The 64053-nt window shown below is 38.8% G+C and overlaps 3 protein-coding genes across 3 annotated transcripts in view; 1 reads left to right on the top strand and 2 right to left on the bottom strand.

The window, feature by feature from the left end:
- The first annotated feature begins 5585 nt into the window (after positions 1-5585).
- Positions 5586-33008, top strand: LOC139728221 (retinoblastoma-like protein 1). Its single transcript, XM_071639185.1, has 20 exons — positions 5586-5849; positions 10630-10763; positions 12218-12415; positions 13876-13940; positions 18396-18521; positions 19647-19807; positions 20708-20772; positions 21425-21587; positions 22061-22309; positions 22787-22918; positions 24407-24489; positions 25187-25307; positions 26025-26271; positions 27511-27834; positions 28106-28296; positions 28838-29014; positions 29586-29751; positions 30411-30556; positions 31836-32066; positions 32648-33008. The coding sequence occupies exons 1-20, from the start codon at positions 5664-5666 to the stop codon at positions 32825-32827; spliced, it is 3345 nt and encodes a 1114-aa protein (XP_071495286.1). The 5' UTR covers positions 5586-5663; the 3' UTR covers positions 32828-33008.
- A 6374-nt stretch (positions 33009-39382) lies between these two features.
- On the bottom strand, positions 39383-41650 carry LOC139728220 (protein O-linked-mannose beta-1,4-N-acetylglucosaminyltransferase 2-like). Its single transcript, XM_071639183.1, has one exon. It carries the CDS (start codon positions 41591-41593, stop codon positions 39746-39748), a length of 1848 nt encoding a protein of 615 aa, XP_071495284.1. The 5' UTR covers positions 41594-41650; the 3' UTR covers positions 39383-39745.
- Positions 41651-59784: 18134 nt separating this feature from the next.
- LOC139728259 (uncharacterized) overlaps positions 59785-64053 on the bottom strand; it is a 4276-nt gene continuing 7 nt past the window's right edge. Inside the window, exons 2-3 of the mRNA XM_071639218.1 lie at positions 60876-61216; positions 59785-60433 (exon numbers count right to left, since the gene is read on the bottom strand). Of these exons, the coding sequence (XP_071495319.1) occupies positions 59785-60433; positions 60876-61216 (990 nt within the window). The remainder of the gene's footprint in view (positions 60434-60875; positions 61217-64053) is intronic.

Raw genomic sequence — 64053 nt, 5'->3', positions numbered from 1 at the left:
GTAGTCTTTGTTGCTTAATATCTTGATTTAGCAGGCAAACCTGTTTTAGCATTTGGTTAATCGTCATATCTATAGTAAAGGGAATTTTTATGCCTCCGCAACGAAGTGGCCGGAGGCATTATGTTTTCGGGTCGTCCGTCCGTCCGTCCGTCCGTCCGTCCGTACGTCCGTACGTCCCGTTTTGTTTTTGTCGATATCTCAAGAACCGTGTGGTGGTTTTACATCAAACTTGGTATGAGGGTATATCCTTGGGGGATAATACTTTGTGTGGATTTTAGGGTCACAGGGTCAAAGGTCAAAGGTCACAGGTTATTTTGTGAAAAAAAAAATTGAAATTTCATGTTTTTCTCCATATCTCGCAAATGGTTCAAGGTATCTTCATGGAACTTAGTATATATGCTTGTACTGATGGGCAGTGATTATCTAGGGAAGTTGGGGTCGTGGGTCAAAGGTCAGGGGTCAAAGGTCAAGGTCAACTCCTCAAAATATCACTACTTTCCTTAGAATGCAATATGCCTGAAGGTTTTTTTTTTTTTTTTTAACTTGATGTATGGCATGTATTACCCAATATATATTTTTGGGGAAGTTTCTTGCCAAAAGGTCAAAGGTCAAAGGTCAAGTGAAAGTGCTAAATTGCACTTTTTCCTCCATATCTCGAAAGTAACTCCAGGTATCATCATGAAACTTACATATTTATGCATGTTCAACCTAACAGTGATTCTCTTTGGAACTGTGAGGTCAAAGGTCAAAGGCCAGGTTTAGATAATGCTATTTTCCCATTTGATACTGAAATTATACTTTTCCTCAATACCTTGAAAATTACTCAATGCATAAACTTATAAAAGGGTCAAAAGTCAAGTAAAAATCATCAGTTCCCCAAATACCTGCACTCTGACATTTTAATCATTCATCCAATTGAACCTAGTTCTAGGAAAGTGAACATTCAGCACATTTGTGTCAAACCTGTCCTTTTAATATTTTGCCAGTTGTGTGAAACTGTCATCACACATTGTCAAGACATTGTACTATAGACCTATTAGGAGAACCATGCATTATGGCGGAGGCATATCAGTAGCCGTAGCGATATGTCTAGTTTTCCCTTGCAGTGTAAGGCCGTCATTGAACACAAAAGCGCATAGATAGGAAGACAGCCTGAGCTTACACCTTCAATCAGTGTATACTGTTTCTGATCAACATCTACGATATTTCCTAGTCCCCTTCAAAGTGTAGAACAGGAGAACCTTGATATAACAAGCTATGTAGGACCTATGAATTTCCTTGGTATATTGAGCATCTTGTTATTTCAGGGATAAGTATAGAATAGTATAATAAATGGAATGGGACCTGCAGAATTATCTGCTAAATCAGGAATCTGGCTATGTCTGTCCTGGTTATAACAAATATCCATTGTGTACCTGGGGTACCATTTCTCTATTACACTCTGAAATGCTACAGAAATATCTGTAAGGTTTTTATTATTAGTATCATGTGTAAGCTAGTTTGCCTCTTTGCTTTAAGCTTTGAGAGGTGTTCTGAATTGGAATCTTGAAAGGGCTTTGCAGAAAGTCTTCAGCAAACACAGTATTTTCATTTTAATAATGAATAGACTAGGGAGCACTGCTGCACTTTGAAGTCTCAATTTTTTTTTTTTTTTTTTTTTTTTTTGGGGGGGGGGGGGGGACGGGCTAGTTTTTTTAATTGTTCACTTTACAAGTGTTGGAAATACATTGCTCCATGTATTCTGTTAAAATGTACCAATCATGGCTCTTGTCATTGAGAAGCAGAACTGAAGTACAAACAAGTTTTTCAATTTTGCTAACAATTGTGAATTTTGAATATATATGTGTACATACAAATAAATTCTTTGTTATCACCTGCGTGCAGAATATGATAAGTCATGTGAGGATTATACGAAATACAGGAAGTATTCCCTTTATTTGAATATCTGAACTCCATCATCTGAAATGTGTCATTCTTTTGTGTTGATTTATATGAAACTGATAGCGATTATCTGGGAACAGAATGCCTGAACCTCTAGCAATGCAGAGAGATGGCAAACATTGATTCTCTTCATGTGAGGGTCGACTTTGGGGGAGAACTGTGCATGCATGTTCACCTGTTCCATATTGAATTTTGAAATCCCCATAGACTTGAATACGCAGGCCACCAGGTTCCCATAAGGAATGGGTTAAGTGCAATTTCTATGCAACATTTACATGTAAAAAGGGGCACTGTGATTTATGTCTTTGGTGGCCAGGGAGTCTTCAGAGGTTGTATATTGTGGTGGTCAGTATATGTTTGTATGGCATGCATGTCTGTTAGTATGGGGGGCAAATAGCCGCATATTGCACACCCCTAGCTAGGAAGTCGGTTGTCGGGTTTAGGTGACCAGAAATGACCGAAGCCTTGAGATCACCATAGGCTTCATTCACATTTAATGGAAACAAACTGAGTTCATGAGGTCACTCCAAGTAGAGCTGTGTGTTTCTAGTGGGGTTTAAAACAAAAGAATGAAAATCATCCAATAGGAAAATATGGATTGTCCAGTGTAAACACAATTTCATGTGGAAACTAAAGTGTGTGGAAAAAAGAAGGTGTGTTCATGTTAAGTGAATAATATATGCATGTTTGTGTTGATGTGTGGATTGCAAAATGTCTGTTTATCTTTATTTAACCCTAAAAGGGCCGGGGGGGGGGGGGGGATTCTGCCCCCCCCCCCTCGACGTTTCGCGCTATAATTCTGTAACGCGAGAAGGCCTCGTCGCGAGACTTCTTGACTTTCTTCATTCAAGTCTCGCGCAACTTTTGAGACCAAATTTGCAACGTCCGCGCATACTTTTGTGAAGCCACGCCCATTTTTTGTAACGGAATGTCGCCCCAAAACGGGCACAATTTTGTGATTTTTGTGTACATTTCCTATGGAAAAACAGTGCTCTGTCATGAAAGTCATAAAAACCCTGATTATTTTTACAATTAATCACTTTCATTGATTAATTTTGTGCTAATTATGGTAGAAAAGTGGTCAGTGACAATTTTCCAATGAAAAAAACAAAGAAAAAAAAAGTTGAAAAACAAAGAAATACATAAGAAATTCTGAAAAACAATAAAAATACATAAGAATTGAAATGAGTTTTGGAAGTTTTTTGTGATGTACAATTGGTGGGGCGGAATCCCCCCCAGTCTGAGCATAGGCAAAAAAAAGCCCGGCCCCTTTAGGGTTAAGGCTCAGCTCTCAATTCATGGAAACTGTCAAATAACAATTAACAACATGGTTCATTCTATACATATGTAGGACTCGACATTAGTGGTGACCGGGAGCCACTAGAAATTGATCCTGGGTCACCAAATTTTCTCGTCTGGAGGCCCTATTAGGCAGCTAAACTTCAAAGTGAATTTTTTACATTTCCTGTTATGTTCAGCCACTACATTAATTCTTTTTCAGGCCACCAAAATTTTAAATTCAGAGATTTTAGTTCCTGAATGGGTCAGCAGAGAGAAAAAAAGAAGTTAGTGTGGAGCCCTGCAATATGTACATTCATTCATATACGTATACATATATTAACTATGATATCCACTATACAGGATACCAACCTTTTTTTTAAACTGTGTTTTTACTTTTTTTCAAGGTACTAAGTGTCTTTTGCACCCCAAGCATTTTACTACAGTGGAATGACAAGACTACAAATTCCAGTATAGGAGTCTAGACTACACACTGCATTGGACATCATACGTGTATTCCAGCATTGTGCGAGGCAACTCTTGAGCTAAGGCTAGTTTTTATCCTCTGTGCAACTGCTGTAGATGTTTGTTTTCAAATTCATGTAGTCCCTCCAAACAAGTGAAAACGAAGAAAAAGAAGAAAATTATAAAGCAGACAAGCTAGCAGGACATGAGAATGATCATGCAAGGGAATAAATAGACTCTTTATATTTTATACTGACAGTTCATGCAGATCATACCTTTCTTATTTTGTATCCCTGCACAATGACTGTACACAGCCTCATGCGTAATACACTGTACATTCACACATACAGATGCGTAAACAAATCCATATTTTTCTCTTCCAAAACCTTGAGAATAGAATAATGTATAGCTGATTTCTATTGGATGGATAGCAAAAATGTCAAAAGGAAAAAAAAGAGTGAAGAAATGAAAGAAATTGGCTATATTTACACACTTTCAATTCACATACTTTCAATTTTTTTTTTGTAGCCTAATCTTTGGTTGATTTCAATGATAATACAGCATAATTCACTTTGAATATATAGGCCCTATAAACAACTACATACGATCTGCAATCAAGAGAATCACAGAAACAAAGCTTCCTCACACACCAATAATCTCGCTTTCTGAGAAGTGTATTATGGTATGGCCATCTGTAATGTCAATTTGCAGAAGATAAGAATATAATTTTCTTGAAAAGCATATATATCAACACGTTTAATACAAAGTATCTGCATTAGCAGAGAGATGTGCTCCCACCCCTCAATTTCATATGTTGCCAGTTATGTGTAAAAGCTCATCTTCTGGCATTCCATGCTGATAATATGATTTTACCATCTCAAGTAAAATCAAACACACAGCGTGGTAGAATTTACACATAAAATTGGATATGAAATAATCTGAAGTGGTTCCTGTTGGTTAATTTAAGTAGAACACACAAACCCCAAAGAATCAATTTTTGGACGATATGAATAAAGTTCTGCACCTATAGGCCTGCATTCATTTTTCTTTCAACATGAACAACATCAACAACCATCATTTAGTTACAGGTACATGTACACTGTATTACAAAACAGTGAATTGGGATAATCCATTTTCTCCCTGTTTTGATGCCTCCCCTGCCCTCGAAAAAAAACCCCTAACAAACAAACAAACAAACAAACAAAATAAATTTACTGAAGATCTTGGGGACAGATCAAATAACTTCAGCTATGACAACCTGATCACCGACAATTTGAAAGCAATTCTTACGGGAAATATCACAGTCTCATAAACAAACTGACACTACAAAAATCCACTAACTTTCACATCTTTGTCAGATTCCTGAGAAACATTCATTTTTGCTGACTGCATGAAGTGGATCATACGATATTGTAACTCATGTGAACACGAGTGGGAACACGCACGCTGCGCTGTTTCATTTACAGTAGTAAGGTGTTTAGCGCTCAGCTTTCCACACCCTTGCCCCCCCCCCCCACTCTAATGCATATTCATAAGCTTTCTTTTCTTTGATTGGTTAGTTGGCGTTAAAGCTCCCGCATGTGCATACTAACTAGAATTTTCACGCTGATAATGAAATTATCCTTCCGCGGGCTCACGGTTGACAAACTCGTTTACAAAGTTTTCCTGATTTATGCACCAACAATTATGTTTATTTCATCATTTTATTGAATCAAATAAAATCTTTGAAAAAATTAGACTGTATCAGTGCAAAGTGGAAGACATGAAGATCTTCTGGTCTTAAAAAGTGGGAAACTGCATGTCACTGCGCGGATGAACATTAGTGACGATATGTTTTCCCGCCCTTTTCAGCTTGTGATCATTTCGCGTCTCGGATCGACCGCGAAGACGCGATCCTTAGTCCCACATGCATATCTCTAGCGCTGTTTGGGAAGCTATGCCGTGACGTGGTATCGGATATTTTTGTTGTTTTTCGATTTATGTTTCAGCATTTTGTCTCAAAGTCTGTGACAAATATTAGCAAGATGGCGGATCCTTCAGAAGAAGACGTACCTAGCACAAAGGATCGTTTTGAAGAGTTATGTATGAGCTTGAATTTGGATGATTCGACGAAGACAACTGCTTGGGAATCGTACGAGAGGATTTGCGTAAACTATACGCTAGAGGTCAGTATAACACTTACAAAAATCATGTAGTCTTCCAGTACTCAAGTTTCGACGGACGAAAATAATGGGGAAACCTGCCATTGTTAGAGTGGTCCCATGTACTGGGAACTGTGGTTGTTATTCGTGGGCTTCAAAAGCTTGACTCTTGTCTTTTTCTCTTTCTTTCTGCTCCTTTTTGTTCATTTCGACTAACTCAAAAGAAGAATCTAGATACGTTCTACATGTGCAACATTTCATTCGTAGGCCCTGTTTCTGTCTTGGCTTAGCTAGCGCTAGGTTCTGCAGTGAATTGAAGTAGGGACCCCCACTCCACATAGCATTGCCATAGCACTGCGAAGACAGCTGCTGGAATGATTTAGATTCTGCCTGCTTTATTAACATCAACGTGAAAATGTCAGCTATTCAAGTCATGAATTTTTTTATTTCATGTCTTTTGAACTTTACTTTAGTTTTAGACGTCTAACTGTCAGTGTAACGGTTAAAAAAGTAAACTGCCTTAATGCTATTGCTAGGCCTAACTCGCTAGAGTAGTGGAGAAATTGAACCTTTTGACTGAGGCTTGGGCCTTGGCTTTTCATAGACTGCTTTTGCCTTGAAAACCTTTCAATTCATACAATATCTACCGTAAAACAGGGTGAATAGGGACAATTTTAATGTTCTCAATGATTGTATTTTTTTTTTTCACGCGGCCCAAAATAAAGACTCAATCTTATATGTGGGGATTTTATGTCCACCTAAAATACCTTTAATTTGGTATTATGAAAAAATATATATTTTATTAGGGGGCTAATAAAATTTCTAAAGTAAAATGACACTGACGGTCACTGTCCCTGTTGACCCCAAATTTGGGGTCAATAGGGACATCACTAGTTTTGATTTTAAAAAAGCTGTTTCGAGGCAGTTTTTCCAATCCATCCAATTGTGAATAGATTGGATTAAGGGAACACCTAACCGTTAGAGAGTTTTGAAATGATAAAATTGATATACAAACATTTCAGAGCAATTTATTCCATTATTAAATCAATCTTTTAAAAAAGACAACAGCCCAACAAAACGACCTGACATACAAAAATGTGACCCGTCAGGTCAAAGGTTAGGAGTGGAAAGCGAAGTCAAAACTTAACTAATCCATTGAATTGCACTCAAATATTTTCTTCTTCAAGTGGTAAATAATGATGTACAATGCTATTCAGTATTCATACACTCTAGATTCAGTGATACTTAACTCTAACAATGTCGGGGGTATTTTGGGAGTTCTTACAGTAAATTATCTGGCCCCTGAAGTATGGGTCTGACTCAAATAGATGTGTTGGCATTAAAACATGCAGAAGACGGAGAAAAAGGTCATGAAATACAAGTGCAAAAATCCTAGCCAGTCTTAGGCAGTGAAAAATTTCTGAGAGGGTGGGTGGGGGTGGAGTTCCCAGACCCTTCCTGCACTAGTAAGGTTTTAAAGATAGCAAAGTTCACTCTCATCTACGAATACAGAAGTGAAGTGGTATGGTATGATACTGATGGTATTTGAAATAAAATTTCACACTTTTGGAAATACCTGGAAATAAACATTTCTCAGCAATTTATGACATTACAGTTGCATAACAATTGATCATCCAGAAAGTTTAAAGGGCCAATCAAACTACACCATGGTGTCCCTATTCACCCCAGTCTAACTGATTTTTTTTTTTTGCCCAAGAGAAGAAAAAATGTGTTGTCATAAATTTCTGTTGGAATGATTATTCCAAATTCTAACTTAAGGTGTGGTGTAGGACCTAACAGGCTAGGTTCATGTACTTTCAGCAAATTTTGTTAATGGCCACAGGAGCAGAAAAAGTTTTGACCACCCTGATTTTTTTGTGATATTTTTGGAAACTTAAAGAATTTTTGTTATATCAGGTGGACCACTTTCTGGACACTGTTGGATGGTCCTTCCATCCTGTGATAAAAATAAGAAAACAATTCAAGCAAACATGAAACATGCAGATTCAAAAATCTTTCCTCTGTTTTGTCCCTATTCACCTCGCTATCCCTGTTCACCCCGTTTTATGGTGAAAGTCTTGCAAGATTTGGGGGAATTCTTTGGTCTCCTCCACTGATATTTAAAGTTTAGATCGTAGACTAATTAATGTCTTTATAAATAGAACAAAAGTTCTTTTGTTCAGGGTTGCACACGAAGCAATTTTTTTTTCCTGCTGGTCCGACCTGTCTGTCAGTCGGACCAGTATGTACATTGTAGATTGCCAAGTTTTTACATTTTTTACTGGTAATTTCCTGAAAAAAGTTACTGGTCCGACAGTGATTTTTACTGGTCAGGGACTGTTGGACCATAGGGGTTCTAGACATATATATTTTATCATTTTTTTACTTTATCGGCTCTCCGTAGTAGGAAGGGATTCATGAAGCCAGTCTATGCAGTCTCCATGGGAAATATCCCTGATGACCAGTACAGATACATAATCTTTCAGTTAAGTCGGACCAGTACGAGTGTGCAGCATTGTTATGTTGATTGTAATGTTAGACTATACATATTTCAAACTATTATTGTTTGTTTACAATCGATATGTGGGAAAAGTGTGACGACAAATAGCCTAGATTTTAATATCACCTTCTCTCATTTCTATTCTATAAGTCATGTTTTTCTTTTAGACTAGAGATAGACATCTACCGTACCTTTGTGAAATTAGAGAAGAAGATCATGTACTTGAACTTTACTTGTTAACTTGTTTTTCCAAAGTATAGGGTCTAAACCTTTTTTTTTTTCTCTCATTTTTTTTCTGAGTACGCATCTTAAAACCTGCAATTGCACCTAAAAAAGGCGTCGTCATCAGGACATGGGTTAGACCCTAGATTTATCTCCTCCGTACCAGTGTAGGCCTACTATGAGAGTTCTGCAAAGTCTACATAATTAAAAAAAAAAAATCAAATGCCCCATGTTAATACAAACCCTAAACACAGTGTACACCCAGTTTCAGAGTACAATTATGGAGCCTCAGCATGCTCTGTGTGTTACTGTTTAAGTTAGCAATTATACATCCTAACATTACATAATAGATAGTGTTCGAGTGAAGTAATCTTCAGTTTTGCCTAATGTTATCAAGTAAATTTAGAGTGATCAATTTTCTTTGAATTTAGGAAAAACAGTTTAGGGAACTGATACTCATTCAGCATACAGAAGGTAGTATTCTATTTTCATTTTTCTAGCATAGCGAAAGATACAGTATGTAACTGATTCAAGATGAGGGAATAATATTACCTTGATATGCTATGCTACTACTACATGTACTACTACTACTACTGCTACTACTACTACTACTACTACTACTACTACTACTACTACTACTACTACTACTACTACTACAGTTTTGTACTAACACTGATGACTAGTTATTACACCTGTAGTAGTAGTAGTAGTATTTAGTAGTAGTATACACCTTCTTTTTGTGTGTGGTCATATTGTCCTACTGTACAGTATACATGTACTGCACATCATTTCCTCATCTGATTGAATACATATATATATATCTGTTCTATTATAGAACAGAGATCATGAAGAAATTATGTTGGTATAGGCTCAACCATGAACCAGTGTCTGGACAGTAATAACCAAGAGTGAGATGCAATTATTGTAATGATCAACGAAAGATTTGAAAAATAGATATAACCAGTAATAAACAGAAAGCAATCAGTCCAGGAATAGAGCATTTTCAATGTTATTGGATTTGTGTATTAATCTAGTTTTCTCCTACTCTTGCAAAATTTTGATAGGAATATTTTTGTTTGAAGTATTTTATTGTAAATAAACCAAATGATGAGAAAGATGGTTGATATAAAAAGTTTGCTTTGTGTACATCCTTGCTACAACTTGTAATGTCTACAGTTTGTAGTTAGATATCCATTGGAACTTTCTCCATCTTACAACTTGGTCAAACCGGAGGTGCACATGGTGCACATGTTAAGTTACTTTGTGATTGGAGGAGTGAGACATGGAAGCTTCAGTTGTACACTATGATACAATGTTTGGCACATCTTTCCTAACTACGATTTGCAAATTATTTCTGTACAATGTAGGCCTACATGTACATGTACACCCATAACTTGCGCGTTGATGTTCAGTCTAAGGCAGTAAATACTTCGTTATTTAAGCCATTTTCTGCTTTTGAAAGCTGAATTTTGTCTAAGGAATTTTATTGGGAACAAAGTTACGTTGTTTTTCAGTTACCTGATTAGTAGTCGGAATACTTAGGTGCGGATAGTACAAGTGTTCACATTGAATGAGTATTCAGAATAGTTACTAGTTGTTGTCATTAATCTTGACTGGAGTTGAGTGTTACTGATGAGCATATGTTGCGGTTCACTATTCGTGGTTTTAAAAATATACTTGATATATTGAACAATATAGGGTGCTACCCTGGTGAGCAGCGAATGAAAATTGATTCAATCAGGCCACGTCTCACCAGGCAACTGTGTCTTTAGTAACCACCCTCCCAGTGTCCTGGATACAGATGATGAAGATGCATCCTCGAGACTTTTGCGCACCAGTTTTGAACAATGCAAGTCCATGTGACTTATATATTACAGACTGTACAATGTACATTGTACATGTAGTAAATGCACTCAGGATTATTAGTCAACTGAAGGCTCTTTTGTCGGCTCAGATCGATGTTGAGTTCACAACTAAATGAGGAATACATGTACCATCGCGTAAAAAGAAAGATGCAAAAGAGTATGATGTGCAAGAACCATTATCTAAGTTTTGCGGTTTCATTCTGTTTTCACCTCACAGGGAGATGACATACAGTGGCTTGCCTGTGCCCTGTATGTGGCCTGCAGAAGGAGTGTTGTTCCCACTGTTAGCAATGGGATAGTGGTTGGCAATGGTGTGTCACTCACACAGCTCCTGCGATCAGCCAAACTCAGGTAAACCCTCAGCATCATGACAGTTATTTATGGAGATTATTTCATTTAGATAGAGAGTGTCAATGTGAAAGTTAATCCAAGTGGCAACTGCATGTGTTTAAACTGGTGTGGAACATGATAGATTGTGTATAATTATAAAGTTTACATGCAATATAAGGCCCAAAATGTGGTCAAGGGTCTCTTCCACAGACCCCTCCCCTCCCCCTTTTCTGTGTGGCCCCTGCAATGACAACCTATAGGTTGCAGTGTGCATGACAATATTTACTAGTTTTCATTGGGGCGATACAAAATTGAGGTGAGAGCCACAAGAGGCGCATGTTTTTAATTTAAGGGGGGGGGGGGGGCACTTATATTTCTGGTACCCCTTCCGGTTTTCATCAGCTAAGAAGCAAAAAAATAAAAAATAAACACAAAATAAGATAAAAGGCCTTCAGCGCAACTTTCTGATTTCACTTCCAGGTTTCTTCAGCTGACAAGCAAAAAAAAAAAAAAAAAAAAAGACCTTACCAACAACAAAAAATTACTCTGGTACAGATTGCAATCGGCACAAGCTTAACCACATTCTATTTTTTTCTGGTGCCACTTTCGGGGTAAAAATAGTGGGTGGCCCAAAGTGGTTACACCCTATGTTTTCCTAAGTATTAATTGTGCAAAAAAAAAAGTGGGAGGCCTGAGCCCTCTTGGCCCCTGGTTCCGCTGGCCCTAAGAGCATTAATTCATGTCACTTTTTCGCATATCATGATACAAGTGTATCTTGCTGTAATCAATGCCCCCAAGAGACATCTAATCTCACATTCCTCTTGTCACTTTATAAAGTACATGTGTTCTGTGTACAAAAGCAAGGTTCCATGCTAACATTTTTCTCCGTTGGCCCATTTCGGCCGCAAAAATCTTTGGATTTGACATTTTGGTGGCTCAACATACAAAGAAATGTCAAAAATATTACCTTCTCGATCGGTCTACAAAAATCTTTTCGGAAATTTCATGGCCTGACATGATTTTTGTAGTCGAGCCCTGTATACAGTACGCTGTGATTACATCATAAGAAAGATGTTACAACATGGCTATGAAAGGGTCTCCTTTTGGGTGTTTCATTATTATTTGGGGGTTTATTTGATATGTGCAGGAAGTAATTGTCTTTGTTGACCAGATGGTAGAATAAAGCGTATTATGTACTTTGCAGTCTTCCAAAGTTTGATAAGCCTGTTAAATTTTTTAATTTATTCAGCACTGTTCTGTTTTTTTTTTTTCCTGTAAGAATGTTATGTATGGTACCATCAGTAGCCTAACTCCCACTTGATATCAATATCTTCCATGCGAATGAGTGATGTATTCTCCTTTAAAGTTACAATTATCATCCACAGTATTTAAGCCCAAGTCTAAGTCCCCCCCCCCCCCCCAACTCTTCAAAATTTCTTTTATCATCATTGCATCTTCTTCTGCTCTACTATCAGTGTTATACAGTTCTTCAGCAAGATGAAGAAATGGGCAGACATGGCCAACCTTCCCCAACAGTTCCGCGACAAAGTGGACCGGCTGGAGAGAAACTTTGCTGTCTCCACAGTGATCTTCAAGAAGTACCAGCCCATCTTCTACGATCTCTTCAAGGAAGGGGAGTCGGTGCCACGGACCCACAGGGGCAGGAAACACAAGTAAGGAACATGAATTCACATGGTCCTGTTGTACACATTGCCCCCAGTAGGATACAAATTTTTTTGAAAATCCATTTGTGCATCGCAATAAAGAAACTCATAATTCATTTGTGTGAATAGGCCTATAATTTCAATGTTCTTCAAGACTGTAGGCTTGTCTACCATTATTTCCCAATCTGTTAACAACAACAACAAATTTAATTATCAACACATTCCAATTACAATGTCAGAAAACAACTTTCCAAATTTTGGTTACAGCTCTGTAAATCTGCTAATTTTTCTGCAGGTAAAAGTGAAAACATCTAAAATCTGTTGATTTGTCTTGCCTCAGATTGTTTATTGTGTGTTTTCATTTTCTAATTGTCGTCATCTGTTAACATTTCCAGTCATGTCTAGAAAAAATTTGTGCCTGACAATAAACGGTACATGATCTATCATGTCTAGATGATGAAGTATTTACCATTCAATGTACACATTTGCTGATGGAAAATTCTGTTTTTAGCAGGCTCGCGCTATTTGTGTGTGTGTGTGTGTGTGTGTGTGTGTGTGTGTGTGTGTGTGTGTGTGTGTGTGTGTTTTTTTAATGTACCCGTGGGCAGTGCATGGTCTATTGATTCAATCAGGCCACCCTCTCCCCATGCCCCTGGCTCTTTAAAACGAAATCATGCGCCATGTTGAAGGGGTGGTACAGTTTCAGTTGAGATGGGATAATGACAAATCTCATGAAATATGAAAGAGCATATTTATGATTCTATATGAATAGGAATTCAAAGCCTGTTTCATGAAAATTGGTTTTGAAATGGCTGAGATATCCAAAACAATTAGCAATCGTAATAAAAGATAGGACCCGCCTTTTATAAGATCACTATGTTTTGCCTTGTTTGATATCTCACCCATTTCAAAACTGATTTTCATCAAAGAAACTTTGAATTCCTCATAGAATTGTATGCTTTTTAACAATTCATAAAGTGGTTTTGAAGTATCTTGCAAACAGATAAAAGCTGAATTCTCACCTCGACCAATGCTGAAACCATCCCTTTAAGTTATCTAAAGGCCTACAATTGTAGTATGTTTGCTTCAAGATTTGAAATTAATTAGACCAATTGAGCGAATCATTTGAAACACACTAACACATATGATTTCCATGACAGGAAATGAGATATGGGTAATGGCTTGCTGCTGTGTTTGAAACTTCATATGGAGTTGTCTTGTGTAGGCCTACACATTTTATGTCCTGTGTCAATTTCCATCATGACATGTGCAGTGTCTTTATGCCGGTGTCGACGTGATCTGTACTACAGTAATTGTCTAAGTTTGACAATGAAAGAAAGTTCAATGTCCATTTTGAAATGCCTTGGATGTAGTAAATGTGTTTGCTGTGCCACACATTTTTGCATTGTGTATCAGAGCACAACATTCTCAGGCTGACTCTGAATACATTGTGCTCTTTTTCATTGTAGGCGATTACCCTGCACGAGTCAAGATGTCTTTTCGTTCTGCTGGACTCTCTTTGTACTCGTAAAAGGTGAGTTAATGTGCATATTTATCCATGAGACTATCACTGTAAAACAAGGAACGCTCGCATGCATTTTAATTTCACAGATTTCGCAGGAGCCAACATTCACAAAATTAAAATGCATGTGAACGTTCTTGCATACAGTATTGTACAACATGTATATTGAATGCCAGTGGCAATACGCAAAAAATTTCATGCCATAAAAATGGCCATTTGCTCCAATTCGCGAAATTTTCGTGCCGCGAATATATCATATTTTACAATATATTATGGGGAAGTTTTTGGGGTATTATGTCATGGTTACTATGCATATAAGTAGTAACTGCATGCAACATTATGTTATAAAGTAATGAAAGGCATAATTTACCATTTGCACATGAAACAAAAACTCAGCATTAGTGCTTCAAAATAGTTCTAAAATGTGAGTTAGGGATAGAAACAACCAATGTAAAAATTGGAACCAGTATAACCAATGTTAAGTGTTGTTAAATAAACAAAATGTGAACAAAAGTCATAATCAAAATGTTTCCAGACTCAACTGTCTACCGTTATGCTTTAATGAGAAAAATAATGATACCTCCTTATATTTTACACTTTATTGCAAAAAGTTTGTATGTTAGGATATTTTGTGATACAACTGATCTACACATATGCATCAAAAGTGATATCTTGAACATTTTTTTAAATCACTGCTCCCAAAGGTAAACAGGACCTTCAACTGATTGTGAATGTCCTGATGCGATATTCTCTTGTCGGCCAGCTCATGTTGATTCGATGGAATAGTTTATATTGCATTATTGATAGTATAGGGGATGGACTTGTGTAGGAAATTCAGATTCCATGAAAAAATGTTTGTATCCTAATTTTCAGGATTGTAGCAAGATAAAACCTTGCTGTGCTTTTAACTTATAGTGCATTGATTGGCACTCTGGGGTCCTCAAGATTGCATATATATGATAGTATTCTAGACTCCAGAACAATTTCCATGTTTGCATTCTGGATGTGTGCATATGATTGCAAATCCTGTATATAGGCACATGCTTTTTTTACTTGTCTATGCTATTCTATTTACTCAGTATTTACTTGTCTATGTATGCTGTGCACAAACAAAACACAAAAACAGAGAAATTGAAACTTTGAGTTTACCACTTCTACCATCTTATCGTCTATGACTGATTGACTGGCAAATACACACAAATGTACCAAACAGGAGATGTACAGTGCCAGTTAATGACAATAGAAAGAGAGAGAGAAAAAAGTTGGTGTCAATTAGCCGAGGAATATCTAACCATAACATGGTATTAACTTAATGCATGGATAACACAGGTGCAGAACAAGCTCTGATGACTCTGAACAATATGTAGTCTTGGGTCATGTGATGCTTTCTGAGTACAAACAAAAATCAAGGGAAAATTGAACTTGGTGTCAGTTTGGAAGAAAGACATGTTTTCATGATGATTCAACAGACCATATCAAAATGTCAATCAGTCGCACCAGTCCAATTCACTGCTTTGTTTCACAACTCTGTGGTGCCAGGTTTTGTATGTTAATGTTTCAGAAGCACTGCTGTTATGCCTGTCACACTACAAAGCTTCTCAAAGCATATAATAGGGCCATGCAGTTTCGGGTTGATGATAACAAAAAGAAAGAAAGAAATTATTGGGGGGGGGGGGGGAGGGAAGGTGATGAAATTAAACAGAAATCGGTGGGTTGTGAATTCCTGCTGTCATGCATGTGTGTATTGCAAAGTGCCTGACTGTGACACCTTTGTTTCTTGCATGCATGGATTACTAACATGTTGTTATTTTTAGTCTGTAATTGCCTTTATGCTTAAAGACTTTCCATCAAAATATCCATTATTGTAAACAGTTTAATGTATGACTTCTGTGTGGTTTGAATCCCCACCAAACTCAAGAGTGTTGTTTTCTTCATACATTGGAATGTACTACTGTATACGCTATAATTTTCGCGTACATAAATTTTCGCGAATTGCCGCTGTCACACATTTTCGCGAGTGGTTAAATTCGCGATTGTGGGACCAGAGAAAATATGAAGTGGCAAAGAAAGTGTGAATTTTCAACTTACTAGCAAATAAGAATGATACTAGTTATACACTGCATGAAAAAGACTTGCCAAACTCTGCGAACTAGTAAGTTAGAATTCAACATTTTTTAAGTGGTTAAGTCCATCGTGCTAGATTTCTGACGAGTGGTCCCCTTGCGATAATGGATTGGCTCTCTACAGTATTCGTAAGAAGATGTGGACGTGCGTAAACAGCTTAGCCAGTATGGTCTGTTCGGTAAGCCGTGACATGGTATACTGTACTAGTACTGAAATGTTCGTATCATCAAGGCAAGGGATTCATTTTGGAAGGTAATATTTTCGCGTGTTGTTAATTTCGTGAATAGCTCCCGACTCGCGAAATTCGCGAAAATAAAACCCCCGCGAAATATATAGCGTATACAGTATATGGCAAACATCTGTTGGTGTTGTTGTAATGTCTATGTTTACCAGGTATGTGATTCTATTCTTATTTATCAGTCCATCACGTTAACCCTGTCATTGCTTTTGACAACATGTTTGTATGCCTTTGGGAAGTATTGAGCCTCAGAGAGTTAACTGTTTTAGTGTACTGAACATTGACAGTATCAGTCAAGATGCAAAGTGTCGGGTGTAATGTTCACTGACATGACAGTTTCATCTTATCGCAAAGTGCGTTCACAGTCCACCAATTAGTCTACAGCTCAGTAGCTTTATGGCAAATACAAAGCAGTAAGTAGTGTGCTTCCTCAATACCTTTCTGTGACATTGCCCCCTCCCCCCCCCCCCCCCCCCCCCCACCTTGAAATCAATAGTACGGCATTGATATCCTTCCCCTGTTGTGGAATATTGCGGTGACTGGATATTGCCCCATGCGCTGCTGCTTACTACCTTATTGCCTTATTCCTAGTTTTGGTTTCAGACCCATGTTTTCATTTCTCTCAAGGTCAGTTTAGAGGTCATGTTACCTCCGTAACACCCTGATAGTAGGCTGTGCTTCAGTGCAATGCTTTCTTGGTGATTCAAGATGTGAGAGTGTCTGCTTACCCTCCCATGCTCTCTTCAGTCTGAAAGTTGTGAGAGAGGTCTAGAACATAGACTAAGGTGACCACAGAGTGAACTCAACTGTATTGTGACCCTGATAAAGGATCCACAATTGTGATTGGTCCTACTAGTGACTTGTACACCTGAGTAGGCACGCCCAGAAGGCTTTTATTATTTACCCCTTTATCATGTAAATGTGCCCTATCTGAGCCGTCCAGGGTTGACAAATCTGTATGTACCTGCACTCTTCTTACAAGTTTGGACTTGCCAAAACTTTTTTACTCCCAAGAAGTACACGTGGGCATGAGCTCGTTTGTAGCACCAGCAAAATGGAAGTTATCTGTATGAAAGGCAATCAGGTAGAAACTATGACTTAATCATTCATCCACAGGTGACACTGCTGTTGGGACAGGGTTTATTCATGTCTAATCACGTAAGATTGTGTTTTGTCTTTGTATTCCTACAAAGTCCTTGAATTTACTTGAAATAAGTGATCCTCATCTTATTACTAAATTTGATGATTGGTACAGTAATGACTGTTGAACATTTTAAATGCATACGCAGCAAAGTCGGTTCCTCTATTTTGCAGTTGTACATAATATTTTGTCATGGCTGTCTCTTGCCAAATGTTGGCCTGTGCAGTTATTTGTAGATTTGGCACACTGTACTACAATGTACGTGTAGTAGTTAGTGAAAGTGATACTATGATGCCTGCATGTTGGCATGTTTTCTTTGTATACTTACAATATACCGGTATGTGATTAGCTCTAGTCTATATGGCTTTATTGATTAATTCCAATTCCACAATTACGTTTGGCTCCATTTGTGCCAATTTTTTTTTTTTTTCTCTTCATGAGTACTATGCACAGGAAATAGCTAAGAAGGAAAGAAAACAACATTCTACATTTCCTTCTGTAATCTGAGTGTAACATTTTTGGGTATTTCCCTATTTTTTTATCGTCATCTCTCTTTCTTTTCAAACTAATGACAGGACAGCATCAGCTAGTTTTGAACCATGATACCAGTAATTGACTGATGAGTAGGCCTACATTGGATATTGTTTGACAGTTTCTGCAGGGACTAGTGTGAGCACCAGTGTTTATTTTCTCAAACGTCTTTTCTTTACATGCTCAGCAGGCTGTATATTTTCAATGAATTATCACTCTTGTCACATTATGTCTCATTTGACGTTCATATATGCTGCAAAGTCTGACTGCAAAACTGTGATGAAATTTCAGCCCGCAATGTGTGCACCCACAACTTATCCTTGTCTCACAAACCAATAGGCCTACAGGAAATGAAGAAATAGAAAGAGAGAGAGTGTGTGAATTCCAATGTTGCAAGCTTTTATAGTAAGCCATTTGTTCCGGTCTTTTACAGGTAACTTTCCAGCCATAAGTGATGACCTCGTGAACTCCTACCATCTCCTTCTCTGCAGCTTGGATCTGGTCTTCGCCAATGCAGTGCTGGCGAACCGGCGCGACCTCTTGAACTCTGACTTCCAAGGTAAGCCGAGCCAGTCACCTGAGCTCCATCCAGGGCAGTGCTGAGGAATGGATCAAAATTTGTTTCTGAGTGTGCCATGCACATGCCAAGATTAGGGACTACAGTTCTACTTCATTGTATGAGATGGGGTGGGGAGGGGGTGGGAGGAGAGGAATTGACTGAAAAACAGATCTTTTCAGATATTCTCTGAATGTTTTGCTCGAACACACATGCATTTAAAACCAGCCATAAATTACTGCATGAATTGTAGCCACAGCCATGCATGGGAAATAATGTTTCTACCAAGTGTTTCTATCCTGGTTAGAAAGAAAAAAATGTTGTGTCAGGGCACATGTTGTAATTTCAGGCTCCGCCCACAACAAGAATTTGATGCATTTCCTGTAGTTCCCTTTAAATGGTAAGGGATTCTTCTTGATCTCTGGATGTACTCATCTTGTGACCCATACCTCTAATCATATACATCAATCACTGTGCTCTGATATATGTTTTGTAGGTAATACCACATTGGGCACGATGTATTTGATCCATTGCTGTCTTTAGCATCCTGATATGTCCCTGATGTGATCAGGTATTGCTGCTGCAGATTCAGAATGCTCATATGAAACAATGACCATACATTTCTAATAAGACAAATATTGGCATATTTTACTTTAACTCTTAGTATTCTTGTTATAATATTACCATTCATGACAAGGGGGAAAAAACTCTATGAACCAATATCCTATATTATGTAATTGCAAAGGATTACCCACATTGCACTGGAATATGCAATACATGTATTTTGTGTTCATTGTATGTTTCAATAACAACACATGCAATGAAAAAAACAACCTACAGAATTCAAAATATTCAAACAATAACTGTGCTTTTTCTCTCACAATACGTTTTGACTGTTGCAACTGTTTTTGCAAATTTTGGCAAGAACTTGTCCCTCCTGTCAGTTATGACTTTCGGCTGTTTGACAGGAGGGTATGCACTAAAGAAAGAAGCTCACTGCTGTGTAAATGCATGTGACAGCGCTTGTAGTATCAGCTGACATCTTTATGATCTGTGATACTCCATTTAGATGTCTGCGTAGAAGCTCAATATACCCTCAACATTGTGGTTGTATGTGTATCTCTTCAGGTCTGCCCCAGGGATATAACAGTAAGGAGTATCGCGTTCCACAGGAGGCTCCCTGCATTATTGACAAGCTCTGCGAGGTGTACGATGGATTGGTCCTGGAAGCCAAGTCTATCAACGAGCACTGGTGGAAGCCACACATACAGAAACTGATAGAAGATGAGGTATGAATGCATGTAAACTTAGCATGTAGCCAGTCTCATTCCCAGTAGTTTTATTGAAAAATATGTCTAAAATTAGAACAGAATAGAATTGTGTTAGGCCCTATAGTTAAACATCAATTGAAAGGACACATTATGAGGAAATCAATCTAGCTGCATTTTTGTTACACATTTGTTTTATTGCAGGTTATGCAAGCTATGGTAAGATTGTGTTTCAGTACTTTAAGGGAAAATAACAATGCTAAGTTTTCATCTGCCTTATTAGCTTTGTAAAATGGCAAACATGTCTTTCTGCGCTGTCAGTATTTGTTCAGAACATTATGATATGTACACCACTTTAAAGGGTGTGTACCGTTCTGGTTAAGGTGAGGATTTAGCTTTTAACATTTTGCGAGATATTCAGAAGCCACTCTATGAGATGTCAAAGAGCATGCAATTCTAAGGGGTATCAAAAGTTTATTTGATAAAAATCGGTTTTGAAATGGCTGAGATATCCAAAATCAAGGTGAAACAAAGAGATCCTAATAAAAGGCCTGGCCTGTCGCCTTTTATTATCATCACTATTTTGATATCCCAGCCATTTGAAAACCAATTTTCATCAAATAAACGTTGAATCCTTCGTAAAATTACATACTTTATCATATTTCATGAGAGGTTTCTCATTATCTCACTTAGGAATGTTATAAACCTGAATCCCCAACTCAGCCAGTACTGTACAGTCCCTTTAACTACCAGTACTGAGTTCAATCTGGATAGTTTTCAGAGACAGATTTGATGTATATTTGTTTCATTGTTTTGTTCTCTCTGTCTTATTTTCTGTGGATGTTTACTGTGAATAAAAAACAAACAAACAGACAAAGCAAAAACCAATCATCACTGTTCTGTCTCATCTTCACACTATAGGATCTGGAAGGAAATGTAGAGAAACTGTCCAACATTTTGGATACACCCAACTTTGAGTCAAACAAGTGAGTATTCATCTATGAATAGATAAGATAGATAAGGCATAGATTTAGAGATCAAGGTTTAGCATTAAAACCTGGCCTGAATTCTGTGCAGTATAGGATTACCCAAGACAAGCAATATACATGCCTTTTTCTGCATGATGCTTGTTAAAAGAGTCTGAAAATCAACCTTATGTATAATCACAACTCACTGACCAGAATTTTAAAGGATGCAAGAGACAACGAATTACATATTGGACAGCATACGTGTACATGAATTAATGCATAGTCGGAGACATTCAGACAGACAGACAAGCAAACTGAGATTATGAGGCCACAGAGTTAACAAATTAGCTGTTCCAGAAGAAGTTAACCTGAACAGCATCAATGTTTATACATTTTGGATATATTGCATTAGCCCGGTTTAGCAGGCCCTTTCTTAGAAGAAATTGTCATCTTTTAATGGCAGTCAGTCTTGGAAAAGCCTTTCTTATTTCTTTTTAAACATCATGTTTTGCTAGTAAAGCTGTGAAAGTGTTCATGAATGCGCCAAATTATGTCTACAACAGTTGAAATTTTTCTTGGAAGCATTTGTGGGATCAATCTCCTCAAAGTTCTGTTTGTTACCGACTGCAACAACTATGTTTTTTGTTGTTTTGTTCTTGTGTTGAAACAGCAAGAACATCTGCAAGAAATACGAGGAGTACGTCTTGACGATCGGAGACTTCGACGAACGGATCTTCCTGGACAAGGATGCGGACGAGGAGATCGGCACGCCATCCAAGTCGCTTGCCTACAGGGAGACAGAGGAGGCCATGAAGAGACCAAACAACCAGAGGGTGAGGATGCCATTGTCCATGTAGTGACCCGGCCACGAAGATAGGGGTGACTTAGAGGGGGAACTCCCAATAGATAACATGAGAAGAGTCACACAAAGAAACGCGGTGAAAGTTGCATTGAAACCTGAAAAATGTGGGGGAAAATATGGAATAACAAGGTTACTCTTCATGTTGTCATGTAACATTGTCATATGTCACAACTGTATATGCCACTTGGATAAGGCAATGCTTTCTGTATCTAAAAAGTTACCAACTAAGTTTAAAATGAGAGATATACATTTATTTGGCTTTTCAGGCTTTCTGAAGTGCCAAGGTAATGAAGAAAGCTTTGACTTCTTGCTTTGCTTTTTAGATGTTCAGTCATGATTAATACAGTTGCCGTTATTTATTTATATATGTATTGTTCTTTTTCGTCTGCTATTTGCCTGATATCAGATGAGTTTACCATGCATCACTTTTATCGTATCTTGCAGACCAATGACCTGTGTCCAGCCACACCGCTGACCAACAGGCGCTACCTGAAGGAGAAGGACCCCAGGAACACCCCTGTCTCCACGGCGACCCAGGCGGTCAGCAAGCTACAAGCCCTGCTGACGGGGCACAAGCTGGAACCCAGCGACACCCTGGAGAGCATCTTCAAGGAGTGCTCGGAGGACCCCTCCGAGGGCATCGCCGAGAGGGTAAAGGAGATGGGGCAAATCTTTTGCCAGAAATACACACAGGTAAATTGTCTCTTACATCATCTATCTATTCGAGGGGGTGGGGGTGTTTCATAAATATAAATAAGTGTTGTCCTCACTATTGCAACCCCAAGCATACTCTGGGAGAATGTATGGTATGATGCAAGAGGCACGCAGTTAACATAAGAGGTGTTTGTATTTAGGTATAGAGTTGTTAGTATTAACCTTTCAGAAGAGATATATTTTTCTTTTCTTGTGGCTTTGTTAACAGATGTGCTGATTGGCTTGTCAACAGTATGAAGAAACAAACAAACAAAATACCCACTACTTCTAGTACTACTACTACTTTTAATACTACCACACTACTACTTTTACTCCTGCTACTTCTATTGCTGCTACTGCAACTCTTTATTTGAAAAATGTCAATGAAGAGAAATGGAGTATATATTTAGTTTGTTCGCTATGTATTCATGCTGATATGAATAATGAATAATGAATTCTCTCACCCTTCTGGAGCAGCCAGTGGATGAGGGGAATGCCGGATCTCCCCTGGACTTTGCCAAGAGGAGGCTGAAGCTAGCAGAGAGTCTCTACTACAAGGCTCTGGAAAGCATCATGCTGGCAGAGAGGAAAAGACTGTCCAACCTCACAGTGAGTCTCTCTCTCTTTCTCTCCCTCCCTCAAACTCTCCTTTCTCATTTTCTCATTTCTTGTGTGCTTTCGGTTACTAAGTGGATTTCTATCTTTATTTTTGTTGTGATCCTTCAGTTTGGAGGCATTAAATCTATGAATCAAAATTTTCAGAATCACAGCAGATGACTGGTTCTGTGCTGGCAAGGTACGGATGACCATTTTGATACATGCTATATTATACAGTTGAACCTCTCTTATCCGGCCTCCCTTTTTCCGGATCTCTCTATCATACGGACGCAATCTCGCCATGATTTTTTTTTTTTTTTTTTAGTAATAATGGGAGGAAAGGGGGATTCCCAACTCCTTGAGAACTCCTACACAAACACACATTAATTACATATTACTTCCAACATGATTAATATACATTACATCAAATTTCCTTCCAAATTGCTTACCTTCAGACATTTTAACATCCCCAAACATCCCCAAATCATCTCAAGAACATGGACAGATAATGCGCTCGAGTCCTCTCATATCGCATTGCCACATATAGGTCCATACACAGCCGTCGATATGACTAGATAGACATGCATTGTTTCGAGTCACTGGCTGAGCAACGAATGATATTGAACACTCAAAAATTTTTCACACACAGTACACACACAAAGAGAGAGAGGGAGAGAGAGTGTGGAGAAGAGAGCAACCCAATTGCAATGCGCTATCACTTTTTACCTTGGGCCCGGTACGGTATTAGGTAATGCAGCTGTCTGTTACTGAGTGTAACAATGAAAAGGTTGCAGTATACACATTACTATATGTGGTACTACAATGGGCTACATCAGTACATGTGTATGTATATTTACATGTATAAAGCATTGAGTCTCCCGTATCCAGCCAAATCTCTTATCCGGATGAGCCCTGGTCCCGACTTGTCCGGATATGAGAGGTTCAACTGTAGTATAATAGAGTACACACGGACAAGTGTCTATGGGAAATGCGTGATGTAGCAAACTCAGCCCGTCTACAATGGATTAGTATTGATACTATCACAGGATCAGATGCATCCATTTGTAAAGCATGCATGCATGTTAAGTTTGTTTTTTATTGCTTTTCATTGTGAAAATGCCTGTTATTGGGCCATGAGATTCTAATTTTTTGATTGATTGTCCAATATGTCAGTAGTCTTAGTCACATTGGACAGGTTTGTTGAAGGAACAACTTAGAGGATTTGGAGCAAAACATCCGATATTGTAATTTGTGCCCATAAATTTGAGAACTACAAGGTTAAGCGGTTCCCCCTTCAGATGCATTGTAATTATTAGGGCAGCGAGGGATGTAACCAATTCAACATTGACAATATGATAATTTTAGTTATTGGTTCTCTGATTCTTACTTGTTGGGAAGAGCATGTGCAATTCTTGTGTGAAACTTCTTGACTTGAAACACGCCCACAGTTTTGTGTTGTTCATTCCTGTCTTGATATCATTTTCTTTTCTTTCTTTACAGCACCTTTTGGAACACGACCTGTTTCACAGGTCGCTCTTTGCATGCTGCCTTGAAGTTGTCATTTATGCCTACAACTCACAAAGGCAAGTAACATTTGTTTTCATGCCTCCACCACGAAGTGTCACCGGAGGCATTATTCATGTATATTTCTGTCATTTCAGAGTAGATCAAAGTTACTCGAGTCAGAATGAAAAAAAAAAAAATCAGTGTTGTTTTATCTTTAAAGCCCAGCTGGCATGCAAAGTCACAGTGACCAAACAGGAGTACCAGCAGACACCCTGCAATGTGACAGACTTTGGTTTAAGTTACTTGCAATGATGTTAATGCTATAAAGGCATGCAAGTAATCTGTCCCCTTGTGTTTCTTTTCGCAATCATTTTCTGAACTGGAAAAAAAAAAGGCCTTTCATGACTAGAGTCTAGAGTGTAGAGTCTTGTGCATCTTCTAATGTCAAAGTTTAGATATTGGACAAACACCTATATCGCCATGGGGCATTGTACAGCCGTGTTAGTGCCAGAAATTAAATTTCCCCGGATGAGTGAATTAGCATAGAGTGAGAGGAACCATATTACAATCACACTTTTCATGTTTGTTAGTTTGTTATTCATTCATATATATATCATATATCCCATACTTGAATGTATGTATAAGTTATCAGGGTCAGGGTCAGTTATTTTTGTGTTTGTGTTGTTGTTCATTGCTTTACTGTTACAAGGTACCATGCTACAAGTACGAATGTTTTGATTTACAACGTCATGATTCCTCTCATTTCCCATGTAGGACTTTCCCATGGGTAATGGAAGCTTTCTCGATTCCACCATTCCATTACTACAAAGTCATAGAACTGATACTTCGGGCAGAGGACGGTCTTTCAAGAGATGTCGTGAAACATCTCAATTATGTAAGTATCTTATGAAAAACTTGAGAAGAGGGTCTGATCAGATCCTGTTATGACTTCTCATTCATTTTGAACAAGAAAATGGAATGAAACACAAACATGCATGTTGATTGAACACAGCAATGAGTAGAACACGTTAGTGAAGGTTTAAGGAAAATCAGACAACCTGTTCAAAAGTTGTGAAATTAAATATGGTTCGTTAATATTGCTGCATTCACTCAGTTCACATGTATTTGGGTTTTCATTCCCCTTCATGACAATTTCATGATTTTCACAATTTCCACATTAAATCACATGTTATTTATGAATATACTTCACACCAGAGTATGATTGCAAGAAGAGTGTCAGTTGATATTGCAAGCATGTATATAACAAAGCAAAAACAAAACAAAAAGAAAGGAAACCCAGAACAAGTGTTGACACACCTCTAGCAAACTGATTGAAATTGTGAAAAAAAATGCAGTGTGATAAGCATGATAAATTACAGTGTCCTACCATCAAACTAGTATGGTTATAACAAAAGTCTTGTAACAAAGGAGTAAAAAATTAGGCCCCAGTATTATCATCTATATATCTTTATATACCCTACTGTTTTGTTGTAATGAAATTTCAGTATAATGTACAAACCCTGCCAGTCCCAAAGACTTTGCTATAATGGGAGTCACCTGTATTCTGTCTGACTGAAGTCGACAATATTTTTTCCCTTGTTTGGAATGACAGATCGAAGAGGACATTCTGCAAGACAGGGCGTGGCGGAGTAACTCGCCCCTCTGGGATCTCCTGAGGGATACGGAACTCGGGGTGCCGACCTGCGAGGATGCCACCATCCCCGGCCAGACGGATGCAGGCAAAAGCTCCGCCCAAGGGGGCGTGTCCTCAACCGCCACCACCACCACCTGCTCCTCCCAGGGCCAGAGCCTGCTGTCACCCATTCAGCACAAGAGGATTATCCAGCTGGGGGGCAGAAGTAAGAGCGGAGCTTTCTCATGTGAAATACACTTTAAAAGGGATGGTATAGTTTTGTTTCGGTTGAGATGGGTCTTCAGGTTTTCAGTGTTTATCTATGATAATTTTTTGAGATAATGAGAAACATCTTATAAAATATGTAAGAGCGTACAATTCTGAGAGATGAAAATTGGTTTTGAAATAGCTGAGGAATCCAAAACAAAGCAATCCTAATAAAAGGTGAGACCCACCTTTTATGAGGATCACTTTGTTTTGCTTTATTTTTTGATATCTCAGCCATTTCCAAAATGAATTTCATCAAATGAAATTTGAATTCCTCTTAGAATTGTATGCTCTTTGACATTTCATAAAGAGGTTTATAAGAATCTTGCAAAAAACGTAAAGGCTGAAACCTCCCCTCAACCAATACTATACCACCCCTTTAATTAAGAGAAGTACCAGTGGAGTTTGAATGACTCTTCAGTGAAGTGTGGAAGTTGTTCATATTATGCTTTTTGGTATCTGTATGTGTGCATGGTGATTTTGGTTGGGGGGGGGGGGGGGGGGGCTTGTTTGTGTTTGTCACCTGCTTTGTAATTTGATAAACATGTTTGTGTGACTGAGCTCATACCAATTTACCAGATTCAAATCTGTTGATTTATTTTGGTGTGCTTCACAATGTGTAAGTGCCAAACCATTCACAAGCAAGTTAATCAGCCTGATTAGTACATGGTATTAGATTGAATTTCAGTATTCTTAACCATATTCAAGCAAACAAATAAAAACTGATGAATGATTAAACCTTCAATGTCGTCAGTTATGTTAAGTTTTTTTTTGATTTACTTAATTTATATGTAATGATAAGGTTTTCTTTATCCAGGGTAACCTCTTTAGTGTTGCCACTGCACTACTCAAGAGCCCTGCCATAATTATTACCCTCGTGTTGTGAGGAACCCATATGTACACCTGGGTCAAGAGGGACTTGACAGGTAAAAGATCTTTCCCACTGGGTGGGAATCGAACTCGGGTACTCTAGTTAGGAGTCAGGAGTCTTATCCACTTTGCCTCAGCACCCCATGCAATGTTCAATTTCTTTTAACATCTCAATTTTCTATCCACATATGTAGGATGATAGATGGGGAAATGAAAATATTTCTTAGGAATCTTTACAGCCAGAATCATCAGCACATCAATTATCCAATTACTCAAGTTTTCACTGTAATCACGCACTTTTTCTTCAAATTTTCTTCCTTCCTTTCAGCTGACTCAATATTGCAGTCCCCAACATCAGCACACGATAGATTCAGCTCCCCTTCTCCTGGGACTGCACGGCGTCGCCTCTTTACGAATGATGCAGCATCTTCCTCATCAACCACCGACTCGTCGACATCAGCCATGGCGTCGAGCACCGCTGCCCCCTCGGCCACAGAGGCGAGTTCAACAAACTCGAAGCCCAAGGATAGCATGGTCGTGGGGAAAGTTGCTCAAATACAAGCTGTGTCGCAAGTGGTGACTGGTGCTGTCACCACCACAACCAACGTTGCTGCGGCGTTGTCTCCAAAGAAGCAATATGTGGTGCTGCAAGGTACAAAAATTCTCCATGGAGAACATCTCGAATCCTTTGTGAAAGACTTGAAGTAAAAGCAAAAAATATTAGAAATTATTTGTTTAAAAAAAGGATTGTCTTCTAATAGGTAATTAACTTCACTGACACTGCCAAACATGAAATCTCCTCAGAAATTCCATGATATTTTGTGCGAATGTTTTGCGAGCATCTTCCCTTTGTTTTCATAATACCTCCAACATTAGGGACAACATTAATCAAATTAGATTTTTTGCACTTTACCTTTGTCCAGGTATCCAAGGTACTTCCAAGTACATTGTGAGTCCAGTCAAGCTTGTCCAAGCCATCAGCGTCACATCCCAGGTCCCATCTCCAGCTAAGGCTAAGACTGCTGAGGGGGAGGCGGGGACCAGCGCTGCATCATCCTCGGCTCCAGCTGCTAAACCAAGAAGGAGCGGCTCGCTCGGCATCTTCTTCAGAAAGGTACTTTGTTCCCCATGAATGCCTTCCACTTATTTTGCTTGCTTCTTGTTGGTATTGAGCTGTAACAGCGTCATTGAGTCTTTTGGGAAATGAGTGCTTTGTGACGTGAAATAGAGTGAGTTGAGTTACTCTAGGGCGCTCCCATTTCAACAAACACAGTCATAATGATTTTTATTTATACAGCAAAGTGAAAATTAAGGTCCCAAAATTCTATTTGGTTATAACAAAAATTTTGATGTAACAGAAGAAAACTGTTGTTCCTGCCGACTTGGTTATAATGAGTTATCTGTTTGTGAACATTACAATGAATCATGTTCATTTTTAGAACATTGGCATATATACATGTATGTGTATGGATATATAAATATGTACATTGAGAATATATGCAGCTATTAAGAACATATTTGAATACTATAGTCAAGCAGTGTTGTTGGGGAAATCCTTACCTCAAACATTTTACACTTACATAAAAAAGGACATTCTTTTGTTTCCATCAATGTACAAGAGATGATAATAAATTGTTTTGTTTTTGTGCATTTAGGTTTACCACTTGATGAATGTGCGCCTGTTTGACATGTGCAAGAGACTGAACATCAATGACGAGCTGCGGCGGAAGATCTGGACGATCCTGGAGTACGCCCTCGTCAACCGGACGGATATCATGAAGGATCGGCATCTGGACCAGCTCATCATGTGCTCCATTTACATACTCTGCAAGGTGAGCGTCACACTCACAGCCAGTAACCTTTAACCTGTAGTGTGACATGGTCATGTATACTGGCTATTGACGGAGCATTGTGTTCATGTTCTGTAGTGTATGGCAGAGTGCTACAAATATTTACATTCACAATCGGCACATAGTCATTGTCCTTGCCTGTTGTGTTTCCAGACTGCATTGTGTGGAAATTGCTTCCAATTTTCAGGCAATGTCCCCTGCATCCTTCTTTCATTCATATAAGAAAATATTGTAGAAGCGAGTCGCCTGTGTACAGTCGCTCTTGCTAAACAGATAGTCATACATTTTACTATACACTAAGAAGTTTGAACTGAACCTGGTGCAGTTTTGTCATGTTCTCTCAAGTAAATCCCCCCAAACAACTACAAAATGCTTATTACTAAATCATGTTTACTGCATTTAGTTCACAGAGGAATATGGAAAAAACTTCTGCAATCCTAATGACAATAGCTTGTATCATGGGCAGGGAATGAGAGATTCTTTGCCAAGAAAAACATGTGAGATAGCAGTATTTCTCAGGGGTTAATTACCTTGTTACACCCATCCCCTCCAGGTAACAAGCAACGAGCGCCAGTTCCAGGAGATCATGAAGAACTACCGCTGCCAGCCCCAGGCCGCGAGCCATGTCTACCGCAGTGTGCTGATCAGCTCCAATCAGAAGGAATCTAGCAGCGGCAGCTCCACCAATGGGAGCCAAGGGTCCCCCGAGGGAAGCAGGAGTAAGTCCTTCCAGCTATCCAGGATTTGGAGGATAATCTATGTTTAAAAAAGATAGTATTCACGATTCATAAGAACTTGCTCAGTATTGTGCAAGAGTTCTGTAGACGCCATATACTTAGCGAGTCTAATTTTTTTTTCTTTAGTTGGGACTTCCTGACAATTTTGCAGGCGTTTACATTCTTTTGTTAAACATATCAGTACTTTAGTAATGATCGACAAATGAGGTCACATCAGGAATATTGTTTTGGAGGGATTTTTTTTTGTGGGCATATTATCCAACTAATCTGAAGAAAAGTGGAAGAAAAATTAGTTCAAAATATTTGGAGTGTTTGTAGATATTCATTTAACTGCAAAAGTGATGTTGAGGGTATCATAAATCAACACAAATCAACATGCATTTGTATTCAGGGAACCTTTAATGAAGTGAAGTTGCAGTATACATTTCTGTTGCCAATGTTCAGATCTGCAATTCTTTAGTGGGAAATGACTCGTAATAGGGTGTCACTTCATGTGACAATTTCCGTGATCTTCTTACCGCTGTCATCATTATTATTGTGCTATTCCTCTGTAAGTATTAATTATACTATGACCACGCTGATAAACATCCTGGTATACTCATATTCTACATCTAACACTCCGTCTTTTCTTTTTTTTCCAGCTGGAACTCCATCCCTGGTACGGTCAGCTAGCACCTTGCCTGTCCCCCATCCGAGCAGTGCCCCTCCCACACCCACCAAAATGGCCGGCACGGCATCCACCTTCGATGATGAGCATCGCGGAGATCTCATCAAGTTCTACAACTCTGTGAGTAACAAAGTATTTCATGCTTTAAGATGTACACTGACAGTGCAGAAGAACATAGTTCCTGTCTCACTTTGTTTTGTAACAACATAATGCAGGTCTGCCAACTCTCACTCAACTAGCGTGAGACTCACGCAATTCAACAAATTTTAACTGTGTCACTACGATGAAAGAATTCTCAAGCTGAACCTCTAAAACAGGAGTAAAACCAGAAATGTCCCCCAAATCCCTGATAATCCAAACTTTCAATATGCCCATGTCCAAACTTTTGAAATTTTCCCACAGGCACGCTCTCTCTATGCATGTGTTGAAAACTTTAATGAAGTATGCACCAGACGAGCAGAGTGCACCATTTAAAATGTAAAATTGTCAAAGCTCCCTCCAGTGGAAGGGAAGGAAAACACTCCCCTTCCACACCATCCTCTCTCCCCCACCAACATTGATTGGGTAGGGTCACTAGCTCCCTCACAGTGCCTCACTCCAAACTCTCACTCAGGGTTGGCAGCCCCGGCATAATGGGTATACCAACGTCTTCTTGTGTGTAGCCTTTCTTCTGAAAGACCCATGTATGCAATTTTTAAGTTGGTAGAACGATAACACTGCTTGATATGCATTCCTTGAAGGAGTTTTGTCTCTGTTTTCCTGTACAGTGCACTCCTGTTATAACAGACACGGTTATAACGAAATTCCAGTTACAACGAAGTAAAAATTCAGGCCGAAAAATTGTTATCCGCTCTTTGTTCTTTATTGTTTATTTTTTCGGTTATAACAAAATTTGGATATAACGAAAGAAAACTGCCGGTCGCGAGGACTTTGTTATAACGGAGTCCACTGTATATATCACAACCTAAGATAATTTTGCTGTAGATGGCAACAGTGGAAGTGTCATGTGCATTCTGCAGATCATGCTAGGATATTCTGTCACCTTCCCCAGTTGCTGGTGTTAGAATGATTCTGACAGGGAGTATGTATGCGGAAACATTCTGTCATCATTTTGTGAGACTGTCATGTATGATGCTGATAAAAATCAGTATTAACCAACACTGCCCACTTGCACTGGTCCGACATTCCCAGACTGGTAAAAATCACTGTCGGACCAGCAACTTTTCAGGGATTGTTAGATTTACTGGTCCGACATGACAGGTAAAATAACAAAAATTACATTGTCGGGGCCAGTTGAAAATAGTACAGGACCAGTAAATTTGAGGTTTGGACCAGTAGGGAAAATAGGTTAGTGTGCAGCCCCGTGTTAACTTTCTGGCACTCTCCCATCTTCTTGCAGGTCTTCCTGTCTAAGATGCAGAAGTTCGCCCTCAAGTTTGAAACCTCGGCCAACGGCTCATCAGACAAGCTGGAGGCCCCTCCTCTATCTCCTCTCCCCGTGCCACGCCCCCACATGTTGTCGCCCAGGAAGGTGTCGAGCAGACACCAGGTGTACGTGTCGCCCCACAAGAAGCCCGTCGGGAGCCCAAAGAAAACCATGACCTACGTGTTTGAGAGAAGTCCCAAAAAGGTGAGATCCCATTTCTAGCTTCTCTTCATCTACGTAACATTTCAGCAAATGCACTTTTGGTATTTGCAGATTGGATATAACAAAAACCTCTTATAGTAAAGGAGATTCTCTTGGTTGAAACTCTTCACATCTATTTGTTTTTGTACACCTATTTAGTAAGAAACCTGTTAAAGGTTAAATTTTGTGGGTAGACTGCCATTTATTATTATTAATTTATAGGTCACAAGACACTGAAATTGGTCCTGTTCTTCTTCATTAAAAATGTGTTTCCATCATACTTTAATCAGCATTATTCCCATTGTAACAAACACGGTTATAACGAAATTCCGGTTACAACAAAGTTTAAGTTCAGGCCGCAACATTATCTACTCTGTATTCTTTATTGTTTATTTGTTCGGTTATTATGAAATTTCTATATGACGAAGGAGAACTGTCGGTCCCGAGAACTTTGTTAAAACGACAGTCCACTGTATGCAATTCAGGATGTGTATATGTATACCTACATTACGATTAGGAATTAGTAAAAGTGATATAATTTTCAAAAATAAAACAATTTTAAATCAATTCTTTGTCTATGCCAGGTCTTGAAGAGCATGAATAACATGGTCAAGGCAGGAGGAAAGGGTGCCATAAAGCGCCAAATTCTCGGCGATTCCACAGATAGTCCTGTCGCGAAGAAACTCTGCGTGGGCAGCACCAATCCGTCACTGCAGACACGCCTAGCAACCGTCCAGTCCGACAGACAATCTGCAAGCTCCTAGATAAGTGCCGCTTCCTTACCCGTGCACCATCCCTGCCATGGATTATGGTTACCTTGTGACATATCGGTGGGATCTGTTCCCCCCGTCACTGACTCACTGATGGTAGGGGACTACAATCTTGAATGGTGGTGGAATTGGACACACATAGATTGGAATTGTAGAAAGAATCAGTAGCCATAGAAAAAAAGTGGAGAATGCAGCAGAGACGCCGGCTCCGCCTCGTCACAGATGCGTCACACCAAACCTTTTCCAAGCCGAACACCGTGCGGTGTGCAAAAGCCATTGCGGAGGAAGCTGAACGGCTGCGTGGTTGCTGGTTGAACTTTTGGCCAGTACTTTTTGAGAAGATCAGTGCATGAACTCTCTTGTGTAACATACAGTATAATTTCTTATAACCTTCTTTTTGAGATTGACTGGTGTTCATGAAAGCCCATATTACAATGTCTACACAGTCAGCACCATTCTTCTCACCCGACAGCTATGATTTTTCAAAGGCAACATTATTGCAAGTCAAATATCGGAAGTCTATTTCATTAAAAATGGAAGCGCCACATTTTTTTTTTTCAGTTATTGTCAGAAACAATAAGCAGGAAATAAGTCATTAGCTGTGGTTGTAGGTAATCATGTCATGATTATAATTAAATTGTTGTAAAAATATCCTCAAAAGTACAAAGTGTGATAAAGAATCATGTTAGTGCTAATAAGTTCCTTTCATTCATAAACTTTTAGATGTCATTCCAAGACACATATGCAATGGAGATGGTGAGAATTAGCTTCACCAAATTACATGCACTCCACTCTTAACGCTTTGGTCCAGTTTTAAATAACAATTTGTACCTTTAAGAATCTCATGTCATTTGGAAAATAATGAAATGCCCTGTCCTCGTCTGTCAAGCAAGACAAAGAAAAAAAAAGGAGCAAAGAAGAAGACAATATTTTGAATCTCCAATCTAAACAATTTCTTCACTTGTTCTAAGTGAAAGACATCATGTTCAAGAAATCATTAATCACTGAGTCTGTGGCAAATGTAGCTGCAAACCCCACCAAGGGTAGGGCAGTGCCAACAATTGCACGAAATATCTTGTGAATATAGAGAGCAGTCCATTTTCACATCAAATCAAATAAGCTTATGGCATTTTAGTAATGCAGATTGAAATAGACTAGGGAGAAAGAAGAAGAGGTTTTCCGTATTTGGCTTTGCATAATTCACATTTGCAGCGATCTGTTCATCAGCCTTTCTGTACACTTTTCTTTGCAGAATTCAAATTTGCAGCATTCTATTCATGATCCTTTTCTATATTAATTTTGCAAGGTACAGTGTACTGTATGAGTAAGCGCTTTGGGCATTAGCAAAGTTACTGAAATATGTTTTGCTGCCAAGGTTTTGTTGTAATTGCTGATCAACTTTGGTTCGTGAAATATCCACTGATCATCATTCTCTCAATGTGTTTTTTAAAGAGAGTACATTTTTACGTAAGATCAAATTGCAACCATTTCATTCAGTCATCAACTTAGTTTAGCAGCCATGTTACTGTTTGTCCCTTTTATTGGTGAAATTCAATTTTTAAGGCAAAACAGATAATGAATATGCAATAATTGTAAATATGTAGATATCGTTTGCGTGTATATATCTTTTGGTGGCCTGGAGCTAGGGTCTTGTATGTAGTTGAAATTTATTCCTAGATGATATTGTGGTCAAAATTTCACCCCTTTCAAAAAAAAACAAAAAAACAAAAAGAAAAACGGTCATTTAATGGATATTTGTTGAAGAAGGTTTGTCTGTGCACTTCGTGTAGAGAGTCCAAAGGGTCTTTAGCCCAAATGTAGCTTGGTTTAATATGCTCGTCAAAACTGCTAACAAAGTTATATTAGTGACAATTGTCCAGATCTGAAATTTGCCATTTGTGCTATTTCATTTTTTTTTAAATTGCAGTGGGTATTCATAACATTTAATGTGTATTTCTGGTCAATTTTATGTAGGGTATGTAAGTTTTTGAACAAACACAAATGCCTCTTTTGACAGTCGTTTTAAAGGTATGGGTAGCAATCTTGTCTAACCAATGGTTTTGATCTTATACACATGCTTTTTGACATCTTATAATTATTGCCAAAGCACTTCATACAAGTGCATCTGTTGGAAGTTTGTTGCTACACCAATCATGCAAAGGGCGACATTAGAAGGTAGACATTGAGTTCACTAGTCTGCAGCAATCATAATCAAACAACCGATTCTGTAATCATGGGTCAGATCAGAGGCAGTCTATGAACAAGGGGTAAGGTTTGAAAACTTTTTACAACACTTGCACTTGTTCTTATGAAAACAAAGATGTTTAGCTTAGAAGGTGCACTTTTTTTCACTGTGATCCAACATAAGAGCATGTTCTTTTTGTTCATTGTTTGTTTGTTTTTTCTCCACAAGAACATGGTAACTCTGGGATGCAATATTTCTACCTTCTTCTTTGCCAAACAAGTATGAGTAACCAGTATTTTGGTATTGGGTATGGAATAAACAAATTCACTAGATTACAATGCCCATTCCCAGGTACAAATCAAAAATTAAAAAAGGACCTGAAGTTATTGCATCATGCAGTTTAATGTTTGAACACAGCAGTAGATACAGTGTTACTACCCAGGTTTACCCCCAATTTTTTTTTTTTTTTTTTTTTTTTTCAGGTAAAACAGTCGGCAATATGTTCACATTCCTCATGTCTTGTGTAATCACCGTGTTCCTTTCAAGGAATTAATTGGAGTTGAATAATTCCTCCCAAGGAGTGCTTCAAAGAATGAATCATGAATTTTAAGAGCTATTTTATACTGTGCTTTTTTAAAGAGTAGATTCCATGACAATCGGGAACATGAAGAAATTTTAACAGGCTCCAACAGGACAGCAGTGCACTTTTTTTAAAGCATTTTTAATAAAATCCTTGCCTTCGCTCTTGGAGATTTTACAAGCTACATAGTATTTGATGGAACATGATTTCCAACTGACCAAGATTCATTTGTACAGATTCCATGTGACTTCAAAGTGTAGATTTGCTTCAAAGAATGAATCATGAATTTTAAGAGCTATTTTATACTGTGCTTTTTTAAAGAGTAGATTCCATGACAATCGGGAACATGAAGAAATTTTAACAGGCTCCTACAGGACAGCAGTGCACTTTTTTTAAAGCATTTTTAATAAAATCCTTGCCTTCGCTCTTGGAGATTTTACAAGCTACATAGTATTTGATGGAACATGATTTCCAACTGACCAAGATTCATTTGTACAGATTCCATGTGACTTCAAAGTGTAGATTTGCGTCTACCACCATTCAGTAATCATGTGTGTGTGAAAATTTTGTGAATTTGCATTTGTATGAAAGTATTACAAATACAAAGTTCAGAATGTAACAGCGTGCCTCGCTCATTTTGTTTCATTGTTTGTGCCCACTGAGGTGTGAGGAGACGAAGAATTCATGAGTGCTTTTTGTCCGAGCCTCAATACATTTATCAGTGCTTGGCAGAGTTGGCATGCACAGAGCTTGACCATCCAGGCCAAACATCACACGGAACATGGATGAAAATTACTGCCCTGAGAATTTTTTCCCTGGTTTTTAAAGGATTAGGATTGAGTGAAAGCAGCAACATTAGTAGAACACATCAGTGAAAGTTTGAGGAAAATCGGACAATACATTGTAGATGCAAAAGTTATTAATTTTTAAAGTTTTAGTGTTGTAATGACTGGATAAGGAGACTACTAGAGTTTATGATGTTGTGTGTGGACAACAATATAAAGAGAATTACACAAAAATTCATTTTTCATGAAAATTACACATACCATTAACTTGATACTGTACTGACATATGTTAATGGTAGTCATTATTGTGCCTGCTTTCTGAAAGCGGTTAGTGAAGTGCTCTTTCATTTAATTACGCTAGAAAAGTGAAAGCATGTTGAATTTTCTTTATATTTTCTTTACAAATGTATATTGTCGACACATGATGTCATAAACTCAAGGAGTCTCCTAATCCAGGTTCCAACACTGAAACTACAACTATTAACATTCATAACTTTTGCAGTGATTGTCCGATTTTCCTCAAACTTTCACTGATGTGCCTCTACTGATGTTGCTGCGCCTCTACTGATGTTGCTGCCTTCACTCAATCCACATTTCTCTCTGGGTTGTGGTTTCCTTTTAAAACAATTTGCGTACATGTAATACATGTATCACGTATATCTACGCAGCAGCGTTTGCTCCCTAGGGTGACAAGACCAACCAGCTCAACCTGCTACACCGTACTTCTTTCGTCGTTGGAGGGTGTTAATATTCCAGGAAGTCAAGTGGTACAGGCAGATGGTCTGGAAGCCAGACTACCTCCTATCTCAATCAGCATAGATTCAAGATTTTTATTGGTAAGGGATGGCTGCACTATAAGCAGAATGTTGGGGGCGGAATCAACTTGCCACAAACACTGATTCACAGCTAGGTGTACATTTTGTACAAATTGCACACCCACAAATATGGCGCACATTACGCACTCGTCACACACAAGAAGTAGAAGGGTAGCGCTCCTTCTGTGGGGTAATCTACAAGGACTCGAGTTTCACTTCCATAGCATCACAGCACAGGATACTGGAAAGAGAAGTAGGATTCAATCATTGCCAGGATACAGTTTTGATAAATACGTGTACATATACTTGGTATCACGATTTTCACAAATTTTGCATTGTTACCTCTAATGGCATAAGTCAGTGGGCATGATGCACTGATGCTAGGTGTGCATAACTGAGGTATAGACAAGAAATTCACTTCTAAGACTTACATTTAGAAAATGTGATGGCTTTCAAATAATTCATAGAACTTTATTACTGAACAGAGAGAAGTAATTGTCCAATGTCTCCATACAATTTTTAGATTTATCATCACTTTAGAAATAAAGTACACACACATATTTTGCCCATCCAAACATTCAAGAGCATATCCAATATCACACATTCACTGAAAACACATTTGAGCCGATTTCCTTCAAATGCTAGAATTTCCATTTACAACAACTACACAGGGATCTTGAGATGATGTGATAATAATATTGATGAAATCATTGATATTACATTTGTGCTCAGATGTCTACAACTTCTCATTTATTTTTGAATTTGTATGTGTCACTGCAAAGGAATGCAGTCAGAAAGTCCATTGATTATGGGTTGTAACAGTTAGTTACCAATAATCAATACTCTCGTAAGATACATTTGTGAAATTTGACGTAAAAGAAAGGAAATATGTAAATTCAAATAGCCCCTCCAAGAATCACTGCTACACTGCTGGACATTTCTACAGTTCCAGAAATTCCATTCTACATAGTGAAAACAAGTAGCAACCTTAGTCCAAGTGCTGTACACATAATTTTTGCCTTGTGGGAGTGTTCACTACTATGAAAACAACACATTTTTTTTTCCGCTGGTTGTATGTAATACTACTAGTACAGTGTATTTTATATTTTGACTACACAGAATTAAAAACGTGAAATTCATCTTTCACGACCAAGCACACAAAATGACTTCATGAAAATTTCTGCTTCAAGTGCATATGAGTCACACTGTCAAAGTTACTTTTGCCCAATTGCTGACTGATATATCCCCTGGTATACACATCAGTCAGCAATTGGGCCAAGGACCTCAGTCTAATTAAAAGTTTCAGGAACAGAAGTTGGTAACACAGTGTACATGTATATAGGCAAAAGGTAAATTCCAGTTACAGTCAAGCTTTGTTGCCAAGAAATTCAAAGCCTCCAACTGCTGTAAGTTATCTGCACAACACGTCCACACAGCGAATTTGTCTATAGACCAATTTGGTATGGGTACTGTTTTTTGTTGTACAGTAATTTCTAACTGGGGGCTTCAAGTATGCCTAACAAAAGACAATTTATGCACTGACACAGCAAGACACCTGGCTCATTGCATAACCCATTGAAAGTGCTTTTGTTCTTCTTTGGAAGCCCCCCAGTTATGGCAGCCATAACTTGCAATGTTCTGAAGTCAGATTATATTAGTATGTAAAATCTACATCAGTTGCATATTATGAGACATTTATACCAAATAGATGAAGATGATTAATCACATCATTAACAGAATCCTGTTGTGCTGAATGAACTTCACTTGGAGTTGTTTTGATAAAAAGACTCCAAAATATTCATTGTCAAAAGCGCAAAGTGAGGTAGCCACACTGTATGTTTCACATCATAACATTTAATGCCCAGTCCTGTGTAAAGAGCAAAAACCACCAACAGAGCCTGAAAATCAAGTCATTAAAGTTCAACTCCATGCCATCTCCAGCCTGGCTTCAGTAAACAGAGTAAAATCAGATATACAGTATGATTCTGATATGGGTGTCATCAATACTGGATTTAAAATAAGAAAGCTATAGAATTCTTAAGTTTATAATATTTGCATAAATTACTGATATGAATCACAGAACTCAAGTTGGCATTGCCATTGAACTGTACACCAAACTGTCTGAACAATTACTCAACAGTGACATAATAGTTCAGGGTGTATTTCAGTTTGCATCATGGAGAATTTACGCAAAAACATCCGCTTTTCCTTTACAGGTTTCTCACATCTATATATCCCCCTCCCCCATGCACACATGTATTATTACAGTGGACTCCCGTTCTAACAAAGTCCTCCGGATTGGCAATTTTCTTTCATTAGATCGAAATTTCATTATAACCAAACAAATAAACAATAAAAAAGCATAGAGAGGATAATGTTGCGGCCTGAATTTTAATTTTGTTGTAACTGGAGTTTCATTATAACCGTGCTCGTTATAACGGGAGTGCACTACATGTATTTTCAAGTACAATTTCATACTGAAGATATCTTCAAAAACAATTTCTTTAATTGCACATCAAAGATTCCAAACTAGAATCTCACATGCCTTCATGTAATCCTTGGAGGACAGGAAGTTATGGTTGCGTATGGACCAGTTTTAGAGTCCATTCTGCATCGTATCCACGCAAAGTAAACTTTGCCTCTTTTGAATCCTTCTGTAAATGTATGGCTAGTCATCGACAGGACAAATAATCCTGCATACACTTTCCCTTCACCTTGTTCTTGGATCAACACTTCGTATCTAACGTCCGGCTCACAATTAAGATTGACACCTTTGCAAGCACTCTTCTGAATGCTTGCAAGATTCCATGGGGGTTGCCATGACAACAAGAGACCAACAGTTCCATCATCAAAATCATCACTATCACCGTTATCTGTTGAACTTACAGGAACTGAAAAACATGAGATGTTTCTGACTGATCCTGGGAGCATGGCAACTTTGTTTGGAGGGGTACTTGACATACGTTTCTGGGCTTCAAGACTGGCATTCTCTATGAGGTTCAGTATACTAGAAACATCGACCATCGTGTCTTGGTATATTCTAAAGAGCCACTCTGGGTCATTGCAGCACAGGTGTAAAGGCACTTCTGCACTGGCGAGAATACGCTTCTGACTCTCTACGTCTAAATGAGATATCCCTCCAAATTCTGGCTGAGCGTCAGGGTGAGTGACAGTGTCATGAATATTACTATTTCTCCATGCTCTGTAGCTGATCTGCATCCCTTGAAGACCTGCCAAAGTTTTGTAGGGGGTGTAATTGTCCGGATTCACGGCATAGGGAAACATTTCCACCAGAACAGAAAAGCTTGGGAGAAAAATTGAGAGGGCCAAGAGAGAGCCATGCATGCCGACAAGCCCTTTGGCACAGGAGATTAACCGCACTAGCTCCACTAGGGAATGTGTCTCTAAGCTTGCAACCACAACATGGGCATTAAAGTGTTGAGCAATTGCCGTGGTAATTTCCACCTCGTTCAGAATCAGTCTATTGCTCCTCCGCGATAAGATTACAAACACATCATTGCCATCTGCCTTTGAAGCACGACAGGCACCAACTCCAAGTTTTGATTTGACGTAGGATGTAAAAGAGCGAATTTCTCTCGAGGTGACTGTGGCATTCTTGAGAGGACCCTGGGGTGATACAAATCCATACTGATACCACGTAGTCCATTTGCTTAGTCCCACATGGATCTCTTCAAAACAAGTGAGAGCTGATGAGCGGTTGTGACGCAGCTGGGAAGTCAAAACGGGGCTTTGCTGGGAAAAATGTTCATATATTTGGAAGTATTCTCCTGATTCTAGGCCATCATTCATCAGGAGGGTGGCTTTGGGTAGATTGTCTTTCACATCCATCAGTCCCAAGTGTTGCATGGTTTGAAAGATGGGTAAGAGATCATCGTGAAATATGTGCATGAGGTTGCCCGGATTGAAGCGATTGAACAATAAGAACTTTCCCTCGTAGTATTTCACGTCACTGGATGTAGAGGCAAACGAACTGGGTACATCAACGTAGTGGAAGTACTGCGTGTTGTGGTCTGCAACTGACGACAGATCTGCAAGGGCAGGCTGGTGACGATCCTTCGGCAATCCAGCGTAAAGAGAAAGTGGGGCGTGGAGAAATACAAAGTCACCAAATCCTGGGCTGTAGCAGAGATTGCGAAAAGTGCACTGTCTCTCTACATTGCTCTGTCCCTGACACCACACACTGGTACCCTGCTCCACAAATTGTTCTCTCCTCACCGGCACAATGCGAGAATCTTGCTCGGAACTAGTGGGATGATGGGAGCTCAACACGTTTGCTTTGCAGTCAGTTAGCTGCAGGTGAAGGTGGTGACAGTAATATACACAGTAGGCACAAGCTGGGATAAGAATAGTTAGAATGATGGGTGCGAGCTCCATCGTAAGTCAGCGCCAAAAGTCAGAGGAAAGAGTTACACGGTCACAGTCACGGGAGGATGTAAGAGATCCCCTGGAGTCCGTCGTTGCAGGTTTGACAGTTCCAACATCTGCTTGAAAGTCACCAGGTTGACAACATCATCAGTGCTACCTGAATTGCAACACGTAAAATATAGATGATTATTGGTACTTGAAGCATAACATATAAATAATAAATAATTGTATCTCTTTTGAATGTTCATAATATGTTTATGTTATTTGTGAATATTGTATTTTCTTATGTTTCATATTGTGATAACATGTTATGCTATTTGGGATATCCTAAAGAAAGGAGAGCTCAGGATCAATACTACAGTGCACTCCCGTTACAACGAACACGGTTATAACGAAATTTCGTTATAACGAAGTAAATCTTCTGGTCCCAAAATTATCACCATTAAAGTCTATGGTACAAAATTCGCTTATAACGAACACGGTTATAGCGAAATTTTCGATACAACGAAGTCTTTTCCGAGCGCCACAGACAAAGAAAAACAAAAGAAATGTGCTCCGTTATAATGAAATGCGAATTGCTTTCGAAAATACGTAGCGGAACAAGGATAGCGTCTCTGCATGGGTGAACGCTTCTCACCACTGTGTGTTCGCTCCTTGTGTCACGCACAGTTTCTGAGGGGAACTTGCGTTTATTATTGTAATACAGTTATCCCATCACATTTTACATAGCTTTCCAGTGTATGATGAGTATTCAGCAAACAGAATATGATATATATTCGTGGTTTCCTTGTTTTCGTTATATATTGTATTTGTTCGGTTATAACGAAATTTCGTTATAACGAAAGAAAACTGCCGGTCCCGAGCATTTCGTTATAACGGGAGTGCACTGTACCTTTGTTTCATTTTTCACATCATCCACTATCTGAAAGCAGAAGGGAAAGGATTCTACCATTAGTCAAGTTGAAGAATAAAGGGGCAGCCACAAGCAAAGAAGCAGTGCCATTTTGTAAACATAGTGATTTTTTAGTTTTGCTAGTATGTACAATTGTACTCTGTCATGGATTTCCTGTGTTTTTCTTCATCTTTTTTTTTTCTCTGAAGCAGCATCTTCGATTGTAAATTTCTTCTTCACCTTTTTTGTGTCTTGGCAGAATCAAAGTAGGGATATAGAGGAGTAAAATCGACAATAATTTGCTTCTTTAATGAGTAGATATTTCATTTATGTATGTGTTGATGCGATTTTATGCATTGGATGTGGTTATGTTTAAACTGTACATTGTATTTTGATACTCGTGGCATTGTCAAATTGAAACTGACAAAAAAACAAGTGCAAGGAAGTTGAGGAAAATAATGTCATTACAACAGATCTACAATCTATTCAGAGATGGCAGCAATCACAGCAGCAAGAAAGAAACATGGTAGAAGAATTTCCCATGAATTTTTGTTTATGGATTTAAAAAAAAAAAATGGCATGCATATCTTTTACACTAAAGAAACTAGTCAAGCTCACCAATTTCATGATTTATTCCTCTTAAGTGTCTTACACACCATTCTGCATGCTTTATCGGGTAATATGGCTTTCAGATTCTGCTTGCCGTAGCTGCGTTCAAACTGCTGAATTCTTTTGTGCGCAAATAGATCACACAGTCCACATGATGGTGGAAGATAGCTCGCTTGCTCTCAAGAGGGTCTATCTCATATGTATCTGTTGTGTGAGAGGCCAATCATATCAAACCATACAGTTAACAGGCCACACGAACGAACAAGAGGCAGATTTATTGGTCTAGGCCAGCCCATCCTCAGAAGCTAGGCCAGGGGCAGTGTCTGTCATCTGTACATTTATTCACATCGATATGATTATTTCGCCTTTTGCCATCTCACTCACATGGGTCAAGGCCGTGATCAAAACTGTAGACTATTTTCTATATTAAAAAGCCTAACAAGCGCAAACCCTAGGCTCGGCTCTGTCTTTAGTATTCATCATCATAGGTAGGTTGCTAGCTAACCGCACCAGCGACCCCAACAACTGGTAACAGTGCCCCAGGGTTCGTTGGTAGCAAGAATACACGCGAGTATGCCAGAATATGAGGGGAAAATATGATCACGTTTTGTACACAAACACATATTTCAGTATATGGGACTAGCGGTATACATCTTTCAACAGCTTTCTGCTACATGCCGGAATGATCTTTTACATTAATCGCAACTGCTAGATGCTATACCACTAGCGTTAAAATATTACATTGCCCAAAAACTCACATAGTGATGTCTACTTTGGAAAAATAAGAAATCTAACAGCTCACACTTTACGAAGAAATAGTGCAGAACTCGTTTTGTCTTTGACGTTCCCTTCCCGGTTTGATGAGTAAAGTGTGATGTAGAACGCGCCATCTCTCGGTCATGTTACGTCTAACCATAGGCCATGCAACTACAATCTGTACAATGCACCGGTAGAATGCACAGAACTCATATCATGAGTTCTGTGGTAGAATGGGGGTGCACTGCCCGTCGTTCAACCTTGTACGTTGTAGATCTCACAACAGAAGAGTACAATAATCAAGTTTCAAGGTTACGTGAAATACGTAGTACACGAGAGATGCAGTGCATTTCGTTTTTCATAACGCGTTGAATAGACCAACTTGCTTTGCTACAACAACCCAGTTTTGACAATATATTGCAAGGAATGGGGGGGGGGGGGGGGGGGGGAGGGGGGGGGGGGGGGAGGGGGGGGGGGGGAGGAGGGGAGAGCTTCAGCCCATCTCCAACAGACACCTAACAGAGGTCAAAACCAACTCCTTTAACACCTACAAAATCCTAACGTAGGGCCTATAATTTATTATCATATATGATAATATAGGCCTTTATCGTTACCCTGCATTTTAAAGAAAGCGTATCTTTTATAGAGATTCACCTTCATCAACCAGACCTGCTGATATTTCACACTGATCTCCCGGTATTTCATGAAGCATTTTGTCCGACAACTTGGCGGACAAATTTGCTCTCAACCAATCAGATGCAAGGATTTCAGTAGCTTTTAACATTTTGTCAGACGAAATAACTGACAAAATGCTTCATGAAATGCCCCCCTGATTAGTTCTTAACAGGCTAATCATGTGCCTTATTCTTTCCTCGGATTTTTTTCTCCACAGATTCATTTAAGCATTTTTGGTCGGGCCGCATATATGAATTTACAGGTGTGAAAGCGGGTAATGTTCGTTATTCCGAAGGTTCGATATTCCGAAGGTTCGTTATTCCGAAGGGTCAATAATCCGAAACACGCAAATTCCCTATACCTAGAGGTTCGTTAATCCGAAAATGAAAAAGGGTTCGTTAATCCGAAAATTTGTGGCGTTATTCCGAAGGTTCATTATTCCGAAGATTGGTTACTCCGTAAATGAAATTCGGAACAATGAACCTTCGGAATAACGAATCTTAGGAATAAAGAGCCTTCGGAATAACGAACCTTCGGAATAACGAGCTGTAACCGTGAAAGCAATATTAGCTTTTTAATTACTCGTTGGTTGTCTTGTTGAGTATTATTGCTAGAATAATTTACAGGTGTAAGGTCAATATTGTCTTCTATCATTGTCGATTGTTTCGATTTGTCATGTTTGTATGTTATGTTTTGTTTGTTTCGGAGTAATGCAGTTGTGACCATGATGCCTTTAATAGTCTGAAAGTGGTACATTTTGTCGGAGAGTAAATTTGTTTGTGATTGTGTATGACTGAAGTTTGATTACTTTTGTAATACCCGCGTTCATAATGATTATTGAATCTATAAGACTTACACAGTGTTGATTTAAGTGTTGGAAATGAGAAGATGAAGGCCTATACGTAATCGGTCTGCAAGAATCTTTTACAGCTTATTGAAGGAGGCAGACTTAACCAGACGACGACGACAAAGAAGAAGAAGAAGAAGAAGAAGAAGAAGAAGAAGAAGAAGAAGAAGAAGAAGAAGAAGAAGAAGAAGAAGAAGAAGAATCGCGATGTAGGTGGAAGTGGGCAGCAGTGGCGGTTAGTTCTTTCTTACACCGTTACTACTCCTCTCTGAGCTGAGAGTTGAGTTGCGGTGAGAAGAGAAGACACATTTTCACTGTATAGACGATTAATCAAATTACTCTCTAAAAAAGAAAGAGTGAATTTTCACTCGATTTTCACTCCCCTTGGTAGTGACGTCAAGGATCACTAGAAGTGGAGTGAATTTCGAGTGAACAGAAATTTCACTCCAAAAGAGAGTGAAAAAAGACGGAAATGTTTTTGGTGGGATGTTCACTCCTTTCTCACTCTAAATTCACTCCTGATGTATTTCACTCTTTTGTCAGTCGTTTTTCACTCCTTTCTCACTCTCAATTCACTCCTATTGTATTCACTCTTCTTTAACTCCGGAGGTTTTTCACTCCTTTTTCACTCTTTTTTTCAATCCTTTTTCAATCTTTTTTCAATCCTAAACGGAATTACACTCTACATGAGCACACATCTCTATCACCATTGATCACAGCACTCAATGCACTAGTTATTCAACCCTGGAAGAAAAAGTGACAATATGGTGATGAATTTGGGAATAATCTAGGTGGTCTGGACTCATTTTTGGAATAATGAATACCAATCAAACTAATACAAACAAAAACAGCAAGCTACTTTCATAATATAGATATTTGTTAATATTAATGCATGTATTTAGAAGCCAACGATCCACCACTGGTAGCCCAGTGCATTGCCAACTTTGTGTTCCAGTTTTGAAAGTAATTCCTATCCGAGCTGGATCAATACATGAAACTGAATAAATATAAGCTAGTAATCCAAATGATTGTTGTTTCAATCTTTCTTACTAATTTATTCTTTCTTTAAGTAGCATTGAGGGGGATATAAGAAGATAATGCACTAAATGCTACGCATGTTATGTTTTTTTTTATGAGCTGATTCTCTATATTAAATAAATGTGTGATGTCCACTGGATCACCTGAAATTAAAAAAAAGGAATATATCTCTTGAAATATCTAAACTTCAACTGCAGAGCAGTACACCATTACAAACAGTCTTCATGTGCTGAGTATCTGGTTTTCCATGAATTATGTGGCCAATAATAATTATACATATTTTTATCATTTAAGAACAACTGTCACCATAATCATCACAAGGTCCGTGTAAATAGGCTATTCTAGCTGTCATTCCCAAAGCTCTACAAATGAAGAGTTTGTTTGCAAAAACTGCTAAGTCCATACGTGCCAAATGGATATATTTGCGATTAAAGGTCAAGAAAAATAAAGAGAATAATAAGAAAATGTTTGCTTCTTTTGATCATAACTTAAAAAATGTACCTTTATATGTAGTGACCAATATATAATTTAAAAGGTATTATTTTGTACTTTATGACAGAGACCGTACTTCAAAATCTTCAAAAATGGACACATCGGTTTTTGCGAACAAACTCTTCAAATATTAACATCACACATTTCCCCGAAAATATGCCAAATTCATAAAGTTTGTGCAAAAGTGAAAAATTTTACAAGTACCCTTCCTGAACATGTTTAATTTTTGACTACAAGTGAATATAATCATTGCATGTTCAATGATAAGCTACAAAAGACTTACAAAGTATAGTCACCATCATCTATATCATAATACAAAAACAATTACACATGTAGTAGGAATTGTGATTGCTTCGAAAAATTGACAAAAATACAGAAATTTTCAATACTGCATGGTTAATCAAGTTTGGATCCTCTGTCATGTGACACAGTGATGCTCTACAAGTACATTGTACAAATACCTAAACATACTCGATCAGAGAAGCATGGTCTTGACTTTAAGTAGGCTTTAGGTGGGGTATTTATGTAGATGATAGAGCCAGAGGGGGGCCTCCCTGGAACCCCCAGACCTCGGCCATCAACCGTGCGATCATTACAAAATCCACACACAATTTGCCAGTGACATAATCTATAAAACGGTAATGTTGATTTTCAACAACAAAAAAAGTCACTTGGCTAAATTATGCTAATTTGAGCATGAAATCAGACCATTTGCCATAAATAAAGTTCCAAAAAGGCACATTTTTTGTTTTTTGTGTAAATATTCTTTCTAGTGTCCATAGCAAATGAAAGAGAAAAAACTGTGCCATCAAAAAATTCTGAAGTATCTATTTTTTTCTATTTACTCATGTATTTCTTTGTTTCTTACTTTTTGTTTTTCATTGCCTTTTCAATGAAATTTGTCAGCAACACGTCCAGCATGAAAATATTTGTTATTGATTACAATCAATAACCCCCCAAAGTAATCATGCCTTCATGAAATTGGGCATGGAATGTCAAAGGGGAGGAGGGCTTGTAGCCCCCCCCCCCCCCTCAACCAGGCCTACTATTTATGGAAAAAGAATTGCAATCAATACAGTTGACACAACATGTATCATATCATTGATCTTCTTCACCTAAATAAGGCATCATTGTACAATATTGAACACTTGTAATCCTTCCGAGTTTTGCCAGATGTAGCAAAAAATAATGCGTGCAAACTGAATTTCTTATAGAGTGATTTCATGTGACGTCATGTTGGCCACCATAATGGTGGCTTCCATAGCAAAGACGATCAATATTCATTCATGCATGCCTCTCTAACAAAGGTGTTCTTTTGCCTCAGGTTTCCCTGAAGTAAGCATTGCTGCAGCTTTTGTATGCAGTCTTGATTTCCAGTCGGTTTAGGCAATTGACTTCATTAGACTGCGTTCACATAGAAGTATACGGTATTCGCTATTCGGGCACCCAGTACACCATCATCCGCACCGTCAACTCGCCATCCCATGCAGTGAGGATTTCTTCCTCCTACATCCCAGCAAATCTTATCAACAATTTCTAAATTGCATCAGAATGTCAGTCTACATGCTTATTTTTGCTAAAGGGCAAATCCAGACCAATATTGTCATTATTTCATAAACGAGAGACGGTATACACTGCAAGAAAATCGAACAAGCTCGATTCCCACTTTGCTATACTATTCTATGCTATTCGGTACATTCAAATAGTGTCCTCTTATGTGAACCGGTGTTAGGAAATCCTATCGTTCGATTCAAGCTATTCGCGTGCCCTCGAAAACGAGTCCCAAATACCCAAATAGTATACTTCTATGTGAACGCAGCCTTATGGTGGGCAATTGTGACATCACTGCTAACACTCTATATCAAAATATGATTGTCAGTTGCAGGTTATCTTAATAATTTGTTACGAGATCAAGGGAAGAATTATCCATAAGTTTGACTTGGCACATTAGTGAACTAATCTATTTAACTCCATCTACTCTAATGCCGTGGATTTATCAATGATGGGCTGCAGATGTTTCGTGGAAAAAGAAGTTGAACCAATTGAGCTTCTACCCACAAGTTTTTCAAAGTACAGTACATCAATTACATAAAAGGTGAAAATGTACAAAATAACTCTTGGTCCCGTAACCCTAGGGATCAATGATTCCCATCAATTTTGTTTTATTTTTTTTAAAGATTTTCCCCCTACTCCAAAGAAGATGGATGCAATAAACTTGAGCACATGCATATTGTACTGCATCAATGCTAATCAAAGGGGTGACAAAGGTATGTGGTAACTTAATCACAACATGGAGACCTGATCTTCATCCCAAGAGCATGGATGACAATTGAAAGATTCTACTATTTAGCTGCTATTTGTAGCATCCCCCCCCCCCAAAAAAAAAAAAAAAAAAATGACGGAAAGAAAAAAAAAATTACATACGAGTGTCTGTCAACAGTTTTCTCTCTTGAATATTAGACCATGAAAAGGTTTTATTAAAGCAAGTCAGAATTGCCTGGAGAGAAGGGGGTGCTTAATCATGAGCGCAGCCAGATTCGTATCATGCGGAATGCCAAGCTGTGTGTGGCCAAACATTCTTTGATATGCTTGGAACACCTCACAGATGAATGTATTGATTAACTTGTGGCCATGAATTGAAGAGGGGATTTGTTTGACTACAGTATGTAAGTCAAAACTATTTTCAGTTACTAGTATATACAACAATCAACAATTTAAAGCATTAACAATCACACATTCTATGCAACAAACTCTTTTCATCGGCGAGCCCTGTTCTACTTTTAATGTTGAAGTGCTGCAGAACGTCCTGGTAACAGCTTCATGCTAAACTACCGCTGAGCCTGATGAGGCTGACTCTTCAACAAGAATGTAAGTTCCAACGTCAGCGGAGCATATGATGTATCTCAAAAGAGGAGAAAGCAAGGGTATTTAGACCTATACACCGATGGTAGCTGTCTCTTCTCATTGGGCTTCTAATCTAACGTTGGAATGGTGCTCGGTCAGGGGCTTGGTGGGAGCTGCAACTACTCTCTCTCTCTCTGCCTGAGGTGATGTGTGGTGTCATAGCTCCTCAAGGTCTTCAAACAATACTCAATGAATCCATGATCCTTGCCATACAGGTATACTCCTGAAATATAAGAATACATTGTAAGTCAAAGCTTTTTCTTGAGTCTCAACAAATTTGACTTTGGCACAGAGTTGACTATAACTGATGAAGATCTGATAGCAGTAGAAATACATGTACCTGTAGTGGCATTCTTATGGAAGAAAATGAGAATAGGTTTATTATAAATGAACGGCACAACTGGCATGTTGGAACTTAAGTTACATTACGTTACGTTGAAGTTAACGTTCATCGAACCTAAGTCATGGAATCAGGCCAATCTGCACACAACTTTATTAGACATCTATGAGAAGGTACATCACAATCCCCACATTACCTGTATATTTGCACAATGAGTTAATTAAGAAATAGATGCAATTTCCCTGTAAAGGCCATTTTTTTTTTTTTTTTTTTTTTGGGGGGGGGGGGGGGGGTCATGCCCATAATCTGAAAAAACTTTGGGTCCTTGCCCCCTAACTAAACAAGGATGATCAACTCCTCGTTTGGTTGCTTAATTCTGTCCACTAGCTCTTGAGAAAAGTTGAAAATGTTGAAGTTTTTGCAAGCTAGATGAATAAGATACCATGTATGTCACTTAATCTTTCTGCTAAAGAGGGCTAAAAAAAGTTGTAGATCACATAAACTTACAAGTATAAACTTACATGTCCTTTTGCACCTTGTGTGGTGTCTCACAAAGTGGGGTACTGCATCGCAACTGCCTTGGTTACAACATCCTTTGCTCACGACTTGGTATCTGAATTTAAAAAGAAAGCAAGAAAAATGTTAATCATATTCTACGACGCAAACATCAAAAATTTGGCCCTCATTTTAATCTTTTAAGGGGCTGAACTATTTTTATGGTTTTTTTTTTTCTTGGCATTAATTTCTATTGCTATTCAGTACCACTGTTTCAAGTACATTTATTGCTACTTGAGCCAGATATCAGTTAATACATATGAAAATTTCATGCAGATAGGTTAAGTGTGAATGTGCACAGTTAGTAGAAAAATTTATACAAGATGTGATTATCCATTGAACTTCATGGCACATCAACTCCCACTTTTTTATTAATCATTGTGATGATTAAATCATAAGTATTAGGACTATTATCAAATCAATATACATGTGGCCCGATGGGGCTACCACGAAAATAGGTCAGCGTGGAGTCTTGTACGTACACTCTGTTTACATGTTTCATACAAGTATACCAGTCTTTATTTTTAAATCTATAACCATCACTTCATTAACAATGTTATACTTACTGGTCCCTTCTACTTTCTCTCCCCCCCCCCCCTTTTTTTTTTGGTGGGGGGGGGGGGGGAAATTTTAGTCTGCTTTTCTCTATACTTGAGAAGACAAAAAAAAACACACAACAACAACAAATGAACAGGCAAATTACATGGTTATATATTGGACGGAAATGTACATTGCAGTACATGACATGACAATGGGAAACTGGTATTCCAGACCAATTTTCAAATTATAATGATAATACAGTAAACCTCGCATGAGTCGAAGCTCTCGGGACTGACAAAAATGCGTCGACTTAAGTGAAATTCGACTCTCGCGAGAGTCGATTTTTTTTTCGACTCACATTTATGTACATGTAGTATAGGACATTTGCATGCATGTGTGTGTGTGTGTGTGTGCGTGCTTGTGTGTGTTTGCATTCAAATTTGTCTGTTCTTTAAGATAATGTTCTTATTTTGTTCTAAATTGAACATGGAATTTGTATCAATACTAGTACCTAGTAGTTAAACGTAGTTCGCTGAGAATGTCTGCGCTAATGTGGCAATGTGCATGTGCTATGTCTATGGTGCAACATAGGTAGCCATCTCTGTCAACCTACCCTGAGACAAACACTCTCCCAGGCCCATCCTACCTCCATTGAACAGCCGGGCACGCACAAACAAGCTCCACCCACTTGGCCTGTCACTAGAATATTAAAGCAGCGATTGGTTGACCAAGGAGTTCTGGCTTGACATGGATAAAGTATGGATGTGCTGTGTGTATGGATAAAGTACATGGATCGATGTGCTGTGTGTATACATACATGTGTATGTATTCGACATGCGTGCAGAGCGGTACGGTGAGTGTGCATGCTTACCTGCAGCAGGCCAGGGACGGGGTTCTGCGACATGCCGATTACAGTATTTTGTTCTCCTCTAAATGTAATGAGAATGCCAGACAAATCTTCTTCGGCTCAAGTGATGTAAACTACGTGTATTTTGTACAAAAGGGACTGACTGTTTTACTTCGACACAGCCGAAATTCGACTCTCGTACTTCGGCTTATCCAAATATTTCTTACAGAAAATACATAGGGAAAAATCGGGACTTTTTATTTTGCTTCGAGTTAAGTGATTTTCGACTCACTCGACGTCGACTTATCCGAGGTTTACTGTATATGAATAATAATAATATTTTAAATAATTGAACTTACGCTGTACAGTTTTCTGCTTCCATTTTCAACAACAAATATGCTGCAATGATCTGGATGTGCAGATGTCTCCTCGGAACAGTCAGAACTCCTTCCCTCTGCTTGGAAGTATCTCTTCCCCCTTGAAGTGATGTGTGTGTTGAATTCCTGGGCAAATAAGTAAAATTTAATGGTTTTATGAATAATACAAATGGCATGAGGATAGTAGTGTGAGACAGCAAAGTCTACCTCCTTCTTTCCAGTATAAGTTTGTTATGTACATGTACCTCAGTTGGGTTAGGTTCTTAGACGGTCTCACATCTCATTAACTTGTACTCTATTTCTGTCCCACCATTCTCATTCCTTTCCCATCCATGTTATTCCTTCCCCATTCATGTTTACAGTTATCACCTCAGCTTGTTGTCACATCTGATCCTTTTGTTTATCATTCCATGTCTGCAGTTCTCACCCCAGCTTCTAGCCACAGTCATCCAGTGTGTTTTCATTGGTTGTCTTCATGAATAGGGTTCCTTCATTTTAGTTGGTCTCTTCCATTTCTGCTACTCCTATTGGTCCTCTTAGTTCATTTAAATATGTAAATACAGTTTATGCAGATCATGTTCATGATGTTGAGTTTTGCTGAGGGCAGGTCAGCCTGAAAATAAAGCAGTGTGCTCCTCAGGACTTGAAGCGTGCAGGCCTCATGTTTACAGTCTGTGTCCCTAACCCTGTAGCTATCTTACAGTAGGTTCCTCCAGTTTACATTATAAACTTGAAGAGCAAAATCATTTAACATACATATTTGACATAAGCAACAGCTCTACTTACACAACTCAAGACTGACCATAACATGGTTTTCACTTCTGTCGATACAAGTACACGGTACACATTTTTCTTAAATACAAGTACTAACCTGTCAAGACATTCATTGTAAGAGGGAAGGACAGCTCCAAAACTGCTCCATGAAGTATCTTGAAAATCATTTCTTCAAACAAAATAAAAACCAACCAAGCATTCAGTCTCTTGATGTACATGTAGCCTCTTATGTAATTACTAAGACTCTAGAATGTAAAATAAATGTAAATCAATTTCAAAGTAGTCTCCCTTCATTAATCATTGTGGAAAACAACAGAATAGCTTACAGCAGGGTTAATGCAATGGAAGTCCATATCTCAGAGGCTCCTTCGCTGATGTTGGCCCGGTGTTTCCAGCATTCGTCAACCCTGAATTCAATGGCTAGTCGTTGTATGACCACATCTGGTACTTTGCAATCTGGTGATTTGCACCCTCTTCGTGTGACAGAGACTGTACAGCTATCAATATCTGTCTTTGTTCTCCAAATGACCCCTACACCGAGTTCCTTTAAATCACCATCACTCCCGAAGAGCTGTCATGTCTACGCGTCCTTATCTGGAGGAAAGTATGAAAACACAAGGTTCAGAAATGGATTTAGAACTCATTTCCACAAGACAATATGCAGTTGTTTTGTCCACACAAATACTACGTGAGCATCAATACAAAAGCTAGTACCAGTAGGCCTAATTACTTTTTTAGCTACATCAGCATATTTAATGTTAGAATTAAAGACCCAAAGATGATCTCTGCCAAATTTCAATACCTAAGGTCACCTGTAACTTTCATAAAAAACAATGTTGAAAATAGTACCAGTCATCGTCTGCTACAAGGGGGATCGATCTCCATGATGTGTGAGCACGCTGATCTTCAGCTAACGTTTTTAGAAGTGTGATCGTCACAGTGGACCAACACTTAACACGAACAGTACACGCATCATACTTCTTACCTAGTACAGTAGTAGATGATCACGACACATGACGTGGGAGCTAGTGTACGTGGTATTCTCTCAGCTGTTTGGATGCTCAAAATCAAATGTAGCGGCAAATAAAAGTCCTTTTTACTACATACAGTGTATATAATGAACAATAATCATAAATCACCAAATTTCACCATTCTTTATTACCGTACTGATCGAGATCACCATCTCATCTGGCAACACAGACCAGTGTCAGTGATTCGGCTGTCAACTCAACAATAGCAATGTAGAGTATGTGTCTGGCGCTAGGCGCTTCTAATGTATTGCTTTAATTAGCACAGCTTAGTAACAGTTAGGACCCTATAGTATAAGTTCGATCTCAACACTCGACCACAGTAATCTCTGTGTGATGATATGCTTACGAATGTCAATTCAATGACTAACGACCAACGTTTCATTCATCACTCATTTTTTTTTTTTTTTTGAATACTGGTACTCGTAGTTCAAGCCCTAGATCCCTACGTGTAAAATTAAAGTGTTGTCTCAGAAGACTCAACGTATTATTAGATCCCAACACCTAGCGTGTACCATCAGCTGAGTTTCGGCCTCGGATTCTAGCTGTTGGTAAGGTGTTCTATAGTATGACCAGCCCCATAGCTAACTGTGTACAAACCATTGTACATTAATTGTTCGAAGGAGCGCCAGTACGGGCCCGGGGTTATTCGTATAGAACCCTGGCCTAAAGGTAACTTACTTATGGTCGTTTACGGAGAGGTATAACTAGATCGATCTATGGTTTGCTTACCTTCAAAAATGTGAATAATATCTCCGCCCCACTCAATTTGAAGACAGACATTTTCTCCCGTCCATCACGACATCCAGGCTCAGATTCTCACGATTGCACTTACACGCACGTAAATCTGTGATCCTATGCATAATACACGCACAGTTAGCACACAGCACGCAATTGCACACAGTCCACGCACAGGCAACGCGTCGCTCTTCAGGTAAACCTGCCCGCGCCCAAGCCAGGGGAAATTGCGGCTGGTGATTGGCTTAGCGTAAACACATGACAGGGGAATTCTCAATTTCTATTGGCCTAGCCAAATGCGTTTAATTATGTATTCACTCAAAATTCACTCGGCTTAATTTTCACTCGGAATTCACTCGGCGAATGGGTTTCACACAAATTTCACTCGTTACAAGAGTGAAATTCACTCGACAACTAGTGAAAGTCACTCTTAATTGAGTGAAATTTTATTCACTCCTTCCGAGGAGTGAATTATTCACTCGAAATTTTTTAGAGAGTAAGAAATAAGGAAAGGGGGTGAAAGGAAAGGGGCGATGAAGAGGGAGCAAAAGAGAAAATTGAATGATTGTATGAACGTTTTTTTTTTCTTGATTCACACACAGTTATTAATATTGTATCACACTATGTAGTTTTTTTCTTTTTGTTACTGTTATTTTGGTTTTGCATTGTCCTTAGGTTATTGCGTTTACTAGTTCTTTTCTTTTGTACAAATAGCACCAGTGCGCTTAGAAACACCGGTATAAAAGCCATTTAAATGCAACAATGATAATGATAATGATGATGATGATGATGATGATAATAATAATAGTTATTATTATTATTATTATTATTATTGTTATTATAATGATTATTATCATTATTATTATCATCATCATCATCATCTTATTTATTATCATAACAAAAAAGTGGAAAGGCCGAGAATATAGACATCACAAATGATTTTTTTTTTTAAATCGGATTGGGGCAATATGATGAAAGAAATGTAATCAGTCTATCAGTACGCCCACATAAAGACACACCCTAGCAAAGGACATTCATGGAGGCCAGCTGTTGATCGAGCTAGTCGATAATGAGGGCTGGATTTGATAGCAGAAGATTGTCTTAAACCAAACGGTCTCCTTCGAACGAAGCCCGCCAGGACGGTGACATGAGGAAAAAAATCTCAATGGATTATTGCGTTCCCTCGCAATGATTATTGCGTTCCCTCGCAATCCTACGTCAGCGTATGTAGTTCAGGTTTTTTTTTTTTTTCTCTCTCTCTCTCTCTCTCTCAGTTAGGCCTGGTTGAATTCTGTATGAGCGAGGAAAAAAAAATGTGGCACGCACAGCATCAACATCGAAGTTCTCCTCAAATTATTTTGAAACAATTACTGATCACATCAAACAGAAACATGCAGCTGCAAAACTCAATTTGTCAGCGTAATCAGCCATAACATCTCAGAGAGATATAAAGAGATACAACAGTGGTAATCGGTTATTTAATATCAAAAAGGCATTGTTATTTTTCTTTCATTTTATTTCATTAGAGATGAGATAATCGCATTCCTTATAACAAATATGTGGACACGACCCACACATAATGGAAGGTACAAACAGGATAAACACGTTTTTGTGTATCTGACAGTATGTGGCCCATTTGATGACTACAGTAAGTGTGACTCATTTATCCTTTTACAATGAAATGTTGAAGTTTTAATTATCAAATATCTGTTAATATGTTACGAGACTAGTTTCTTAAAGAATGATGGATGAGGGTATGATTACAAGCTCTCTCGCATCACATCGTATCAATACGTATCATGCATCATTATACACATGTTTAACTGATACCAGTATCTCTGTTTTTACAGACGTGTCTATCTGTATATAGAATCCCAACCCGGATCCTGAGTGAAGGAAATTAAGTGCTGCGGAAAGTACATCTTTTGTGGTATTCAGCATGAATGCATATCTCCGACATAATGTCACCATAATCAACCACCTCCAGATATTCTTTAAAGTATATTCACATCATGCACGTATCATGGATATTATTATCTTGTCGTGCTATCTCAACAATGATTTCACTGATTTGTAATTCACCTAATACACGAAGAAAAAAGTAAAACATGGGTTATATAGACAAATCAATGTCTCAATACAAAACCAGTCAGTTATGGTGGGTTTTACATAATATCATATTAACTGGAGCCTATATTGTGATACACAATTTAACACGAAATAATGATTAAACACCATTTTATAGCCCCATACTTCATTCACCTAATTACATTATGACATTATCCCAATTAACCACACAAAGCCTCACTGCAATACATTATATCACTATAGCAAGCATTACATTGTACCAGCGAATATCATACAGTGTATATAGTGAAGCAATCTATATTATTGTGTCGTTTATATTCATTTTACATTTTGTGGAAAATGAGCAAAAATTTTGTGAAAGAATTTGATCGTTGCAAGCACACCTTGTGATTGGTGCTGAGTATAATTTCACAATATTGGAGTGTATGATACTGTGTCTGAGTGTGAATGCGTATGTCTGATGTGAGAGTGAGTCTGTATGAAGAGAGGGAGAGAGGTGAGTTAGAGGGTGGGAGGGAAAACAGGCTGTTTTCCCTCCCACCCTCTCACCCACCTCTTTCCCTCTCTTCATACAGACTCACTCTCACTAAACAGGTGAACGCAGCCGGGGTGCGGAGGGGTTGCCAAGTGCGGCCGACACGGCGCGAATCGGTCACGAGAGTTCGGCAGTCGGTTGGTGGATGCAACCAAACAACATGAACTATAACCCATGTCATGCACCTGTTTGACATTCAACTCGATCAAGTTGGGGGTCGCGTGTAGGATATATCGATTATATAAAATGAGACAGGAATCACGAATTTCAGACCCCCACTATAATGACTAACTTAAATTCTTATCGACATCTTATGCCTTACCCTTCAGTGGCAGAGTTCAAGCAAGGAATGTGAGTGCAGATTTAATATGCTGTTCTTGCCCGCTTGGGAGTGCCTGGAAGTCAAATTGTACAGTGTTTGGTTTTATTTTGTCCTTGCATTCTTTTTTTCGCTTGAAATATTCTACATGAAAATTTGGAATTTGATAACGTGAACATTCATAAAGGTCCAGCACCATTGCCAACAGGTCCCTGAGAATTCCGCTTCGTACCAGACTCCAGGCTAACTGTCTACTTCATAATCGTGCCGCACATTGCAGTATACTATCGCCACCCTATACAAACTATAAAAGACTTCGACATCAACTTTGGGATTCAAAAGAAGTTGCTAATTCATGCCGATAGAAAAATAGAGAGAGAGAAAAAAAAAGGGGGGAACGGAATACAATCTTAACACTCTTTCTCACTCCCACTGTAGCACGCACACGAATCGATGGAATTGAGCCTCAGTTATGCGGGTTTCCATATTCACTTCCTCCTGCTGCAACGCATTGTGTTACCCGCAAAAAAAGAAATATCGAAAAAAAAAAACACTCATGGACTCGACAGACCAATTGCGATTTGTGGATCTGAAACATGGACTCTAAGGAGAGGAAAAAAGTAGACTTGAATCCTTGGAGATGAAATGCCTCAGAGCAGAGACTGTATGAATGACAAGGGGGAAAAGGAGATGGAGAGAGGGAGAGAGAAATCTGGATACACAATTTCTGAATTCCGCAAGGTCGAGAAAGACAATGTACGTGGGTGTATTCGTCTATGCCTTGTGCTAACGGACAAACAGTTGGAAAAAGAATATCAAAATAATTTAAAGATTTAACAGTATTGATGTCGTCATTCGCTGTACTGCGTCCGCAAAATGAGAGGAATAGTTGATGATACGAAATAAATTTGAGGAAAAAAATATACTACAAAGGATTACATATTCTATAGAGGGCTTTACGTATAAAAAAGGAGAGACAGAGAGAAAAAAGGCAGAGAACAAGACCTCAGAGTGTGTTTATATTGTGTGAAAGATAGATACCGTGAGAGAGTACTACTTATGCCTAAAAATACTGAACTTCCAAGTGTTCTTCTACGGATGGCAGATGTCTTTGCAAGAATTATGGAGTGGACATTTTGCCCAGTTTTTCGTAGACATTCAACTGTTTCCTGAGTATCATATAGCAAAATAAGAGCTGAAATCATCATTCTTTAGTGATAATGATATCTTATCATTCCTTAGAAACGCTTGGACGTCAGCCGAATGAGACGAGGAAAACTGTCTGATTCATAATGCTGCATCCCAACTGATGGGGGGGGGGGGGGGGTTTGAATTGGCCGCCATTTTAGCCGATGGCAGAATCTAATCTTTTTATAAATAACCCCGTCGTGAACCTAGTGATAATAGAATCTTAGGTATGGATCAAACAAAAATGGGAATTCTTTAAGGGTTGGTGAGAAGAACGAACAGATCCTCTTTGGTTACAAAGTAGCAACCTCAGTCTTGAGGGATTTCATTAATCGAGTACATCTATATAATCTTTCGAAATCATTTATAGTGGTTTTCTTTTTAGCTAATAAATTACAACAGAGACGATAGTGACACGTAGAGGCCAACATGTTGTGCCTTGCTGGTGTATATTTTTCTTCACACCTATAGTCTTTTTAAGTAAAGTAAAAACGCAAGTGTTGATTTATCACTTCTTATCTTATTTTTTTTCTTATTTTCAGTTTCCTCGTATAACAAAAAACGTTTTATTTCTATCACGAACACTTTGCTGTATCATAAAAGGGGGACAACACGTAATTAGGCTTTTGGAGTATACATTACAAAGGTATATCGGATGTTACACCGTGATTCGATGTTCATACATTTCCTCGAAATATTTCATTGTCTCGTCGATTCCTTTGATGACGTCGGGTGTCAGTTTGTCGCGAGGCACCTGCTTGGTGGGCGGCATGAAGCACGAACTCCGCATGGCCCGCCCGTAGAAGGGCTGCATCTGAATGATCTGGTCATCGCCACACTGCTTCCACGTCTTGCAGATATCGATCGAGGGGTCCCATTGCATCAATGACTCGCTGAACGGCAGCCCCACCAGCTCACAATACTTCTGCAGAATCTCCCGCGGGTTGTTCAGGAGGTCGTCGGTGTCGATCACGATGGGGTCCGGCTCGATCTCCTCGCGGACGTATTTCCAAAAGTCGTAGACGTCTTTGATGTAGTAGCCGGAGTCCATGTGTTTGCAGTCTTCCAGGAGGTCGAAGGTCTTTTCGTCCGCTGCCGTGCCCGACAGGAGACCCTGAGACATGAAGTGGTCGAAGTATGCTTTGCGGAAGGACTGGATGGTTCTCTCAGGCGTTCTGATGAGGAACGTATGCCGATAACCGTCGGGAAGGTAACGGAGCGTCTTCTCGTTCAAGGCGAAGCACATGTCTTTGACGAAGACATGTTTGCTTTTTGATGACTCTAACCGTGGTTTCAGTTTTGAGAATCTAGATCAAGGAAAGGAGGAAACAGAAAACAAACTGAGCCTGATGCAAAATAGAAAATAGCCTATTTAAAGTGTTTGATTACAATGTCTATTGTAAATGAGTAATCTGGGGGGGGGGGGCATTTCATGAAGGAACTTGTCGGATAAAAATATCTGATAAGTCTCTTTTATCCGACAAGTTTTGAGAAATTCTCTATTCTGATTGGCTGATTCCTCTGAACATGTCGGATATAATTGACTTGTAACTTCCTGTCAGACATTTTATCCGACAAGTTCCTTCATGAAATGCCCCCCTGAAGAGACACAAGAAGGACTTCGACGGTCAATGCCAGTTTACTCTGGCAGTGTAATTATCTTGAAAAATGTAAACGTAACATAACTAACATAATAAATAGATGCAGTATTCCAAGAGAAGAAACTTTAACCACTGTGTGATTTCTTACACGATCCGCTCAGTTATCACATTGGAGTTGGTCATCTTCCGCATCAGCTCTGTGGTCTTGGCAAAGATGGCCTCGTTTCCCTCTAGCTCCATCGCGATCTCTTGCCCCGTCGCCGCCTGGAGCTCCTTCGAGGAGAGGAAACAGTAGACGAACGGTTCGGACCAGACTTCCATGCCCTCGATGAAACTGAGGCACTTTGACAAGGCGGTTGAGACCGTTCTTGGGCTGCACCAGAGGAACACACGGGTGCCATTTTCTTCCCCAATCGACGACGAGCAGTTGTTTCCTGCAGTATCGCCAGCGTTCTTCGCCAAGGTACTTTGCCACTTCGAGCAGCGTCCCTACTTCGTACATTCATCAGATCAAATGTCACCCTTCTTTACCTGCACCTGCCTCAATTTCGTTGGTGTTTTGGCAAAACGCGATGATTGGTTGAATGTTTCAATGACTGTTCTGTAAAGTGTACAATCATACATACTTAGATCTTTTCATTCTCGGTTGTACTTTGTATCTGTCTCGGTGCGGTTATTGGCTGAGTGTTATGATTATGGATAATATTCCTCATGTTTATTCTGGAAATGTGTGTGCGCGGTCCGTTATAAGCTACACGTTTGTCGTGAAATATAGAATGGTTTTGTCCAATGACACTCTTCTTCTTCTTCTTCTTCTTCTTCTTCTTCTTCTTCTTCCAGTTAAGTACAGACCACCGTTGAAATGGCGTATCATCGTTCTTGTGCTTGCAAGAAGAAAAGTAAAGTAAATAGATCACTACAGATTCTATGTGTTGCTTAAAAAAAAAAGACAGGAGAGGCTTAACGAAGCCTAATTTGTTGCACCCCCTGTTTGAAAATCTCTAGAGAGGTTCTATTGATTATACTTGGTTGAAAAGAATTCCACAGTTTAATTGCATGCATCAGGAAAATATCTTCTGATATGTCAGTGGATTCTGGCATACGGAATTTGACATTTGTTTGGATTCTCACGTGTAGACGGTCCAGTGGCTGGTACAAAGTGTACGTTCGGGATGTCCGTCGATGTGCAGTCGGTGGATTATGGATTGTACCATGCATATACTCTTTGCTAAGACCCTTCTCTCCTGAAGACTGGTCCACTGAAGGTGCTTCAGCACGTCAGCTATACGCTGCTTGTGTATACGGCTATAACAACGAACAGGTCTAGAAGAATAACAGCAAGTTATTTACCATCCTCAAGACCTCTTGCAAGGTCTTGCACAGAAAGTAGGAGTTGAGATGTGCATGAGCGCTTCTTTTACGAAAGCTATGCTGGGCGTCACATAAGATGCTATGCATGGTGGTCGAGATGGTCACGAATGCTGCTGCAAACAATATGTGTTCCAAGATCTTACATATTATGATGGATGTCAGTGAGATGGGTCTTTAGTTTCTGCCTTATATCTCTCTCCCTTCCTGAAGACAGGAACTACATCTGCCATTTTCCTATTATCACAAATGATGCGCCTTGGTTGACTGATGCTTGAAATAAACACACTCATAATTATAAACACACTCACACATCTAAATACCCACAAGTACACTCGCACAGAAAGACAGAGAAAGATTACGAATCAAACCTATAGCTATATTCACCAACAAAAACAACCTATACACACGAAAAAAAAAATCAAACAAACTTGTGCACTCGAAAACACACGCACACCCCCCCCCCCACACACACACACATACACACATAGCCAAAACATCGACAAAAGAGATGTTGGTGGTTGATTGTTAAGTATGATACAAAGGTAAAGGAAATACTCCCATCGGGTCAAGTTTTACTTTGAAACTCACTGGTGAAGATTAAGATCAATGTATAGAGGGTACAAACATTGCACTCAAGCAAACATACAAACATAAATCAGCCTGGTAAAAAATAATAATAAATCGAGCAGAAGGATCGAGCTCTTATCGATGTGTCAAGGCACCCATGGTGTGCAGAGCTAAATTTCTGCGTGATATATATGCAAAGTGCAAAACAAACTACATGAAAGAACGATTATACCTAATCATTAATCAGGATAAATGGTTATATAGGCACGTGCATGAAGAAGTCATTCCACTCTGTTTAGAATGCATCGAAATAAACAAATCGGATGTCTTTTCCTCTGTACTATTCCCAAAATATAACTCATGTCACTTTCTCACTGCTTCTGCAAGAGATAAAGATGGCCGCCTCTCGGCGTCGATTTTGGATTTCCTTTATACTCATTTAGACTTTGTTCGTTATCAAGCTGTGGCTGTTTCACCGTTTATCAAGGGACTATAATGCATCATATTATTACCCGCAACCTTAGGCCCGACAGTAACTTGTCAATACAATAGTTTCCACCGACACATTTCCCTCCCTGAATTAAGAGAGGGTGCAGGGGTATAAGAGGAACAGAATCCGTTGTTTGCGTGTCTACGTTCTCTTTGTCAAAATCGACATTCCAGCATCCCATTTTTGTTCCTTTGCGATGGAATAGAGGATGTTATTTGCGTGATAAGTCAATTCGAGTTCATGTATGCATGCGAATCATATTGATAAGAGGCATGAGCAAGGCCCGGAGAATTGGTACACACGATCTGAGTACGCGTGAAATGTGGTGCACTTTTATTCTGGCGTGAGAGCCTATATCATACAAACCCTCGGAGCAGTCGTGTTAAATAAGTACTTGGGTTGTACAGAATGGTAGCATCGTGTCGCATCGCATCGCGTCGCGTCGACTTGATTGAAACCTCACCATTCATATCTTGTAGAAGCTCCAAAATAATATGAGTGCATTCTGATACAACCACTGGTAAGACTCATACAAGGGAAGTAAGTGGATTCGCATGAATATTGTGTATTTGGGTCAGATGAAGTCAGTCTTTATTATGAGGGACCTATAGATAACTGGCAGGTTGAATCGGGAGTTTTAAAAAGAGTTCTTTAGGGTGTAAAATATGGATGAATGAATTATCTTCTTCTTCTTCTTCTTCTTCTTTTTTGCCATTCTTAAATCGTATGATTCAATACCAACGAAAGAATGTTTCTTCTATGGGTACAAGTAGGCCTACTCAGCCTCTACATGGCCCAAACGTTTCTTCTTTTTATGTTGTACAATGTATTTTGATGTTATTTCTATCAACAAGTTGGTTTGATTTTACTCTTTTTATTACAACTATTGTTTAACTTA

The sequence above is a fragment of the Diadema antillarum genome, unplaced genomic scaffold, assembly GCF_040938485.1.
Source record: "Diadema antillarum isolate AM-2024a unplaced genomic scaffold, OU_Dant_1.0 seq00000170_RagTag, whole genome shotgun sequence".
NCBI classification, from domain to species: Eukaryota; Metazoa; Echinodermata; class Echinoidea; order Diadematoida; family Diadematidae; genus Diadema; species Diadema antillarum.
The sequence above is the reverse complement of the archived record's forward strand: the minus strand, read 5'-3'. Positions and strand labels throughout refer to the sequence as shown.

What these genes read in the sequence shown, in the direction of transcription:
- LOC139728221 (XM_071639185.1), top strand. Translation starts at nt 5,664, where the DNA reads ATGTTTCAGCATTTTGTCTCAAAGTCTGTGACAAATATTAGCAAGATG. An exon ending in TATCCAGCTGGGGGGCAGAA is followed by an intron (nt 26,272 to 27,510) that starts GTAAGAGCGGAG and finishes CCTTCCTTTCAG; the next exon opens with CTGACTCAATATTGCAGTCC. An exon ending in GTCCCCCGAGGGAAGCAGGA is followed by an intron (nt 29,752 to 30,410) that starts GTAAGTCCTTCC and finishes TTTTTTTTCCAG; the next exon opens with CTGGAACTCCATCCCTGGTA.
- LOC139728220 (XM_071639183.1), bottom strand. Translation starts at nt 41,593, where the DNA reads ATGGAGCTCGCACCCATCATTCTAACTATTCTTATCCCAGCTTGTGCC.